This window comes from Enhydra lutris, unplaced genomic scaffold, assembly GCF_002288905.1.
Source record: "Enhydra lutris kenyoni isolate GAN:26980312 unplaced genomic scaffold, ASM228890v2 scaffoldscaffold22, whole genome shotgun sequence".
Taxonomy (NCBI): Eukaryota; Metazoa; Chordata; class Mammalia; order Carnivora; family Mustelidae; genus Enhydra; species Enhydra lutris.
Genome location: NW_019154106.1, coordinates 10,665,176 through 10,737,264, shown reverse-complemented (window position 1 = coordinate 10,737,264; position 72,089 = coordinate 10,665,176). Strand labels below are relative to the sequence as shown.

General features: G+C 39.9%; 2 protein-coding genes across 2 annotated transcripts in view; both read left to right on the top strand.

Annotated features, from left to right (window-relative positions):
- Nucleotides 1-14,853: 14,853 nt before the first annotated feature.
- LOC111149510 (B-lymphocyte antigen CD20-like) lies at nucleotides 14,854-40,893 on the top strand. Its single transcript, XM_022506607.1, has 5 exons — nucleotides 14,854-14,898; nucleotides 17,472-17,615; nucleotides 19,641-19,697; nucleotides 36,677-36,796; nucleotides 40,765-40,893. Exons 1-5 carry the CDS (start codon nucleotides 14,854-14,856, stop codon nucleotides 40,891-40,893), a joined length of 495 nt encoding a protein of 164 aa, XP_022362315.1.
- A 24,644-nt stretch (nucleotides 40,894-65,537) lies between these two features.
- Nucleotides 65,538-72,089, top strand: part of LOC111149411 (membrane-spanning 4-domains subfamily A member 8-like) — a 9,068-nt gene continuing 2,516 nt past the window's right edge. The window contains exons 1-3 of the mRNA XM_022506448.1: nucleotides 65,538-65,756; nucleotides 68,850-68,972; nucleotides 71,566-71,625. Coding sequence (XP_022362156.1) covers nucleotides 65,538-65,756; nucleotides 68,850-68,972; nucleotides 71,566-71,625 — 402 coding nt within the window. The remainder of the gene's footprint in view (nucleotides 65,757-68,849; nucleotides 68,973-71,565; nucleotides 71,626-72,089) is intronic.

Sequence of the window (72,089 nt, the reverse complement as noted above, 5' to 3'; positions counted from 1 at the left end):
AATTCTCTTCAATGTTAGCCCTGATAGAGTGACATGAGAAATACATGTGGAAAACAATTTGGTAGTATTTACCATAAACCAGGTTTCTGGAAATCCACTTTAATCTTCTGAAAGATGGAAAGAGTTATATGGACCAAAACTGTGTAGCAAACTTAAATAAATTGTATTTCCACTTAAATATTATGCAGACACTGAGTATTATAATTATAAAGATTACATATAAATGTAAAATAACCTTTGATTTTAAACGAGATGAATAGAATATACCTTTTACAAGTATAACAGTATTAGAGAAACACATGTTGGAGAAAACAGAGATCATGAAGCTGGGAGTCTGTAGGAACTCAAATGGAAGACCCCCAAGAGTCCAAGACCAAGAGTGGGGTAAGAGAAGAAGGGGGACCAGGAAGCAAGTTCTGAGCAACTTTAACATTCAGTAATACTAACTTTGTTATTTTTACCATCCCAAGTCCATTTTCCTCTACTCTAAGATAAAAATAACAACACCACCTGCACAAAATGTTGTTGAGTCGACTCAATAACATAACGTATATAAAACATTTAGCACAAATGCCTAGCCATATAGTAAGTGCTCACTAAATGTTTGTTGTTACAATTATTATCATGTAAACAAGTAAAAATCATCACAATTTTATTATTAAGATGGTGGGATATTATAGATAGCTTTCTATTTTCTAAACGGTTTGCAATTTTATATTATCTTTATGATACTAAAAATTTTAGAAGTATAAAGATCTGTAAGACATGTAGATTTCTTTTCTGTATTTAGCAAAGTGGAATGATGCTTTCTGGGTATTTGTGGCTATTCTCCTTGTTGGAGCTCTTCCTGGCAAATATAGTGAACAGTTGGATGAACCAAGCATTTTATCATGGCAGTAATCTCATATAATGTGAGTATTTAATTTCTCTGATGAATTAGGAAGTACTGTATTGGCTTCTGTTGTGAACCCAGGCTAAAGAGATTAAAGTTTCAATAGTAACTGTTTTTAGGGTTGCCTCTACACACTGAATATGAGTTCAAACAGTTTGGACAGCCTATGTCTATGTGCAAATGCAGATAATTCTCTAAAGATAAAATTTTAGGATTAAAGAGCTATATATTCATATCCTCATGAGAAAATACAGTAGGAAATAGATCATTTTCTGGCTCAGGTCTATGTCATTTGAAGGATAATCCTATGGAGATCAATCCATTAGGTGTCCAGCCTCTAGTTATCAAGTAAAGTTTAGAACCCTTGGATCTGGGAGCCTTGGAGCAGCAGGAAGATCAAGGATGTTGGGAGGAAGGAGAAATGGGTCATGACACATTGTATTATCAAACACCACTGGTCTTAGAAGAAAACAGTGATGCCCAAATAATTTTCCAACCATGTCCTGGGAAATAGGGCAACCCCAGCCATGGCATTAAAACTAATTCACAACTGACTGAAAGTGGGTTAACTTTTGATCTGATAGGAGAGAAGGAAAGGAAATAACTGAAATTGGGTGAAGAAATGAGAGAAGTGCAGGGAGCCTCAGGTCAGAGGTGTTTATGGGTGGCTGGAATAGAAGGAGTAAACCCTGAGTTCTCAGCATAACCAAACTCCACCCAAGACCTCTGGAGTTTGAGTGATGCATATTAAAATAACCTGAGAGAAAGGAAAACTTCTCGAAGGGACACTTAGCATATGACTAGAAAAATTATTGACAGTGAGGATAAAAGTTTAAATAACTTAATTTAAAAACCCTCAGTGAGCAAGAGATCTTGGATCTCGAAGCTCCATGGTCTCTGGAATGAAATTCAATCCACACATTCTGAGAAGAGAAAGTATTTTTTTTTTTTTTTTTGCTGTGTAAATGAAGATGCAGCCTCCAAACATCAAGTAAAAGGGGAAATGGCTGAGTCCCTACTCAAGAAACAAATGTTAACATCTGAACATTTTTTTCTCTACCTACATTTACCAAATATATCAGGTTAATTCAAAATGGAAATGATTTCATTTTTAAAGTATTAATAACAGAGGAAAATCTAAACAGGGTAAGGAGCTTTATGAGGCTGAATCCCGGTGTCTGGAGGGAATGAATGAGAGGAAATTAGTCTGAGTAGCCACATGTTGTGCTAGTGTACCCAGCTCTCACACTATACATGATTTCTGCCTCAACTAGATTGGGCGGGGGGCGGGGGGAATGGGATGGAGAAAGAGAAAAAAGAATTGAAAAATGTTTAGGATATTGCATCTAAAGAATTCTCTGGTCATTTCAGTTTGAAAGTAGTTTTCAACTCCTTGGCCAGAGAAATCAAGTGATGGGTAATGGTGCTCTTTTTTTTTTTTTAATTAAAATATATTTGACATATAACGTTTTGTAAATTTAGGTGTACAGCATGTTAATTTAATACATTTAGGTACTCTGTGACTGCCATTGAAGCAAAAATTAGCACCTCTATTTCATATCACATAACTATCATTTCTTTTTTTTTGGCTGGAGTAATTCAAAGGTAGTCTCGATAATTATTACTCAAACAGCCAAGGACAGAAATCATGCTCTTGCCAAGAGCAAAACGAACAGCATGTACACAGCAACAACAAGTGCCCAAATCTGCCAGCTAATTTCAGTCTGTGGGTTCCTAAGTCATGACCCTCTGCTGGAAGGTTGACCTTCTGGAAGGAGAGGACCAATAGAGAATGGAATGAATGGAATGAAAGAATGGAAAGAAAGGAGAAAAGAGTCATCAAGAAAACTTGGAATATGAAACTATGTTTTGTGTATCACTTATAGATATACCATAGCAAATGACAGTGGGTAAAATACAGTTTTATGTCAACCATAACGAAGTAATAACCTACTTCAAATGTATTCTAAATTCTTTCATCACATAGTAACCCATTAAGCATAGGTTTAAATTAGTAAGTTTGAATTGTATTAGTTTCACTAGAAAACAAAACATTCATGTTTGTTTAGTTTAGGTGTTCAGTGTTTATGAAGCATTGTCACTACTTTCTAAACTAAAAAAAGAAAGAAAGAAAGAAAGAAAACATCAAAAGCAAATGTGTTGTTGATTCCTGAGGGGAGGAAGTAGGATGAGGAGGGTCCTGGATGGTGAGAATATTCCTATTAACATCCCTTCCAAAATACCCACTCAAAATCCTGTGGTCTGACATAGACAGGGCTCTTTGATCAGTTTCTCAGATATGACTTGTCTGCCTAGAGAAGAGATGACTCAAGAAGAGGTGTGATATCTCTCAGAGTCCAAGAATTAATATTCTTATTCAAGAATAACCTGGGAGGGGCACCTGGGTGGCTTAGTCCGTTAAGCGACTGCCTTTGGCTCGGGTCATGATCCCAGTCTCCTGGGATCAAGCCCCATGTTGGGCTCCTTGCTCAGTGAACTCTACTTCTCCCGCTCCCTCTGTGTTCCCTCTCCCTTTTTCTCTCTGTCTCTCACTCTCTCAAAGAAATAAATAAAATTTAAAAAATAACCTAAGAGTAGAGAAGAAAATATGCCAAAATGAGGAATGTTTATTTCAACCTGATTGTGTCCTTTTTCTGAGTCCCTGCATGTTATGTCTCCACCTACCAAGTCAGAGTAGGTCTTTAACTGGGAAGATTTTGGAAAGTTATTTAGTAGAAAACTTCAATGACATAGATAGAATAAGACCACTTTTTAAAATGCATTAATGATCAATTTACTAATGCTCCACTTTTCTCAGGTTCATGATGCAAGAGAATGCTTTTATTACATGTTGAAGAACAGAACCATCATGGCCTCAGCCCAGAATGAAAATTTTAATGGTTAATGAAGGAAGAGCATCATCATTTTGTTCAGGCAACTTTCTAGAAACACATTTTTGTAAAGTTTGTCCCAATGTTTCTTTTTCCCAGTTCTGTAAATAAAGATTTAAATGAATGACTCTGGCTATATTTTCTGTATGGAGGATTTTGAGTGTAAAGTGACCTCAGTTTGGATCTGGTTATCTTGAGTTAAGGAATTATTTTACTTCTTTATTTCAAGAAAACCCAAGGGGCCACTGCCCAAGGTGTGCCCAGGACCTTCCCCCAACAGGAGTCCCAAAGTGAAGAGCAGACACATCTGGAAAAGATGCATTTAGAAGACCCCACCAGATTCTGTCCAGAGGAAGAAAGAGAAAGAACAAATATCTTTCAGCAATCAAAACCCTAGGTAGGACCAGAAAGGGGGATTTCTCCATCTGCCTCCCCCCGCCCAACTCCTGCTTTCACTCATTCTCTCTGTGTCTGTCTCTCTTTTTTAAAAAAAGAATCTGTTTCTTGGTTTGTCTTTCTCTCTCTCTCTCTCTCTCTCTCTCTCTTTCTGTGTGTGTGTGTGTTTTTTCCTTTGTTCATTTGTCTTGCGAATGAGATCTTGCCATTTGCAATAACATGGATGGGGCTAGAAAGCATAATGCCAAGTAAAATAAGTCAGTCAGAGAAAAGACAAATACTACATGATTTCACTCATATGGCAAATTTAAAAAACAAAACAAATGACCTTATTCCACTTTTTAAAAATTAACTTAGTATTCATGAGCCTTTACTCCTTATACAAAGTTTTGAGTTAATTTATCAAGCTTCTCAAAAAATTGAACTGAAATTTTTCATCAAATTAATATATCAATTTTGGAAGAATTGAAATCTGTTTTATATTGAGTTATCCCATCCAAGAGTGTGGAATGTCTCTCCTTTCATCAGGTCATCTTAATCATTTTCTGTGTCTGTTATTGAAGTTTTAAACTTTTCCTCATAAAGATTTTATATATACTTGTTTAAATTAATCCCTGGAATTTTTATAGCTTTCATTATTATAATTTTTTTTTCTTACTACATTTTATAGTTGGCTATTAGTGGTGTAGAAAAATAATGGTTTTTGTAGGCTGATTTTGGACCTGAAAACCCAGATAAACTATTTTCTTAGCTCTAATAGTCTTTTTGACAGATACAACTGACTTTTCAAAGTAAATGATCATATCCTTCATATCATTTAATCATCTTCATTACAAACTTCACTACTTAATATTCTTTTTTTTAGCGTTGACCAGCTCAATGATAAATAATAACAGTAATAGTGGACATCTTTGGATTCTCCCAACCTTAAAGGGAATAAACCTCAAGTTTCCCCATATTGTATAATTTTGGTGTAAGTTTAGGTTATATTTTTCATTGTTAAAGAAATTTCCTTTAGACTGCAAAGACATGTCTTGGCAAGAGTCTTGAGAACATTCCGGAAATATAGGAATTTATTAGGTCAGCTTCATTGGCAAGGGGTGCCTTATCCCTGAGTTAAAATGATGTGCTAGCTCAAGCACCTGGGAATGACTTCCTAGTCTGTCATTTACTAACTGGAGCCTGGCTTGCAGATCAATGGAGTTTGATATATTAGAACTTTCTTTGCGTATGTTAGAAGAAGGAATCCGAAGATTCAGGAAAATGGGGACATGCAATGAAGCTATTCTATACAACAATCCATCCTAATGACATCCTCTAAGAGGTTCCAGAAGGCACCATCTTCACCAGGGCATTAAGTCATGCACTGGTGAAAAAGCAGCAACATACTGAAGAGTTATGAGGTGGTTGTCATTCGTAAGTCCAAGACCTCAGTGGGGAACGTAGCAACAGGCTCAAGTACCCTGATCTCAATGGGAATTATGAGATCCCCAAGTGGCAGAGGGCTAATGTTGTCCCTTAACTACCAGAGACACTGTGGGTAAAATTTAAATCCCCTTCCCACACATGTTCCCCGAACTCCTGCCAATACAGATTGTTGCAGTCTTACAAGTTTTCAGTGAACAGACTAAGTAAAATCAGAGAGATGAGATTGTTAAGAAGGATGTCATCTTGTGTTTCACACAAGGCTCCTGTGCTGCCATTATTTTTCCTGAGACCAAACTTGGAAGTCTTGCAGGGGTACTTCTTCAGTTTAATAATAAAAGATATATTATGGACATTGTGGGGGGGGTGCTGTGGTAAGTGCTGTGAAGTGTGTAAACCTGGCGATTCACAGACCTGTACCCCTGGGGCTAAAAATACATTATATGTTTATGAGAAAATAAAAAATAAAAATTAGAAGTAAAAAAAATGAAAGATATATGTGTATTCACCACTTATTGGGCATTCACTGTGTGCTAGGGAAGTGCTTTACCTGCATGTATTCATTCTGTCCTTTCTTTTCTTGGAAAATTATGCAATAGGGAGTCTATTCTACCCTAAAACAATCTATACTCTTCCCCCTGGGTGTTCCCAAGTCTGAGGACAGAGTATGATGCTGACACAACCAGTTAAAAGTGGGAGGCTGTTAGCCCACTCACCACCCCGCCCTCATCCGAGGAGCCTGCGCACTCAGCGGAACTGCGGGGGTCTCACCACACCCCGGGGGTCCGCGCGGGGCTCCTCGAGCAGCAACCCCTGTAGCCGTTCTCTCGGCCACAACCGCAGCATTGGAACCACATGCACGAGGCAGGGGATGAGAGCCACAACCAAGGAAGCAGCGCCCATCGGGCTCCCCGGGCTGGAAGGCCCCGAATTGAGGGCACCCCTGCAGGATCACTCTCCTCTGGCAGTGCGCCCAGGGCATGACATCCGTATAGGGAGCCTACGCCGGGTTGCCTCTAGGACTCAGACCCGGTCACCCTGAATCAGAGATTGCCAGGCCCTGGCTCCCCGGACGGCCTCATCCTGGGTTCTCCCATCGCTAGGAATGTTTTACTGGTAACAATATTTGAGTTGAGAAGATCCATGCTCATCCTACGCGTTTCAGCCCCATTCAGACGGCTGGGTGGCTTACCAAGCATTGCCTGGGAGAATCTTGTATCACCTGAAGTAAGGAACCGCCTGAGGGAAAGAGGACCTTGTGAGTGACAGCCTCATTACCAACCCAAGCCTGAGTTCGCAGCATCCCCCCAGTTAGGGTTCCTATTTGAAACCGTTTTCTCTTTTTATCCTGATGCTTCAAATCTCCATGTGAGATGGTCTTGAGTTTGGATTTCAGTTATTTTGTATGATCAGTGTTTATTACCTTGGGGTGTGTCTCCAGGGTCCCCAAAGGGAATTTTGTGTATTCACATAGCTTAGATTGAAGTCATTCCGTTCCAGACGTCCCATCCAAATTTGATGAAAGGCTATGTGGAATGTGAGTTTGCTTTTTAGGACTGCAGTAATAATAATGCAATCATGGCTATATTTATCGTATACTTACTGCATACCATACTTTTATAATTTCTTCCTCTTTAATATTGACTTCATGAAAAATGAAACAAGATGGGATCGGGAGGGAGACAAACCATAAGAGACTCTTAATCTCACAAAACAAACTGAAGGTTGCTGGAGCTGGGTTATGGACATTGGGGAGGGTATATGCTGTGGTGAGTGCTGTGAGTGTGTAATCCTGATGATTCACAAACCTGTACCCCTGGGGCAAATAATACATTATATGTTAATAAAATTTTTTTAAAAAATATTGACTTCATGAATGGCATAGCCCCTGTATTGTATACTGAGAACTATCACCTAAAATACCATGAAATGAAAGCCAATTCAGTTACGTTTGATGAACACGTAGAAATTTGTTTGTATTATACCCTTATTCAATAATCATTGAGCTCCTAAAATGTGCCATATGCTGTGCTTGAAGTCTATAGTTAAAAGGTCAGTATGACAAAAACACACCAAAAAAAAAAAAAAATATATATATATATATATATGGCTTATTGATGGAACTGAAATTAATCAGAAAAAGCTGGATTGTTCTTTGAGAAATCCATGTAGTTGCAGATAGCAAGATTTGTTTTCTTTTTATGACTAAATAATAATCCATTCATATTGCAGTATTGTGGTATTATGATATTGTGGTATTATGGTATTGTGGTATGTGGTATTGTGGTAAATGTATATACCACATCTTCTTTATCCATTTATCTGCTGAAGAACATTTAGGTTGTTTTTCTACATTAGCTTTTGTGAATAATGCTGAAATGAACGTGGGAGTGCAGATATCTCTTCAAGATAGTGAAGTGGGATGGCTGGATCATGTGGTAGTCCAATTTGTATAATTTTTTTAGGAACTCGCATACTGTTTTCCATAGAGGCTGTACCAGTTCACATTCCCACCAACAGTGCAGAAGAGTCGCCTTTCTCCATTTCCTCACCAACGTTTGTTATCTCTTGTCTTTTTGATAAGAGATATCCTAACAAGTGTGGTGTGATATTTCATTGTAGTTTCAATTTGCATTTCCGTGATGGTTAGTGATGTTGAATATCTTTTCATATACCTGTTTGCCGTTTGTATGTCTTCTACAGGAAAATATCAGTTCAGGTCTTAGCCTATTTTTAAATTGAGTATTTGGTTTTTTGTTATTGAATGGCAAGCTTTCCACATATAGTTTGGATATTAACCCCCTGCTGGATATATGGTTTCCAAATATTTTCTCCCTTTTTGTAGATTATCTTTCATTGATTGTTTCATTTACTGTACAGAAATTTTTGAATTTGATGTAGTCCCACTTGTTTATTTTTGCTTTTGTTGCTTGTGCTTTTGGTGTCAGACCCAAAAATCTCATTGCCAAGACAAACATCAAGGAATATTTTCCCTATGTTTTCATCTGGAAGTTTTGCTATTTGGGGTTTTATGTTTAAACCTTTCATCCATTTTTTTAAAGATTTTATTTATTTATTTGACAGAAAGAGGGAGATCACAAGTAGGTAGAGAGGCAGGCAGAGAGAGGGGGGGAAGCAGGCTCCCCACTGAGCAGAGAGCTCAATGTGGGACTTGATCCCAGGACCCTGGGATCATGACCTGAGCCAAAGGCAGAGACTCAACCCACTGAGCCACCCAGGCGCCCCTTTCATCCATTTTTATTTGATTTTTTTAATATAGTGTAAGATAAGGGTCCAATTTTATTCTTTTATATGTGAATATTTAATTTTCCCAAAACCATTTATTGAGCAGAATATTTTTCTCCTATTGTGTATTCCTTTGTCAAAATTGCATGGATTTATTTCTAGACTCTTTATCCTGTTCTATTCATCTATGTGTCTGTTTTTATGCCAACACCATAATGTTTTAATTATTATAGTTTTATAATATAATTTGATATCAGGGACTATGACATTTAATGTTGGTTTAATGTTGTGTTAGCCATTCAGAGACTTCTGTAGGTCCATACAAATTTTAGGATTGTTTTATTCTGTTTCTATGAAAAAAAAGTCTTCAGAATTTTAATAGGAATTGCACTGAATCTATAGATTGCTTTGGGCATTATTGAAATTTTAACAACAGTAATTCTTATGATCCATGAATATAAGACATCTTTCCATTTATTCATGTCTTCTTAAATTTCTTTCACCAACACCTTGTACTTTGCTGTATATAGACCTCTCATTTTCTTGGTTAAATTTATTCCTAAATATCTTTTCATGCTATTGTAAGTGGGATTGTTTTATTTTTTTCAGATACTTCATTGTTAGTGTATACAAACAACTGATTTTTGTATGTTAATTTTTAATCCTCTGACTTTACTGAATTCATTAATCAGCTTAACAGTTTTTTTGATGGAGTCTTTAAAGGCTTCCTATATGTAAGATCATATCATCTGCAAACAGGGAGGAGTCCTCTTCTTCCTTCTAATTTGGATATCTTTTCTTTCTTTTTCTTGCCTAAGTGCTCTGACTAGGACTTCCACTACTATGTTAAATAGAACTGACAATGTTGGCCACCCACGTCTTATTCCTGATCTAAAAAGTTTTCAGCTTTTCGCTATTAAGTACATTTGCTATGTGCTTGTCATATGTGGTCTTTATTATGTTGTGATACATTCCTTCCATACCTAATTTGTTGAGAGTTATTATCATGAAAGGATGTTGACTTTTGTCTAATGCTTTTTTGCATCAATTGGAATTTTTTTAATCCTTCATTTTGTAAATGTGATGTATCACATTTATTGATTTTTTTAAATTTAATTTTTTTCAGTTTTCCAAAATTCATTGTTTATGCATCACACCCAGTGCCCCATGCAATACGTGCCCTCCTTAATACCTACCACCAGGTTCACTCAACGCCCCACCCCTCTCCCCTTCAAAACCCTCAGTTTGTTTCTCAGAGTCCACAGTCTTTCATGGTTTGTCTCCCCCTCCGATTTCCCCCAACTCACTTCTCCTCTCCATCTACCAGTGTCTTCCATGTTGTTCCTTATGCTCCACAAGTAAGTGAAACCATATAATTGACTCTCTCTGCTTCACTTATTCCACTCAGCATAATCTCTTCCAGTCCCATCCATGTTGATACAAAAGTTAGGTATTCATCCTTTCCTTTTTTTTTTCAATTTCTCTTCAGTGTTCCAGAATTCATTGTTTATGCACCACACCCAGTGCTCCATGCAATATGTGCCCTCCATAATACCCACCACTAGGCTTACCCAACCTCCCACCCTTCTCCCCTCCAAAACCCTCGGTTTGTTTCTCAGAATCCACAGTCTCTCATGGTTCATCTCCCCCGCTCCAATTTCCCCCAACTCACTTCTCCTCTCCATCTCCCCATGTCCTCCGTGTTGTTCCTTTATGTTCCACACATAAATGAAACCATGATAATTGACTCTCTCTACTTCACTTATTCCACTCAGCATAATCTCTTCCAGTCCCATCCATGTTGATACAAAAGTTGGGTATTCATCCTTTCTGAAGGAGGCATAATACTCCATAGTATATATGGACCATATCTTCTTTATCCATTCCTCTGTTAAAGGGCATCTTCAGTCTTTCCACAGTTTGGTGACTGTGGCCATTGCTGCTATGAACATTGGGGTACAGATGGCCCTTCTTTTCACTACATCTGCATCTTTGGGGTAAATACTCAGTAGTGCAATTGCAGGGTCACAGGGTAGCTCTATTTTTAATTTCTTAAGGAATCTCCATACTGTTTTCCAAAGTGACTGCACCAACTTGTATTCCCACCAACAGTGTAAGAGGGTTCCCCTTTCTCCACATCCTCTCCAATGTGTTGTTTCCTGTCTTGTTGATTTTGGCCATTCTAACATTTATTGATTTTCATATGTTGTATCATTCTTGCATCCCAGGGATAAATCCCACTTGATCATGGGATGTATTTCTTTTAATGTGCTATTGAATTTGGTTTGCTAATATTTTGTTGAGAGTTTTCACATGTATGTTAATCAGGGATATTGACCTATAATTTTCTTTTCTTATAGTGTCATTATCTGGCTCTGGAAATAGGCAAATGAGGGCTCATAGAAAAAGTGTGGAAGACTTCCTCCCTCTTCCATTTTTTTTGAAAAATTTATGAAGGATTTGTATTCTTTAAATGTTTGGTAAAATCAACCAGTGAAGCTATTTGGTCCTGGACTCTTTTATTTTGGTGGCGGGGGGGGGTGTTGATTACTGATTCAATCTACTTACTCATTAATACTCTATTTGTATTTCCCTCTTCTTCATGATTCAGTCTTGGTAGACTGTCTCTAAGAATTTGCCATTTCAGAGTACTATCTCACGGAGTTACTGAGTAGTCTATATGAGTTAATACATGTATAGAACATAGAAGTACCTGCCAAAGAAATAACTCTGTCATTTTTAGTTTACCTTTTTCTTTATATTTTCTAGGGTAACAGTTTTAACAGATACTGTGTTTTTTTTTTTTTAATTTTAGTAATCTCTACACCCAGTGTGGAGCTTGAACTCACAACCCCAAGATCACATGCTCCACCACTGAGTCATCCAAGTGCTCCCAGATACTGTTTTTTTTAAGATTTTATTTATTTATTTGACAGACAGAGATCACAAATAAGCAGAGAAGCAGACAGTGAGAGAGAGAGAGAGAGAGAGAGGAAGCAGGCTCCCCGCTGAGCAGAGAGCCTAATGTGGGGCTCCATCCCAAGACCTTGGGGTCATGACCTGAGCCAAAGGCAGAGGCTTTAACCCACTGAGCAATCCAGGCTCCCCCACCCCAGATACTGTTTTTAAACATACTAAGGTTGCAAATAATCTTACCAGACCCAAAAGAAAAATAAATTTTCTCATTCCAAGCAAGGTTGCAGTATATGGGTTGTCAGATCCATGGATTGGTGGTGGAGTTTTAGGACCTGGTTCAGCAAACCGAAGTTACTCATATTTGAGCACTGGTCATCAAACTGAATCTCTTTGGAAAGTGAATCTCTGTTACATCACAGGACATTTAGTTCTTTTCCTCTCACATGAAAGAGAAAGGTTTTCAGTTTTGCCTAACCATCACCTCCTACCTACTCCTTTATCCCAACATTACAACATAATGACCTGGCTAACTAGCGTAATTGGAAATGTGTGAATGCCTCCTTAAGCTTTTAGTATAATGGGGTTAACATTGAATAAGTGATGGCAGACTGAGTCTGAACAGTTAATTCTCCTCTGTGGGACATTTGCCTTATTGATCATCTTGAAATGTACTGTGGACCAATCCTTAAATTAATGATTGTTTGCACATAACATTCAGGGCCAATAGCTACCTGTATTTTCTACCTGGGAAATGAATGAAACCTGTGGTGCTAATCAACTCTTGGCTGTCCCTTATACCAAAAATAGCCACCAGTGGACCATAGAGCTTACTCATAATATTTGAGTCCATCTTTCATATTTATTCCTGTAAATATCCATATCTTTATATACTTATTTATCCTTTACAAATGGATATCCACTTGAAGAAATGAAATACACATATGCATATTTATACTTTCCTACCCCTCAAATCAATGAAAAATAAAATACATCCTAACATGTTCACATTGCATGGGCAGTATAATCACCTCTATTAACACTTCAAATCTTCCCTTTGTGTATCATGATGAATTCATGGCTTTTTGTAGACCGGTCATTTTAAATGGTCATGATTTTTATTCTTTTTTTGGTTATTCAACTTGTCTCAGCTCACCTGGTGAAGGCCCCATTAACCTGGTTTCTTTATCCTTTGTGCACTGTATCTAATATTCTCAACAGCATTCTTGCTTTATTTCAAGAAGAGGGTGTCTATATACATTATGCTTTTCTTCAGTAACTACCCTCCTGCTTCTTTGTGAAAGAAAAGACAGTTAGAGAACCAAATGTGGACACTAGGGTTACACAGGACATTTAATAGTGAGGAAAAGCTCTAGTTCTTCTGTTGGGCAAATTTTGGGAACCAAGCTAGAAACATTTATTTTGGAGGGGTCTGAGTTCACATGTATTCTTATGGTTTGAGACTTTTGACTATCAAAACTCTCTACTCTATTGATTTCATCTAAATTCATAGAATCCAGCCATTTTCCTAAATAAATGAAGAGAGAATAGGAGAGAAATTACATGGAGGGAGTGATTGCTTAAAAAGGGAAGACCAGTCTACAGCCATACCACCCTGAACACGTCCAATCTCATCTGATCTCAGAAGCTAAGCAGGGGTGGGCCTGGTTAGTACTTGGATGGGAAAAAGGGAAGACCAGGGGGTGCCTGGGTGGCTCAGTTGGCTTAGCATCTGCCTTTGGCTCAGGTCATGATCCCCAGGTCCTGGGATAGAGCCCAGTGTCGGCTGCCTGGTCTGTAGTGAGTCTGCTTCTCCCTCCCTCTCTGCCTGCTGCTCCCCTTGCTTGTGCTCTCTCTGTCAAATAAATTAATTCTTGTTTGATGCTATAGGTCAGCTATGGGTGTGCCTCCATGTGTCTTCATTCTGGGCTCTACACTAAAGTACAGCAAAATCCTGGGAAATGATGCCCTCACAACAGAGGAAAATGATAGAAACTTATAAGACCTCATCAGGCCTTGGCTCAGGCTTGGCATGTGTCATGTCCCTCACATTAGACCAGTGAAAGCATGGTCCAGGATCACATCCAATATCAGCAAGTATAGAGACATATTCCTTCCCTGGAGTGGAGGAAGGACACTGAAAGTCACAAAGCAACATGTGAAGGTGTAGAACTCTGTAACAAAGAAAAGGGAAACAATAATTGGGGACAATAATTCAACTGACCATAGCTACTTCACAGAACCATCATCTACCAGTAAGCCCTTGGAGAAAGTTACTAGGCACAACCTCTGGCAATTTTATCAACTTAAGGTACAAAATACAGCCTTTTGTCCCAAGTTTTTTTAGTACCTAGCCATTATTCTGGAACATTATGAAAATTCCCCCTTGACGTACATCCTCTTACACTAGTTTTAACTGAAATAAAGAGGAATTTGTCTTAAAAATGCAGACAGATGTGGCTTGTAGATAGGTCTAAAAAAGCAACTAGAGTCAGAGAAGTGAGAACCATTAGAATCTTTAGGTAATACTCCCTCCATCTCTATACTCCAGGGGTTCATTCACTCTTCTTTTCAAGTCCAGATTGGGACTATATTGTCTTAGTGCTAAATATAATTTCTTGGGAAGGGAACTATGATTGCCTCAATTACATAAGATGCCCACAACTTTTCCAAGCAACTGTGGCTAGATTGAGAGATATTCTTGTGAAGACCAAACATGGCAACCAGGATCCCAAACTTGGATGACCCTAGGGATTTATGGGAGGAGGTAATTCTTGGAAAAAGTGAAAATAATGAGAGTGGGGCACTTATATCAAAAGATAACTACTCAGTCTCATTTAAAGATCATGATGGCATCATAAAACCTGAGAAGTAGCTCTTGGTTTTTGACAGAAAGTTATTAGGTATCTAACAGAGAGTAATATCAGTAAGTTGACTCAAATCTTCTTTCAAGGAAAGTAGTGGAAAACCAGAGGCTGTAATATAAAGTGTCTTATCTCAAAAGTAATCAGTTTAACTTTTCTCTGTATTCCTCTACAGAAAAAGGAGTCCATTCGTTATCTGTAATTTCTATACCATATCTTAATTAAAATGCCAAGAAGTTATACCCTAAGACTGGAGAGCAGAGCATTGGGGGTAAGAACTAAATGCTATTTAGGTTAATAAATGATGAGCATTGCATCTTCCTAACATAAAAGGGAAGGCATTGGCCACATCTACAGTGAACTCCCCAAAAGAACGAAAGTTGATGAAAGTATTCTGAGTCGATAGTTAATTAGACACAAATTATGGATCCACAGACTATTTCTGGATAGTTCAATAGCATCACAGTCTACCGAGGGTTTTAACAAATACATTCAGACTGGCTATGAATCTCATAGGCAATAAGAATGTCCCTTTTCTGCTTTTGTTTGTAAACAGTTTGAAACAAGCTTATAGATCATAAATGAGGTGGTGAGGATCAGGCAATGGACCCCAAACCAGAAGGGGATGGAGACACTGGGGCTCTGTGGCCAGTGGCCATTTGATAATATTGGGCTCAAAACATGCTCCCCCCTATATTTATCTCTGAGATCATATTCCATATCAATGTTCTCCCTCTCACCTCTCCTAAACCTTAGAATGCTGTCCCGTTTTGTATTAACCACTATTATTTGTGGGGGCTTGATGCACACTTCAATATAAGCCAGCAAAACTAAAACTTGTCCTCAGAAAATTCCCAATATAACAAATCTATGATTATGTCCAGCTGGCTGGTAGCTATTTGGTCCATGGCTAGAATGCAAGGCACAACGTCTTACAACAGAGCCTCAAGTAGAGCAGGGGCAGAACACTGGTCTTTTTCTACCTCATCCCCCATCGCCATGGTATTTTACAGATGGATTGCTTTCTCCTTGTCTCTTTCTGTGCCCTGGACAACAGTCATGCCAGTGCGTGTGAAAAGGGGTAGGCCAGGGGCGCCTGGGTGGCTCAGTGGGTTAAAGCCTCTGCCTTTGGCTCAGGTCATGATCCCAGGGTCCTGGGATCAAGCCTGGCATCGGGCTCTCTGCTCAGCAGGGAACCTGCTTCCTCCTCTCTCTCTGCCTGCTTCTCTGCCTACTTGTGATCTCTGTCTGTCAAATAAATAAATAAAATCTTAAAAAAGAAAAGAAAAGAAAAGAAAAGGGGTAGTCCTGTCACTGGCCATCCACAGGCCTACCAGTAAGATCCACCACCTCAGAAAGGATGAAGGGTTTGGGATCTCCTACCAAGTTCCTCCTACTAAGCCCTGCTGAGTCCTCTGCTGAACTCAGAGTAAGTCAGTGGATTCATGGCCCAGAAAGGAGTTGATTCTGAAGACTGTGACAGTAGTGAGCAAGTCCATTTGATCCCATCCCAAATGGCCATTCCCCATGTGCCAGATCAAGGCATGCGTAACCAATAAATGCATGCTTTTGTGTTGTCTCAGTGTAAACTTCAAGGGAGAGGAGTCTTATCGCCCAATAACCACTTCATGTCTCTCTGTGACAATTAATTTTATGTGTCAACTTGCTTGGACCACAGGGTACACAGATAATTGGTCACATTATTTGGGTGTTTTTGTGAATGTCTTTATTTTATTTTATTTATTTTTATTGAAGTGCAGTTGACACACAATGCTACATTAGTCCTAAGGGTATAACATAGTGACTGGACAAGTCTAGACCTCATGCTATTCTCACTGCAAATGGAGCTACCACCTGTCACCATGCAACACTGTTATGATACCATACATGGTATTCCCTATGCTGTACCTTTTATTCCTGTGACTTATTCATCTGTAACTGGAAGCCTGTATCTCCCATTAGCTTTGCTCCATTTTGCCCATCTTCCCACCCCCTCCTGTGAAGGTGTTTTTGAGAGGAGATTAACATTTAACTCAGAGAACTTGGAGTGAGGCAGACTATCTTCTATAATGTGGATCTGCCTCATCCAATCAGGCGAAGTCCTGGCTAAAACAAAAGACTGACCTTCCCCTGCCTGCTTCAGTAGTTGCAGACACCCTTGCCACTGGTGTGTGTCCGTGGCTCTACCCCATCTGGAGAATAAGGCCCGACTCCTACTGGAGAGTCTTCCTTCTTGCTTTTTTGAACAAAGTTTAGGGCTCTGGTCCAGAGTAGAGTTACAAAAGATAGCACAGAGAATCATAGTGGGCAGAGCAAAAGGAAACTGAAGCTCAACTCTCAAGACAAGAGAGGATGAAGAATAAAGGCAAGGTCCAAAAGTACCCTTTTGGGTCAGAGGTAGAGAATGAGAACATACCTGCCATCCAGAGTTGATCTCACAGATCCAACAGTACGAAGGAAAGGGATGTCAAGGCAGAGCCTGAGTGATCCTCAGGGCCAATCGCCCTCCTTTGGGTCATGTGTCCTCCTGAACCAAACAGACAAATAGGCCTCTGCTTTTTATTTAACCAGAGCCAACTAGAAAATTAGATATTAAACATCTCTGAAGATGTCAATGAAACAAAAGCACATATTCCCCACTTAAATAAATATGGAGACCTCACCATCCATTTGTGGCTGCCCTTTCTTTATCCATCTTGGTTCTTCCCCAACATGTAGTTCTTTCATCGCTGCTTCAGAAGTAACCAGGATAAGCTGGATATGGCCATGACATTTCAGTCACCATATTGTAATCATCCAGATAGATTTTACTTGAGTATTCACGACGGCTCTCTCTTCTCACAGGCTGCGCAAATCATGAACGGAGTGATTTACTATGCTTTGGGGTATCTCTGTTATGCATTATTCCTCCAAGAAGAGAAGAGAGAAAGTACTGGTTATATTCCTGTCATTGTTACACTAGTTCACATATTTTGGTCATCGCCATTTGTGAGTAAACCATGGTGCTATGGATTTTAATTTTTTTTCTAACTTGTCCAGTAAATTACTCAAGAGATCAAGCAATGGGTAAAGACCTAGTGTCTGAGTCTATGGAGCTCATTTTGCTATGGAAACAGCCTTCACAAAATGGTGGGTGGGGGTAGAGAATATATACTTCGGAAAAGTCTTTTTATGTTCATTGCATGCTTTGATGACTTCCTTGAGAAGGTGAGGTGTGCATGCAGAAGTGATTTTGAGAGCATATGCTTGAAGAGCGGTAAAGACAGAGGCTATCTGGATAACTACAGGGCTTTCTCTTTTTCTTTCCTTCTTTCTTTTTTCTTCTTCCCTTTTTTCTTCCTTTCCTTCTTCCTTCCTTTCTTTCTTTCTTTTTCTTTTTTTCAGAGTGAAAATCAAAAGCTTGACTGAGCTTAATGTCTGGGGCTATAGTAGTATTTTTAGAGCAGTTACATAATGAAAGAGAAAAGAAAAGACATGAGAGGGCAAACAGGAATTTGGAAAAAGGAAAACAAGATTTCTGAAGTGGATATTTCAAGTAAGGATATTGTAATAATTCCATAGGCATAGTTGCAGAAGTGCCTAATAGAGACATACCCAATTATAAGACACTACACTCAGGGAAGCCCAAAGCCATGGCTTCCCACAAATTATTATTTTCTCATAGTTACATCCAATCCAGAAGCAAATAGTCCATCAAGGGTCATTATATTCATAAGCAACGTGACGTAGTAACACAATCGATATTCCAAGTGTCCAACTGAACAAAGCTAGAAAGTTAAGAAGAAAACCAAATGTCTCTTTGGGGGAGAAAGGGTTTTATTAGTTCCTTACCCACCCTTTTGCACTCCTCATCCAAAAACAGGGCTTCAGGGAAGAAAAGATTTAAATGTCATAACTTTTTGTGAAAGAGCTCTGACACATAGTAGTAAGTATTCTGGATGGAAGACATTTCCTTAGAGGCTTTCCTACAGTGTGAGTCAGGTTGAGGGCATTTACCAACACTGATAAATTTCTGGAAAGAATTGTATGTCATAAAGAGAAATGCTTTGAACTGAAAGAGTACAATGAATCACCCATTATAAGGCACTGAGAAAGGATCCAAGTCCAAGATACAGAAAAGAAGCTAACAGCAGAAATTAGCCACAAATAGTAATTATTCAGTTTCATACTAATATGTATTGGGCACCTTCCAAAAGCACTTTGGGTTTGTTGCCACAGCAACTCCATGATCGCTATTATTGATCCTCATTTTACAAATTAGGCATCCGAGACTTAGAAAATGTATGTAACTTCTACAAAGTGACCCAGACATGAAGTGTCCATGAAAGGGGCTATTTTCCTGGACTGCAAGATTCTCAGTCCCCTTCAGATGAGTTATCTTTTGTTAGTGCTATGGGCAGATGGAAGGCAGGTATAAGGTATACCATTGGGGAAAATAATTAAATTCTTGAACTATCAGAAACAATGATTCTTTCCACTGTTGCCATCTGGGGATGTTAGTGCTCAGGACAGGATGTTTGTGGAAGACAACCTTCATTCTTCAGCATTCTTCAAATGCTTTCCTACTGATGAAATTTTCTTTCTACAGCATTGGGGGGCGGGGAAGTTCCTGCAAGTAAGAGCTGCTCCACTGGCCAGTGGGGGTTACGTTCTAACAATTTACATCATGAGCATAATAAATGACAGTCCAAAGAAGTGATCTACCTACTGGTCATTCCTCATAAAGTCATTGTGAGGTGGCTAAGTCCCATCACCAGCACAAAGGCTCTTTAGTGACCAGAGAGGTTAAAAATGTCTTCTCATCTCTGTAACACCGGTTAACAGAGAAACAGTGAATCCATTTTGTAGAGCATCGGCTACTGGTCATCACAGAACTGAACTAATTAAAACCTCTTTCTTCTGAGAATTCTGTGATACCTCAGATCCCAAGAATGTCATTGGCATTGCGAAAGTGCTTGTGTAGGGGACCATCAACAGGAGTGGGTGTTTACAAATGCCTGTTTCTTTCTCTAGTTCATCGCCTCGGGATCCACCAGCATACAGGCAGAGAAGTATCCCACAAAATACATGGTACGTTGAAATGCTTTGGAGCAATGCCAAAGATAAACAACAACAAAAAAATCACCCGGCATAAACTGAAGAGAAGAAAATATTACTTCTGAGCCAGCTTTTGCAGGGGGGGAGGATAAAATTTTTCCAGATGTTTGTATAGGAAAGAAGTCATTTAATTTTTACAGGGAGGCACTCTGATGTGTATTTTAAGAATGGGTGTTGTGGAGGGTGCCGTGTGAAGAACAAGGTTTCTCAGGTGTCAGGTTGAGGATCTTCATGGAATAAATTATCTCTAGCTATCTGAAGGAGTATATATAACCAAACAAAACTGACCTGGGAGTCAGACCTGAACAGGGAGGAATGGCAGATGGGGCCAGCTCAGGATATCCATGTTTCGTTAGGGAAAAGGGCATAGGACAAAATAATGTGTGAAAAGAGAATTGTCTTCAGCAAACCCAGGGCTAGAGAATATCACCAGAACGCAGATCAGGCCTTACTAAAATAACATCCAACAGAGGAGGCACATTCCCCTTTAGAACTTCTCCCACTGTGGTTGGGATCACAGTTCTAGAGGTCCGTTGCCTGAATTCAAATTCTGATTACCCTACTACGGACCACGTGAACTGGGGCAAGTTCCTTTCTGCTCTGTGTTTCATTTTCCGCCTCTGAAAAACATGGGGCTCCTCCAACCCCCCACCCCCCAACCTCGAAGGATTGTAGGGAGAATTAAAGGAGCCAATAAGCAGCAGCCCCAGCCACACAGTGAGTTCAGTAAGTGTTAGCTCCGCTCACCAAAACCTACCAAAGAGGACAAGGTACTTCAGGGGCTGGAGACAGAAGAAACTGAAGACATATTGTTCCATAATTTAGCGAAATGTCGGCCTACCTTCCCACCACCTTCCAAAACAGCTTGGTGGCTATAACTATGGGCATCAAGTTTTTATACATTTTTTTTTGAATGTCTACCACTTTTAACATCGGTTTTTATCCTATGCTTTTTCTAAGCTTTTCAATGTATTTCCAGGGTGTACATGTGACCCAGATGTAACCTGGCATTACTTTTCCTGCAGGGATGTAAGTACAGGTTGACCTCAAAGCCCGTGAAGTGCCCTTAGTTAGGATTTTGAAAATCCCTGGAACGAACACTCTCCTGCCTCGGTTTCTGTATTTGTGCATACTGACCCAATTTTGCTCCACAATATCAAAACAAACAACAACAACAAAAAAAAAAAAAAAACAAAAAACAAAAAACAAACAAACAAACAAAAAAAAAGCATGTGTAAACAAAATTGGCCTCTTGTTTGGTTTTCACAAAAACTCACAGAAAGTTTTTTGGGTGTTTGTTCATTTGTTTCTTTTTACTTGAGGGATGGTGGGGTAAGATTATGACTCTATTTTCTAAGTTCTAGCCATGATCTGACTCCTGCTGTGACTCTTTACCCGACCTCTAGCCTTGCTCTGTTTTCTGCCCTCCCTGTCCCTTACCTCACTCCACCTCGAAAAAACAAAAATGAACTCCTCTTCCTGTCTCACATAGAGCACTTGACATCACTCCTCACAGAAACACAGACTCATCTACCTCAGGGATACTTGTCCAGGAATTTCCCAAGCTAACATGTCTCAACTTCACAAGGAGAAATCAAATCGTTATTTATCAAGTCATGAAAAAAATGCTTTGGAAAAACTGTTCTAGTGGCAACACCATATTCTGTCTACTTAGGTGACAAAATGCACCTAACACACCTGATACAGGGTGCTCAAATTCCAATAATTCAATCCAAAGTATTTTCTGAGTTTCAGGCATGTTCTGGGTGTGTAGAGTGTATCGGTGAACACACAAAGATTGATTACCCTCATGGAGCTGATATCCTAACAGGGGACTAAAGACAATAAGCATGACAAATAAGGAAATAATACAGTGTGGTTCACAAGGTGAAAGCTAGCATAGGAAAAAAAGAAAAGGTGAAAGGGGCTCCACTGGGGGCTTTATAAGCAAGATTATCCAAGTTAAGTCTTATTAAGTAGGAGGCATTGGAGCAAAGGCTGAGGAAGAAAGTTAGCCATGCAGATAGCAGCTGGAACAGCATTCCCACCAAAGAGGGATCAGCCATCAGAGAAGCCAGAGTGAAAGCATGTCTGGCATGATCTGGTGTGGAGGCCAGTGAGGCTCAGCTGCGGAGCTCAGGATATGGAGCCCTGATCCTGTAGGGCCTCTTAGACAGGCTTTCACCCTGAGGAGAACATGGAGAGACTGTGGTATCCTGAGGAGTGACGTGATGAGGGTGTGTCTTGAAAGGATCATTCACCAGGTTAGAGGTAGGGAGGAGATTTCCAGGGCTCTTTCAGTCAGCCAGGGAAAAGGGGACAGTGGTTTGGACGGAGTAGACCAAGTGGAGGGGATGGTAGGGTTTGGCTACTGGATGTGTTGGAAGGTGATGCCAACAGAAGTTCCTGATAGGTGTAGGGTGTGAGAGAAAAAGAGAGGAATCAGGAACTAAAGCAAAGCTTTCGTCTTGAGCAACTGGAAGGATGGAATTGGGAATCTTAATTATGAAATAATATTTAACATGATGAGACTTGTTAAGGTCTCCAGTGGAGAGCCTAGCAAAAAAGAAAAGAGAAACAGGACCGAGTCCTAGGGCATTCCATCCTGAAGACTAAGAAGAGGAGAAAATGATATTTTTAGTAGAAAAGTTTCTATGTTTAATGTTACTTCCTAAAGAATATCAATGTTCCTTATATTTTATTCATGTGTATCCTTTTGATTTAAAGCAAAAAAAGAATGTGGGGTATATGTGTTCTACATGAACATTTTTATGTATATAAAATATATATATATATCAGGTCCAGATATTTGAGTTCAACAATTTTTTATTTTCTAAAAACATACCTATTCATTTTCATATTAACCTGGAAAAGTCTGTAGTTGCTTGGGTAAATCATATACCACCTTCATCAATTTTGGCTTTTTTAAGTGTACAATTCAGTTTTTTTTAGTATATTCGCAGATATGTGCAACAATCACCACAGTCAACTTTAGAACATTTTCAATACCACAAAAAGTAATCATGCACCATTTAGCTACTGATTCCCATACCACAACCCCCCATTCTCCCCAGGCCAAGGAAACCACTAGTTTATGTTCTGTCCCTGTAGATTTGCCTATTTCTGGATATTTTATTTAAAAAGCAATCATTAAAAAAAAGGCAATCATAGAATATGTAATTTTTATGAATGGCTTCTTTCACTTAGCCGAATGTTTGCAAGGTTCACCCATATTGTAGTGTATGATATCAGAACTTCGTCCTTTCTATGGCTAAATAATATTGCATGGCACAGCTATGCTCTATTTTTTTATCCATTCATTGGTGATGAACATTTTGGTTGATTCCACCTTTAGCCATCATGAAGAGTGCTGTTATAAACACTTGTATGCAACATTTTATTTGATATGTTTTTAACTCTTTGTACTGTATAAGTAGGAATGAAATTACAGGGCGGTTTGGAAACTCTGCACAATGATAGAGGAAATGACAGATGATGTTTCCAAAAGGACTCCACCATTTTATATTCCCACCAACAATGTGTGAGGATTCCTGCTTGTCCATATCTTTGTCAACACTTATTATTACCTGACCTCTGACACTAGCCATCCTAGTGGGTCTGAAGGCTACACGTCATGCATCTTTTCATATACTATTGGCCATTCGTATGTCTTCTTTGGAGGAATGTCTGCTCAAATCTTCTGCCCATCTTAAAATTAGTTATTAACCTTTTATTATCATTCAGTCATAAGAGTTTTTATGTAGTCTACATACAAGCCCTTATCAGATATATGATCTGCAAATGTTTTTCCATTCTATAGATTGTATTTTCGCTTTCTGAATAGTCCTTTGAAGCGCAGAAGCTTTAATTTGTTGAAGTCTGAACTTCTCTATTTTTCTTTTGATGTTCTTGTTTTTGATGTCATGTTTAAGAATCCATTGCAGAAACCAAAGACATGAAGATTTATGCCTGTTTTCATATAGACATTTTATAGTTTTACCTCTTATATTTAGGTCTTTGATCCATTTTGAGTTAATTTTTGTTGATGATGTAATGTAAGGGCCTTCTTTCATTTTTTGCATGTGAATATCCAGTTGTCCCAAAGTCATTTTTGAAAAAACTATTTCTCCCCCATTAAATTGTCTCAGTACACTTGTGAGTTTGTTTCTGGACTTTGAATTCTATTTCATGAGTCAATATGTCTATTCCTAACACAAGTACCACAAAGTTTTGATTACTTTGTAGTACATTTTGAAATCAGAAAGTGGGACATAGGGAGATGGAGAGGAGAAGGGAGTTGAGGGAAATTGGAAGGGGAGGTGAACCATGAGAGACTATGGACTCCGAAAAACAACCTGAGGGTTTTGAAGGGGCGAGGGGTGGGAGGTTGGGAGAGCCAGGTGGTGGGTATTAAGGAGGGCACGTATTGCATGGAGCACTGGGTGTGGTGCAAAAACAATGAATTCTGTTATGCTGAAAAGAAATTAAAAAAAAAAAAGAAAGTGGGAGTCCTTCGATTTTTGCTCTTCTTTTTCAAGATTTTCGTTTGCTATTCTGTTCTCTTTCAATGGCTGTGAATTTTAGGATCAGCTTATCAGTTTCTGTAAGGAAAAACAGCAGGATTCTGATAGGGATCACACTGAATCTGCAAGTCAACTTGGGGAGTATTGATCTTAGCAGTATTAAATCTTCACATCCATATGAACATGGATATTTTTTCATTACTTTTTCACAATTTTTTTTAGTTTTCAGGGTACAAGTTTTGATCTTTATAAATTCAACTTATTCCTAAATAGTTTATTCTTTCTGATGCTATTATAGATGGAATTATTTTCTTAATTTTATTTTCAGATGGTTCATTTCCAGTGTAAGGAATACCATTAATTTTTGTACATCAATCTTGTATCCTGTCATTTTGCTGAACTCATTTAGTAGTTCTAATAGTTTTCAGTGTTTTCCTTAGGATGTTCTGTAGAAATGAACATGTAATCTGTGAATAGATCCTTGACCAATCTGGATGACTTTTGTTTCTTTTTGTTTTTTTTAATTTTTTAATTTTTAATTTCTTTTCAGCGTAGCAGTATTCATTGTTTTGTTTTGTTTTTCAGCATAACAGTATTCCTTGTTTTTGCACCACACCCAGTGCTCCATGCAATCCGTGACCTCTCCAATACCCACCACCTGGTTCCCCCAACCTCCCACCCCCCACCACTTCAAACCCCTCAGATTGTTTTTCAGAGTCCATAGTCTCTCATGATTCACCTCCCCTTCCAATTTCCCCCAACTCCCTTCTCCTCTCTAACTCTCCTTGTCCTCCATGCTATTTGTTAGGCTCCACAAATAAGTGAAACCATATGATAATTGACTCTCTCTGCTTGACTTATTTCACTCAGCATAATCTCTTCCAGTCCTGTCCATGTTGATACAAGAGTTGGGTGTTCATCCTTTCTGATGGAGGCATAATACTCCATAGTGTATATGGACCACATCTTCCTTATCCATTCGTCCGTTGAAGGGCATCTTGGTTCTTTCCACAGTTTGGCAACCGTGGCCATTGCTGCTATAAACATTGGGGTACAGATGGCCCTTCTTTTCACTACATCTGTACCTTTGGGGTAAATACCCAGTAGTGCAATTGTAGGGTCATAGGGAAACTCTATTTTTAATTTCTTGAGGAATCTCCACACTGTTTTCTAAAGTGGCTGCACCAACTTGCATTCCCACCAACAGTGTAAGAGGGTTCCCCTTTCTCCACATCCTCTCCAACACATGTTGTTTCCTGTCTTGCTAATTTTGACCATTCTAACTGGTGTAAGGTGGTATCTCAATGTGGTTTTAATTTGAATCTCCCTGATGGCTAGTGATGATGAACATTTTTTCATGTGTCTGATAGCCTTTTGTATGTCTTCATTGGAGAAGTGAGTATTCATTGTTTTTGCACCACACCCAGTGCTCCATGCAATACGTGCCCTCTCTAACACCCACCACCTGGTTCCCCCAACCTCCCACCCCACACTGCTTCAAACCCCTCAGATTGTTTTTCAGAGTCCATAGTCTCTCATGGTTCACCTCCCCTTCCAATTTCCCTCAACTCCCTTCTCCTCTCCATCTCCCTTGTCTTCCATGCTATTTGTTATGCTCCACAAATAAGTGAAACCATATGATAATTGACTCTCTCTGCTTGACTTATTTCGTTTTATTGCCTAACTGCCCTGACTAGAAGCACTAGTCCATTGTTGAGTCGAAGTTGTGAGAGCAAACGTTCTTATCTTTTTCTGATCTCAGGAGGAAAGCTTCCAGCAGTATGCAGTAAATAAGCAAACCAATAAGTATGTTCGTTATGGGTGTTTCTTAGATACCCTTCCCAGGTTGAGGAAGATGCCGCCTAGTTCAGTTTCTTGAGTGTTTTAAACATGAAAGTTTCTAGGATATTTGTCAAACGCTTTTTCTGCATCTATTGAGATGATCATGCAGTTGCTTCTTATTGTATTGTGGTGTATTACATTCATTGATTTTTGGAAATTTTTGCCTTCCATTAGAGAAATAAATCTCATTTGGCTATGATGTATGATGCTTTTTATACGTTGCTGGATTAAGTTTGTTAGCATCTTATTGAAGGTTTTTGCATCCATGTTCAAAGAGATATTAGTATACAGTTTTGTTGTTGCTGTTGTGATGTCTTGGTCTGCTTATGGTATCGGGGTAATACTGGCCTCCTACAATGAGTAAGGAAGTGTCCCCTCTTATTCTACTTTTGGAAGAGCTTGTGAAGAATTGATATTAATTCTTCTTTAGATATTTTGTAGAAGAGACCATTGAAGTCATCTGGAAGGGGCTTTTTTTTTTAATTTTATTTATTTATTTGAGAGAAAGGGGGAGGACGAGTGGAAGCAGAGGGAGAAGCAGACTCTCCACTGAGCAGGGAGCCTGATGCTGGGGCTCCATCCCAGGACACTGAGATCATGACCTGAGCTGACAGGCAGACACTTAGCTGACTGAGCTGCCCAGGTGCTGCTGGAACTGGGCTTTTTCTTCACAGAAAGTTCTTTATTATTATTCCAGATCTCTTGGTTTGTTATGGATCTATTCAGATTTTCCATTTCCTCTTGAGTCAGTTGTAGTGGCTTACCTGTTGCTTAAGAATTTGTCCATTTCATGTGGGTTATCTAACTGTTGCCATTAAATTGTCTCTAGTCAGGCAGACCTTCCTTTACTTGTTTAATCATTTACTTTAGATATATGGCGTTTTTGTAATGACTACTTTGTCTAATAAAGATTGCATCTGGCCACTCTCACAGTTTCTGTTACCTGCTTTTTTTTTTCTGGAGTATGGGTCAAAGTGCATAGTTGTATACCCACTTCTGTTTCTTTGTCTCATAAATTTTTTGTTGTTGGAAACTAGGCATTTTAGATAATATATTGTAGCAACTCTGGGCCCTCATTCTCCACCCTACAGCTTGTTTCTCAACTCTGGGCACTCATTCTCCACCCTACAGCTTGTTTTTTATTTTTTTTAAAGATTTTATTTATTTATTTGAGAAAGAGAGAGAGGGATTTGGAGCAGGGGCAGGGGTGGGGGGGCAGAGGGAGAAGCAGGTTGCTGGCTGAGCAGGGAGCCCAATGCAAGGCTTGATCCCAGGTCCTGGGATAATGACCTGAGCCGAAGGCCAACACTTAACTGCTTAACTGACTGAGCTGCTCAGGTGTCCCTAGGATTTGTTACTGTTATTAGATCTTTTTTTTTTTTTAAAGGCTAGATGAAATAATTTAGTGGAGTCTATTTTTCCCTCTCACTGTCAAATTGCTTCTCAGGGGTGGGTGCAGCTTTAGGTATACCCGCAGTCCCCTTAGGATGCCTGTTTCTCCCCCAGACAAAATCTCTGAGCCAAAGCTCTGGTGCTAGGATGGGGGTGGGCACAGGGACAATGGAGTGCTTCTTTCTGGGTGACACCCCTACTTTAATAAACGAGGGCTTAGAGCTGCCCCTGGTCTCTGTTTGCCTCTCATGCTGTGGAACTCCTACCCCTTAAACAAGGGCAAGGGTGATCATGGTCTAGTACTCTTACTGGCACTGCAACCAAGATCAGCCCTCATCCCACAAGTAGGGGTTAGGCAAAAGAAGAGAGTCCCCCTCTCTTGGCTGCACTCACTGCAACTTGGCATCAGTTGCAAGGAGCTGGAAGCAAGATTAGAAATGATCACTAGATGAGCTGCTCCTTCAAGGGCGAGAACACTAGCCAGCTCTCTGAGTGGGATCTGGTGGGAAAGGATCCTGCACTAGCCCAGAATGGTCTTGCTCACTGGGAAGGGGGCAAGTGGGCATGGCTCTTGGTTTGGATACCACAGACCCCTATGGTTTTGATGGAGCTTTAGTAGATTTTCTTGAATAGGTGTTTCTTCATTTGTCATAGGCCATTAGGACTATTTCCAGAAATTTTAAATGTCAGGGTGTTTTGTTTTTTGGTTTCTGGATTTTTTTAAGTAATTTTCACAAGTTTGGCTGAGAAGTTGATCCATGGGGTTCCTCGCACTGTCATGACAAAGGCAGAACGCATCAAAAAGAATGATGTTTTAGATTTAACTCAAATGCTTGACTCACATTTGGAATATAAGAAAGAGTGCAGAGGATCATAGGGGACGGAGGGAAAACTGAATGGGAAGTCATCAGAGAGGGAGACAAACCATGAGAGACTCTTAACTATAGGAATTAAACTGAGGGTTGCTGGAGGGGAGGTAGGTGGAGGGGTAGGGTAATTGGTGATGGGCACTAAGGAGGCCACGTGTTATGATGAGTTCTGTTATATACAACTGATGAATTATTGAGCTCTACATCTGAAACAAATGATGTAATACTATATGTTGGCTACTTGAATTTAAATTTTTTTAAAAAAAGGAAAAAAATGCTTGATCACTACTTTTTTGGAACATAAATGTCTTTCTCTAGGTGATCCTGGTTCATAAGCCTCTCTGACCTCATAAATGGTCATAGGGTAAGTGTGCAGAGACATTGTAAGTGTGTGTTTGCTTGAGTGTACCACACCTGGCTTTGTACTAAGAAGGGGTCTTTCTAGCTGAAACATTCAGCGATATTGTTCTGCACTTCAAAATGATAAAACTGGAATTCTTAGCACAGCATACTAGAGTCTTCATAATCCATCCTCTACCCACTCCTCCAGCCACACTATATCCAACTCCCCTTCATGCCCTGCATTCCAGCCACACCGAAAACTTCATTTTCCTGAAGACCTGCTTTCCCATATTTCTGAAGTTTTGCATACACTATTCTCTCTTCCATAATACAGTTTTTCAATTTTGTTCACCACTGTGAACGGAATCTGGCTATATCAAGGAAAAACAGGATCTACTAGAAAGAAGCCAGGGTCATAGCATCTAGGAGGTGAAGGACCAAGTTTAGAAAATACACAGGATCTAAGAAAGTTCCAGAGGACAGAAACAGAAAGTCCAAAGTACCACAGCTATTTCTTTCAGCAAAGAGAGTCTGGCCAGGTTGTTACCTTCACTAGACATCATATTTTCTGTCTAGCATACAAAGGTCCCACGCCCCCACTGCATGACATCCCACCTGCCAGTTCTAGGGATGAATTCCAGTCTTTTTTCTTCTTTAAGTTACTTGCTCAAGATTCACAACCCTTAGGAGTAACATTTCACTGGCAATGTCCTGGCTATGCCTCCTATGGATTGAAGAAAGGGAGGTAGGTCCTTCCTCTTCTGGCCATTGTAGTAAAGTCTGATAAACTTCTTTTATAAAGACCAAACCTTGATGTAATGAGCTCTGGGCGTCATACACAAATAATGAATCATTGAACACTACATCAAAAACTAACAATGTACTATATGTTGGTCAATTGAATTTAAATAAATAAAAACTAAACCAGTGAGGAGAGTACCTGGAATGAAAGGAGGCTGCCTGCTAGACAATCAAAAATGAATATGCCCGACAGAGAGAGTCAAGATGGCGGAGAAGTAGCAGGCTGAGACTACTTCAGGTTGCGGGAGATCAGCTAGATAGCTTATCTAAAGATTGCAAACACCTACAAATCCAATGGGAGATCAAAGAGAAGAAGAACAGCAACTCTAGAAACAGAAAATCAACCATTTTAGGAAAGGTAGGACTGGCGGAGAAGTGAATCCAAAGCGACGGGAAGATAGACCGCGGGGGGAGGGGCCGGCTCCCGGCAAGCGGCGGAGCAACGGAGCACAAAATCGGGACTTTTAAAAGTCTGTTCCGCTGAGGGACATCGCTCCAGAGGCTTAACCGGGGTGAAGCCCACGTAGGGTCAGCGTGGCCTCAGGTCCCGCAGGGTCACAGAAGGATCGGGGGTGTCTGAGTGTCGCAGAGCTTACAGGTATTAGAACGGGGAAGCCGGCTACAGAGACAGAGCCGAGGAGTAAGCTCTAAGCCCGGGGTTACCTTGAACCGGTCGCAGGCTCGGTCAGCTCGGAGCGCGGCCGGAGGCAGGGTGACGGGAGTAAATCGGCGCTGTTCTCTGAGGGCGCACTGAGGAGTGGGGCCCCAGGCTCTTGGCTCCCCCGGGCCGGAGACCGGGAGGCCGCCATCTTCATTCCCGCCCTCCGGAACTCTACGGAAAGCGCTCAGGGAACAAAAGCTCCCGAAAGCAAACCCGAACGGATTACTCAGCCCGGCCCCTGGTAAGGGCGGTCCAACTCCGCCCGGGGCAAAGACACTTGAGAATCACTACAACAGGCCCCTCCCCCAGAAGATCAACAAGAAACCCAGCCAGGACCAAGTTCAACTACCAAGGAGTACAGTTTCAATACCAAGGAGAGCAGCGGAATTCCAAAGGAGGAGAAAGCAAAGCACGGAACTCATGGCTTTCTCCCCATGATTCTTTAGCCTTGCAGTTAATTTAATTTTTTTTCTTTTTCAATTTATTTTTCTCTTCTGCTAAATTTTTTTAACTTTTACCCTTTCCTTTTTTAACGTTTTTTAACTAGTTTATCTAATATATATATTCTTTTTTTCCTTTTTATATTTTTTCTTTATTGGTTTTCTTTTTTTTAATTTTTTCTTTTTTTTTTTTTTTTTCTTCTTCTTTCTGAACCTCTTTTGATCCCCTTTCTCCCCCCTCACGATTTGGAATCTCTTCTGATTTGGCTAAAACATATTTTCCTGGGGTTGTTGCCACCCTTTTAGTATTTCACTTGCTCCTTCATATACTCTTATCTGGACAAAATGACAAGGCGGAAAAATTCACAAAAAAAAGAACAAGAGGCAATACCAAAGGCTAGGGACCTAATCAATACAGACATTGGTAATATGTCAGATCTAGAGTTCAGAATGACGATTCTCAAGGTTCTAGCCGGGCTCTAAAAAGGCATGGAAGATATTAGAGAAACCCTCTCCGGAGAGATAAAAGCCCTTTCTGGAGAAATAAAAGAACTAAAATCTAACCAAGTTGAAATCAAAAAAGCTATTAATGAGGTGCAATCAAAAATGGAGGCTCTCACTGCTAGGATAAATGAGGCAGAAGAAAGAATTAGTGATATAGAAGACCAAATGACAGAGAATAAAGAAGCTGAGCAAAAGAGGGACAAACAGCTACTGGACCACGAGGGGAGAATTCGAGAGATAAGTGACACCATAAGACGAAACAACATTAGAATAATTGGGATTCCAGAAGAAGAGGAAACAGAGAGGGGAGCAGAAGGTATATTGGAGAGAATTATTGGAGAGAATTTCCCCAATATGGCAAAGGGAACAAGCATCAAAATCCAGGAGGTTCAGAGAACCCCCCTCAAGATCAATAAGAATAGGTCCTCACCCCGTCACCTAATAGTAAAATTTACAAGTCTTAGTGACAAAGAGAAGATCCTGAAAGCAGCCCGGGAAAAGAAGTCTGTAACATACAATGGTAAAAATATTAGATTGGCAGCAGACTTATCCACAGAGACCTGGCAGGCCAGAAAGAGCTGGCATGATATATTCAGAGTACTAAACGAGAAAAACATGCAGCCAAGAATACTATATCCAGCTAGGCTATCACTGAAAATAGAAGGAGAGATTAAAAGCTTCCAGGACAAACAAAAACTGAAAGAATTTGCAAATACCAAACCAGCTCTACAGGAAATATTGAAAGGGGTCCTCTAAGCAAAGAGAGACCCTAAAAGTAGTAGATCAGAAAGAAACAGAGACAATATACAATAACAGTCACCTTACAGGCAATACAATGGCACTAAATTCATATCTCTCAATACTTACCCTGAATGTTAATGGGCTAAATGCCCCAATCAAAAGACACAGGGTATCAGAATGGATAAAAAAACAAAACCCATCTATATGTTGCCTACAAGAAACTCATCTTAAACCTGAAGACACCTCCAGATTTAAAGTGAGGGGGTGGAAAAGAATTTACCATGCTAATGGACATCAGAAAAAAGCAGGAGTGGCAATCCTTATATCAGATCAATTAGATTTTAAGCCAAAGACTATAATAAGAGATGAGGAAGGACACTATATCATACTCAAAGGAACTGTCCAACAAGAAGATCTAACAATTTTAAATATCTATGCCCCTAACATGGGAGCAGCCAACTATATAAACCAATTAATAACAAAATCAAAGAAACACATCGACAATAATACAATAATCGTAGGGGACTTTAACACTCCCCTCACTGAAATGGACAGATCATCCAAGCAAAAGATCAACAAGGAAATCAAGGCCTTAAATGACACACTGGACCAGATGGACATCACAGATATATTCAGAACATTTCATCCCAAAGCAACAGAATACACATTCTTCTCTAGTGCACATGGAACATTCTCCAGAATAGATCATATTCTTGGTCCTAAATCAGGTCTCAACCGTTATCAAAAGATTGGAATCATTCCCTGCATATTTTCAGACCACAATGCTCTGAAGCTAGAACTCAATCACAAGAGGAAAGTTGGAAAGAACCCAAATACATGGAGACTAAACAGCATCCTTCTAAAGAATGAATGGGTCAACCAGGAAATTAAAGAAGAGTTGAAAAAATTCATGGAAACAAATGATAATGAAAACACAACGGTTCAAAATCTGTGGGACACGACAAAGGCAGTCCTGAGAGGAAAATATATAGCGGTACAAGCCTTTCTCAAGAAACAAGAAAGGTCTCAGGTACACAACCTAACCCTACACCTAAAAGAGCTAGAGAAAGAACAAGAAAGAAAGCCTAAACCCAGCAGGAGAAGAGAAATCATAAAGATCAGAGTAGAAATCAATGAAATAGAAACCAAAAAAACAATAGAACAAATCAACGAAACTAGGAGCTGGTTCTTTGAAAGAATTAATAAGATCGATAAACCCCTGGCCAGACTTATCAAAAAGAAAAGAGAAAGGACCCAAATAAATAAAATCATGAATGAAAGAGGAGAGATCCCAACGAACACCAAAGAAATACAGGCAATTATAAGAACATACTATGAGCAACTCTACGCCAACAAATTTGACAATCTGGAAGAAATGGATGCATTCCTAGAGACATATAAACTACCACAACTGAACCAGGAAGAAATAGCCTGAACAGACCCATAACCAGTAAGGAGATTGAAACAGTCATCAAAAATCTCCAAACAAACAAAAGCCCAGGGCCAGATGGCTTCCCGGGGGAATTCTACCAAACATTTAAAGAAGAACTAATTCCTATTCTCCTGAAACTGTTCCAAAAAATAGAAATGGAAGGAAAACTTCCAAACTCATTTTATGAGGCCAGCATCACCTTGATCCCAAAACCAGACAAGGATCCCATCAAAAAAGAGAACTACAGACCAATATCCTTGATGAACACAGATGCAAAAATTCTCGCCAAAATACTAGCCAATAGGATCCAACAGTACATTAAAAGGATTATTCACCACGACCAAGTGGGATTTATTCCAGGGCTGCAAGGTTGGTTCAACATCCGCAAATCAATCAATGTGATACAACACATTAATAAAAGAAGGAACAAGAACCATATGATACTCTCCATAGATGCTGAAAAAGCATTTGACAAAGTACAGCATCCCTTCCTGATCAAAACTCTTCAAAGTGTAGGGATAGAGGGCACATACCTCAATATTATCAAAGCCATCTATGAAAAACCCACCGCAAATATCATTCTCAATGGAGAAAAACTGAGAGCTTTTCCGCTAAGGTCGGGAACACGGCAGGGATGCCCGTTATCACCACTGCTATTCAACATAGTACTAGAAGTCCTAGCCTCAGCAATCAGACAACAAAAGGAAATTAAAGGCATCCAAATTGGCAAAGAAGAAGTCAAACTATCACTCTTCGCAGATGATATGATACTATATGTGGAAAACCCAAAAGACTCCACTCCAAAACTGCTAGAACTTGTACAGGAATTCAGTAAAGTGTCAGGATATAAAATCAATGCACAGAAATCAGTTGCATTTCTCTACACCAACAACAAGACAGAAGAAAGAGAAATTAAGGAGTCCATCCCATTTACAATTGCACCCAAAACTATAAGATACCTAGGAATAAATCTAACCAAAGAGACTAAGAATCTATACACAGAAAACTATAAAGTACTCATGAAAGAAATTGAGGAAGACACAAAGAAATGGAAAAATGTTCCATGCTCCTGGATTGGAAGAATAAATATTGTGAAAATGTCTATGCTACCTAAAGCAATCTACACATTTAATGCAATTCCTATCAAAGTACCATCCATTTTTTTCAAAGAAATGGAACAAATAATCCTAAAATGTATATGGAACCAGAAAAGACCTCGAATAGCCAAAGCAATATTGAAAAAGAAAGCCAAAGTTGGTGGCATCACAATTCCGGACTTCAAGCTCTATTACAAAGCTGTCATCATCAAGACAGCATGGTACTGGCACAAAAACAGACACATAGATCAATGGAACAGAATAGAGAGCCCAGAAATAGACCCTCAACTCTATGGTCAACTCATCTTCGACAAAGCAGGAAAGAATATCCAATGGAAAAAAGACAGCCTCTTCAACAAATGGAGTTGGGAAAATTGGACAGCCACATGCAGAAAAATGAAATTGGATCATTTCCTTACCCCACACACGAAAATAGACTCAAAATGGATGAAGGATCTCAATGTGAGAAAGGAATCCATCAAAATCCTTGAGGAGAACACAGGCAGCAACCTCTTCGACCTCAACCGCAGCAACATCTTCCTAGGAACATCGCCAAAGGCAAGGGAAGCAAGGGCAAAAATGAACTATTGGGATTTTATCAAGATCAAAAGCTTTTGCACAGCAAAGGAAACAGTTAACAAAACCAAAAGACAACTGACAGAATGGGAGAAGATATTTGCAAATGACATATCAGATAAAGGGCTAGTGTCCAAAATCTATAAAGAACTTAGCAAACTCAACACGCAAAGAACAAATAATCCAATCAAGAAATGGGCAGAGGACATGAACAGACATTTCTGCAAAGAAGACATCCAGATGGCCAACAGACACATGAAAAAGTGCTCCACATCACTCGGCATCAGGGAAATACAAATCAAAACCACAATGAGATACCACCTCACACCAGTCAGAATGGCTAAAATTAACAAGTCAGGAAATGACAGATGCTGGCGAGGATGTGGAGAAAGGGGAACCCTCCTACACTGTTGGTGGGAATGCAAGCTGGTGCAACCACTCTGGAAAACAGCATGGAGGTTCCTCAAAATGTTGAAAATAGAACTACCCTATGACCCAGCAATTGCACTGCTGGGTATTTACCCTAAAGATACAAACGTAGTGATCCGAAGGGGCACGTGCACCCGAATGTTTATAGCAGCAATGTCTACAATAGCCAAAGTATGGAAAGAACCTAGATGTCCATCAACAGACGAATGGATAAAGAGGATGTGGTATATATACACAATGGAATACTATGCAGCCATCAAAAGAAATGAAGTCTTGCCATTTGCGACGACGTGGATGGAACTAGAGGGTATCATGCTTAGCGAAGTGAGTCAATCGGAGAAAGACAACTATCATATGATCTCCCTGATATGAGGGAGAGGAGATGCAACATGGGGGCTTAAGGGGGTAGGAGAAGAGTAAATGAAACAAGATGGGATTGGGAGGGAGACAAACCATAAGTGACTCTTAATCTCACAAAACAAACTGAGGGTTAATGGGGGGAGGGGGGTTGGGGGGGTGGGATTATGGACATTGGGGAGGGTATGTGCTATGATGAGTGCTGTGAAGTGTGTAAACCTGGCGATTCACAGACCTGTACCCCTGGGGATAAAAATATATGTTTATAAAAAATAAAATTTAAAAAAAAAAAAAAATGAATATGCCCACTTAAGTTCTTTCTTTGGTTGACCGGCATCAAATCACCTCCTTCCTCCCATTATTTAAAACAAACAAAAAAAAATCCTCTTTCAAACATAACTATCCTCTGACACATGCATACAAAACCCATGGAGCCCCTTTCAAAAGAGCAGAATTTCTCTTCACAGGTCATGCAAGTTCCACAGTGCCGTTCTGAAGAGAGTGGATGCTATTTTGAAGGGAGTTGGGAACTATGGAAAGGTATTTGGTAGTAAGGTGACCTTACTGGGGTAGGAATGACACTGGCAAATCCTGGACCTGAAGCTAATTCATAACATGACATTTATGAAATTTTATTGAATGAAACTGTCATCTTGTCTCCTCCATTTGATTGTGAGATGCTTGAGTAGAAGCCTGGGTTTACCCCTAGCACAACATTTAGCATGTTGCAGGCACTGTTTAATTATTTGTTGAATAAACCAAAAAAAGGGTTTTTTCCTGTTGGGTTCCAGAAAAATTTGAGACGGAGTCCCAATATCAACCACAGTAAGATTCCAGAGAATCAGATAAAAAATTTCCAACTTGATTGCTCTAGAGCAGACAACAGACTAATTGCTTCATCAAAACCTGTTCATACTGCCCATGACCAGTATTCTTTCTTTTACAGCTTATTTACAGCCTTGTTATGAACATCTTAAGTGTCTGCTTTTCTATACTTGGTATAATAATACTAAGTATTGCCTGTTTCACATATCATGCAGACACCAACGAATATGTTTGGACACATGTAAGTACCAAGTTTAGTAACAACAGGATCCAAATTTTAGATATAAATGAAAAAACTATGGTAAGTGATGTATGTTGCAGTGGGCAAGGTATGGAAAAGGCAGCCAAATTTGACAATTAACTTTGGTATGGAAATATAAAGACAAACTTTGTCTCCTCCAAATTTTTACCATGGGAATATTTTAAATCACTTTTAGTCCAGCTAAAGAAACACCAGAAGCCAGAGAGAGAGAGATCAGAACTATCATTATGTGAAGATAAAGTGATAGGATACCTAGAAAACTCCAAAGACTCAGCTAAAAAACCACTGCAACAAAACAGTTTAGGAAAGTAACTGGGTAAAGAAAAATGTAGACAATTAATACATTTTTTTTTTAGAGAGAGGGGGTTAGAGAGAGAATCTTAAGCAGACTCCATGCCCAGTGCAGGGCCCAAAGTGGGGCTTGATCTCACTTCTCTGAGATCATGACCTGAGCTGAAATCAAGAATTAGATGCTTAACAAACTGAGCCATCCAGGCTTCTAATACATTTTCTTTGTACTAGAAATCACCACTTTAGATGCTAAAGTAGGAAAAACAATAAATGCCTAATCAAAATAATAGCAAAGCTATAAAAACATAATGAGGACTGTAAAAAGAACTGAATACTGTTGAGAAACTACATTCTTGAATGCAAATTCATATCATAAAATTGCAAGATTCTGTAAATTAATACATAAATGTGATGCAATTCCACTTAGAATCCCAACACAGGGATTCTGGGTGGCTCAGTTGTTAAGCATCTGCCTTTGGCTCAGGTCATGATCCCAGGGTCCTGGGTTCGAGCCCCACATCAGGCTCTCTGCTCAGCGGCAGCCTGTTTGTCCCTCTCTCACTCCCCCTGCTTGTGTTCCCTCTCTCACTGTGTCTCTCCCTGTCAAATACATAAATAAAATCTTAAAAAATAATAGAATCCCAACAAAGGTTTGGGAGGGAATGCAATAAAACTACTGTAAAATGTGTATGGATGGGGAAAAGATTGTGGGAAAGGTGCCAAGAAAGTCTGGAAGCCACACAATGGTTGGGGAGGGACAAACAACTTGCTGAACCAGATATGAAAATATGTGATTAAGCCATTATAAGAAAAATGGTATAGGATGTGAGGGCAATCTGGCTGTGACATCTACCACCCCATTGATCGCCAGGGTTGATTCGGCTGATCTGGCTGGCTAGGCGGGTGTCCCCTTCCTCCCTCACCGCTCCATGTGCTTCCCTCCCGAAGCTGCGCGCTTGGTCGAAGAGGACGACCTTCCCCGATAGAGGAGAGGACCGTTCTTTGGTCAAGGGTATACGAGTAGCTGCGCTCCCCTGCTAGAACCTCCAAACAAGCTCTCAAGAAAAATGATATAATATTTATACATGAAAAGAAAAATTGGTCAAAGTACAGAGAGCTGAGAAGTAAATCCTAGTATAGGCAAAAAATATTTTTGGGAGATCATTTTACCAGGCAATATGGAAAAGGTGAAACTTGATAAAGTAACATTAAATCAATGAGCTCTCTATTTCAAGTAAAATAGTAATGGGCTCCACTTTCCCAATGTGTAAAAAGAAATCACAGACTAAATGAATGAGCATAAATAAATAAATAAGCATTAAAAACCACTGGAAAATGGTATAAAGTATAGAATTAGTACCTCAGTTACAAAAGCAAAAAAAAAAGAAAACCAGGGAGTGTTCCTGGGTGGCTCAGTCTGCTAAGTGTCTGCCTTTGCTTGGCCCTGCTCAGTGGGGAGTCTGCTTCTCCTTCTCCCTCTACCCTTCCCCTCCATTTATGTTCTCTCACTTGCTCTCTCTTTCAAGTAAATAAATAAATCTTTTTTAAAAATTAAATAAGATAATAAATAAAAAAGAAAACCAAAAATTAAAAAGGAAAAAGAAACGCCTTTCATGTCGCAAATATTTACATCTTTCATATGCTACAGGCTGAGATAAGAATAGCCTAAAGAGAGGGAACTCAGCAGGCCCTGAGGACAGAAATCTAAACTGTTGCCCTGTTGGGTTTTGAGCTTGCTTGGGGCCTATGACCCTTTTTTCCTCCTTATATCTCCCTTTTGAAATGGAAATATCTATCCTGTGTCTGTCCCATCAGTTAACGTCTTAGAAGTAGATAGCTCGTTTCCTGGTTTCACAGGTCCACAGATGGAGAAACATTTTGCCCTGAAATGAACAATTCTATGAGTCTCATCCATAGCTAATTAAGATAATTTAGATGATGAGATTTGGGGCTTTTTGACCTGATGACATTTAGGTCATTGGAGTTGATGTCAAAATGGGTCAAAACTCTTGTAGATATTAGGATCAGGTGAATATATTTTGTACATGGGAGGGACATGAATGTAGAGGCAGGGCAGAGACAGACTGTTATGGGTTGAATTGTGTCCCCAAAAAAGAGATGTCTTAACCCACAGTACCTCAGAAAGTGACATTATCTGAGAACAGGGTCTCTGCAGGTGGAATTAGTTCAGATGAGGTCATGCAAGAGTAGGGTAGGCCATTGATCCAATATAACAAGTGTCCTTATAAGAAGAAAGAAATCTGGACATAGACATGGAAGGAAGATGGCCATATATTTTTATTTTTTTTTTTAAAGATTTTTAGTTATTTATTTGACAGAGATCACAAGTAGGCAGAGAGGCAGGCAGAGAGAGAGAGAGGAGGAAGCAGGCTCCCCATCAAGCAGAGAGCCCAATGCAGGACTCGATCCCAGGACCCTGAGATCATGACCTGAGCCAAAGGCAGAGGCTTAAACCCACTGAGCCACCCAGGCGCCCGAAGATGGCCATATAAACATAGCAGCAGAGGTTATAGTAATGCTACTACAAGCCAAGAACACTTGAGGCTACCAGAAGCTGAAAGAGGCAAGGAAGATTCCTCCCCTAAAGGCTTTGGAAAGAGAATTCTCTTGCTAAGGCCAATGCACTCTTTTTGGACTTCTACCCTCCAAAACTGTGAGACAATAAATTTCAGTTGTGTTAAGCCACACAGATGTGATGCTTTATTACAGCAGCCCTGGGAAACTAATATGGCAGACCAGTGAATGGCCACCCACTTTTCTCCTTCCATGTTCCAAACCAACTGAGATAAGATACAAGAAATCAAGCAGATGTAGATGAAATTATAAGCTTTATTGTGATTATTATAGTTGGAGAGTAAGTCTTAAATCTTTGACCAAAATGAGCCTGCTGATACCTCCTTCCATGAATTAAACTTATCTACCTAGTTGCAAATAAATGATAGGTCTCCAGGTGCTAGAACCAGACAATTCTCAGAATCTGGGGTCATAAAGACAAACAGTTCTGAAAAAAGAACCCAGAAAGGATAAAATCACCAAGTAGATAAATCTCTGCTTCTCAAATGGGGAATTTTAAGTAAGGAGCACTAAGACACACTAGAAGCCACTCTTAAAGCTGAAACTCCTACTTCAGACCATGGTAGAAACGTGGGACAGGAGGGAGATTGGCTCCACCTAATACGTGTAATAATGCCTACAACACGGGGGTCAAAAGAAAATAGAACATGAAAATTATATGTGCACTAAATGGAAAAGCATAAAACACAAGTCATGCCATCAGTCTTATCAAAAGAGAGAGTATAAAGAGAGAAAAGATGGGCATTCAGTACCAAATCCTGAAGAATTCCACCCACCCCACAGTACTAAGGTAAGCTCTCTGCTTTTCAGTCTTGTAACATGTAGAAGAGAAATAAAAGTATCCAACTTGTAGGGTTGTTGCTAGAAGAAGTACTTAACAGAATGCAAGGTACATGTGTCAGTACTTCATAAATTCTGTTCTTATGAAAAATACACAAAAGTAATCATGGTTATGTGAGACTGATATGAATGGTATTTATTCCCTCTTACTAAGTATTGTTCTTGTGTAATTTTTAAATGGCTAATTAATATGAGAAATTTTTCTTTTCTTTTTAATTCAGATGGCTGGTAGTATGCTTTTACAATATTTACTCTTCAGCACTATCTCGGAAGTGATCTGTGCATGCGTAACTATCAGATGGATTTCAGTAGCATTAAATCATCCAAAATACAATGAAAAGAGTGAGTAATTTTGCTTCTGGAGGGCTGATCAGGATAGAACAGCTTCTGTTAAGAACCCGCTCTTCCAGGAAACATCAAAATCCTAGAGGAGAACACAGGCAGTAACCTCTTTGCCATCACTGTAGCAATTTCTTACTAGATATGTCTCCTGAGGAAAGAGAAACAAAAGCAAAAAATAAACTATTGGGACTTCATCAAGATAAAAAACTTCTGCACAGAGAAGAAACAATCAATACAACTAAAAGGTAACCTATGGAATGGGAGATGTTTGCAAGTGACATACCTGATAAAGGGTTTGTATCTAAAACATATAAAAACTTATAAAACTCAACACCCAAAAAACAAAAAATCTAGTTAAAAAACGGACAGAAGACATGAATAGATATTTTTCCAAAGAAGACATCCAGACGGCCAACAGACACATGAAAAGATGCTCAACATCACTCGTTATCAGGGAAATACAAATCAAAACCACAATGAGATAGTACCTCAGACCAGTCAGAATGGCTAAAATTAACAACACAGGAAACAACAGATATTGGCAAGGATGCAGAGAAAGGGGAACACTCTTACACTGTTGGGAGGAATGCAAACTGGCTCATCCATTCTGGAAAACAGTATGGAGTTTCCTCTAAAAGTTAAAAATGGAACTACCCTATGATCCAGCAGCTGCTCTACTAGGAATTTACCCAAAGGATACAAAAGTATTGATTTGAAGGGATACATGCATCCTGATGTCTTTTAGATTTGCATCACCCAGGAGATTAATAAAGGAAATACATAGACTGAAGAGGTTTCACGGGTCATACTAGTAATATGGGGGCACCAAATGCTATAGACTCTGAAGTGCAAATTTAGTTATAAATTTTTGTTTCCAGTTTGAGATCTTCATATCCCTTCAGATAATAAAGATTTTAGAGGACCCTGAAGAGATTACTTCTGGAATAGAAACATAAGGCTCTCTAAAAATCTATTCCTCCATTAAATATATATGAGAACACTGGCAAAATTTGCCAAAATTAACATTTCATAACTCTGGAAATTACTCAAAAATTTGCAACAACTCAGGGAGCATTCATGCAGGAAAAAATGGCTGACTCTTGGTAAGAACAGTGAGTTTTGCGATTATAATTTGCCCTGTTCCCATCCATCTCCACAGCAGCTTTTATGAACCACTGAGCCACCCAGGCACCCCTCCACAGCAGCTTTTAAATGAAATAAACTTGCAACCACAGTACCTGTGAGAAACACCACCCTAACACCACAAGAGGAGGAAACCTGAGATTGGAGTTCCCCAAAAAAGCCCCATTCCCAGAACATTGTTATTGATTTGTCTGGCAGCTCCCTGGAAATGTCCAATGGCAAGGCCCTCCTTATTGACTTCAGAGCTCAGTAACCGTGAAAAGTTTTTCTGGGGTGTTTGTCAGAACAATCAATAGCATTTAACATTGCCTTTGCCTAAAGTGGTGATAACAGTTGGGGAAAACAGGAGATTTACCAAAAAACTTAATAGAAAAAAATGAGGAGTAAGAAGTCCACTGGAAGCTATGGCAGTACCCGGAAATAAAGAAGACCACGTGCATATGCAGAGATGTGTGCCTGCCAAAGAAAGACCTATCAATAATCTAATCTCCCACCTCTGGTTGACCTGAAGCTGTCTCCCAGTAGTAAGTGATAGTTAAGGTAGAGTTTCAACCTGTCTTCCAAGGCTTTGAAGACTTACCCTAACATACACACACACACACACACACACACAGAGAGAGAGAGAGAGAGAGAGAGAGCTTCTCAGCTAAGACTGAGAGATTTCTTGGTTTAAAACAATTAAGGAAATTATTTTAAATATGCAGTTTTTAACAAAAGAAATAATGAGATATGCAAAGAAACAGAAAGATGTGACCTAAACACTGGGGGGCGGATAAAAGTTGCATCAAAGAAAGCCTAGGTATTGAACTTACTGGGCGAGGGGGACTTTAAATCAGCTATTGTAAGTATACTCAAAGAACTGAAGAAAACATGTCTAAAAGATCTAAAGGAAAATATGAGAGCAATGTTTCATGAGAAGGAATATAAATAAAGACATAGAAACTATTAAAAAGAATCAAGTAGAAATTCCAAAGCAGAAAAATACATAATAATTAAAACGATAATATCGCTCAAGGAGCTCAACAGAATATTTGATTTGACAGAAGAAATGATCCACAAGCTTAAAGATAGGTCAATTGATAGGTCAAAATGCCAAAAGACAAAGACTAAGAAAAAGTCTTGAAATCAGCCAAAAACAAGGAATTCATCCTGAAAAGGTAATCTTCAGTAAAATTCCTCATCAGAAACCATGAAGGCCAGAAGACAGCAAGTGGGATGACATCTTCAGAGCACTGAAAGAAAAATACCATCAACCAAGAATTACATAGAATATTATAACAATATTAATAATAAGATAATATTGACAATAAATTAAAAAATAATTCAAAATAATAAAAATAAAAATGTAAAGTGGTATAAAAGAAAAATAATTAAATAAAATGGCATGAAAGAAAACATTCATGTAACATAAACAAGAGCAATACTGGACAAACAGAATAACAAAGACATACCATATAGAAAACTGAAAAATAACAGAGGTAAACCCTATCTTATTTGTAACTACATTCAATGTATATGGATTGGACACTAATCACAAGGCAGAGATTGGCAAAATGGATTTTTAAAATGTATTCGAATTAAATGCTGTATACGAGAGACACACCTTAGATTCAAAGACACAAATAGGTTGAACATAAGTATGGAAAAATATATGCTATATAAACAGAAATGAAAAGAGAGGTGGAACAACTATAATAACGTCAGACAAAACAGACATTATGACAAAAGTTGTTACTAGACACGAGGAAGGACATTCTTATAATGAATTTTTTTAAGTTCTGTCCACCAGGAATACATAGCAATTGTAAGCAAATATGCACTAACAAGAGTCCTGAAATACATGAAGCAAAAACTGGCAGATTTGACAGGGGAAACACAAAATTTTAAAAACAACAGTTGGCAACTTCAATACCCCGTATTCAATAATCTACAGGAATTGTGCAAAAGGGAAAGGCTATAGGAGAAATTGAATGACACTATTAACCAACTAGACCTAATAGATGTCTGTACAACATTCCACCCAATAACACAGAGCACATGTTCTTTTCAGGTGCACATAGATTATTCTCCAGGATAGACCATATTTTAGATTGTAAAACAAGTCTCAATGAATTAGAAGAATGGAAATCATACAAAATATGATTATAATGGAATTAAATCAGAAATCAATAAAAGAAGGAAGTTTTAAAATGTCACCAATATATGGAAATGAAACAACACATTCCTCAATTACCAAAAGGTCAAAGAAGAAATCAAAAGGAAAAATAGAAAACATTTTGAGATGAATAAAACAAATACCAAAGGGGCACATGCACTCAAGATGTTTATAGCAGTAATGTCCACAATAGCCAAACTATGAAAAGAACCTAGATGTCCATCAACAGATGAATGGGTAAAGAAGCTGTGAGATATATATATATATGTATATACCATCAACCAAGAATTATATAGAATATTATAACAATATTAATAATAAGATAATATTGACAATAAATTAAAAAATAATTCAAATTCAAATATACATATATACACACACACACACACAAACATGCACGCGCACGCACACACACACACACACACACACACAGGAACACTATGCAGCCATCAAAAGAAATCTTGCGGGGCGCCTGGGTGGCTCAGTGGGTTAAGCCACTGCCTTCGGCTCAGGTCATGATCTCAGGGTCCTGGGATCGAGCCCCGCATCGGGCTCTCTGCTCAGCGGGGAGTCTGCTTCCCTCTCTCTCTCTGCCTGCTTCTCTGTCTACTTGTGATCTCTCTCTGTCGAATAAACAAATAAAAAAATCTTAAAAAAAAAAAAAAGAAATCTTGCCATTTGCAACAATGTGGATGGAACCAGAGGGTATTATTTTTAGCAAAATAAGCCAATCAGAGAAAGACAATTATCATATGATCTCTCTGATAATGAGGAATTTGAGAGGCAGGGCAGAGAGTTGTGCAGGGTAGGGAAGGAAAAAGTGAAACAAATGGGATCAAGAGGGAGACAAACCATAAGAAACTCTTAATATCACAAAACAAACTGAGGGTTACTGGGGGGTGGGGGAGATAGGGATAGGGTGGCTGGATTATGGACATTGGGGAGGGTATGTGCTACGGTGAGTGCTGTGAGTGTTGTGTAGGCCTGATGATTCACAGACCTGTACCCCTGGGGCAAATAATACATTATATGTTAATTTAAAAAAATATACAACATACCATGACTTATTTGATGTATCTAAAGTACTGCTTAGAGGGAAATCTATATCTATAAATACTATATTTTTAAAAAGGATAAAAGTCTCAACTCGAAACCTAACTTTCCAACTATGGAAACTAGAATGGGGTTGGGGAAGTAAGTAAAATAAATGAAGGGCATGACAAGCTATCATGACAAGCCCTGAGTAATATACAGAATTGTTGAATCACTATATTGTACACTTGAAACTAATATAACACTATGTTAACTATATTGGAATTAAAATTAAATCTTATAAATATTTAAAAACTAAACTAGAAGAGAAGAGAAAACTAAACCCAAAGTGAGAGAAAGAATGGAAATAATCAAGACTGTGATGGAAAAATGAAATAAAGAATAGAACAATGACAGAAAAAAACAATTAAACCAAAAGGTGACTCTTTCAAAAGAACTCCTATCAAAAGACAAATCTTTAGCTATGCTCAGAAAGGAAAAAAGAGATTTGAAATCAGTTACTGAGGGGTGCCTGAGTGGCTCAGTTGGTTAAGTGACTGCCTTCCGCTCAAGTCATGAACCTGGAGTCCTGGGATAGAGTCCTGCATCAGGGTCTCTGCTCAGCAGGGAGTCTGCTTCTCCCTCTGACCCTCCCCTTCTCATGCTTTCTCTCTCACTCTCAGTCTCTCTCTCTCTCAAATAAATAAATAAAATCTTTTTTAAAAAAAGAATTCAGTTACTGAAATCATAAATGAAAGGAGGGATATGACTAACAACCTTACAGAAATAAAACAGACTAAAAGAGGATACTGTGTATAATGATATGCCAACAGTTAAACTACATGAAATGGACAAATTCCTACAAACATACAAACTACTGAAACTGTGTCAAGAGGTAATAAAATCTGGCCTCATCAAATGAGTTTGGAAGATTTCCTTCCATTTCTATTTTTTGAAACATCTTCAGTAGAATAGGTATTAATTCTTCTTTAAATGTTTGGTAGAATTTTTCCGGGAAGATATCTGACTCTGAACTCTTGTTTTTTGGGATGTTTTTGATTATTGCTTCATTTTCCTTGCTGGTTATTGGTCTGAACCCAAAACCAAAGACCCCATCAAAATGGAGAATTACAGACCAATATCCCTGATGAGCATGGATGCCAAAATACTCACCAAGATACTAGCCAATAGGATACAACATTACATTAAAAAGATTATTCACCTGACCAGGTGGGATTTATTCCTGGGATACAAGGGTGGCTCAACATTTGCAAATCAATCAATGTTATAGATCACATTAATGAAAAAAAAGACAACAACCACATGATCCTCAACTGATGCAGAAAAAGCATTTGACAAAATATAACATCCTTTCTTGATTAAAACTCTTTAAAGTATAGGCATAGAGGGAACATACTTCAATATCATAAAAGCCATCTACAAAAGCCCACAGCGATATCACTCTCAATAGAGAAAAACTGAGAGCTTCTCCCTTAAGGTCAGGAACATGACAAGGATGCCCACTGTCACCACTATTGTTCAACATAGTACTAGAAGTCCTAGCCTCAGCAAGCAGACAACAAAAAGAAATAAAAGGCATTCACATTGGCAAAAAAAAAAGTAGTCAAATTCTCACTCTTTGCAGATGACATGATACTTTATACAAAAAACCCAAAAGACTCCAACCCAAAATTGCTAGAACTCATTCAGTAATTCAGCAACATGGCAGGATACAAAATCAATGCACAGAAATCAGTTGCATTTCTATACATTAACAATGTGACTGAAGAAAGAGAAATTAAGGAATCAATCAAATTGCACCAAAAACCATAAGATACCTAGGAATAAACCTAACCAAAGAGGTAAAGGATCTGTAGTCTACAAACTACAGAACACTATGAAAGAAAATTAGGAAGACACAAAGAGATGGAAAAACATTCCATGTTCATGGATTGGAAGAACAAACATTGTTAAAATGTCTATGCTGCCCAGAGCAATCTACACATTCAGTGCAATCCCTATCAAAATACCATCAACACTTTTCACAGAGCTGGAACAAATAATCCTAAAATTTGTATGGAACCAGAAAAAAAAAAAACAAAATAACGAATAGCCAAGGGAATGTTGAAAAAGAAAACCAAAGCTGGGGGCATCACAGTGTCTTACTTCAAGCTGTATTACCAAGCTGTGATCATCAAGACAGTATGGTACTGGCACAAAAACAGACACATAGATCAATGGAACAGAATAGCAGACCCAGAAGTGGCCCCTCAACTCTGTGACCAACTAATCTTCAATAAAGCATGAAAGAATATCCAATGGAAAAAAAAGACAGTCTCTTTAATAAATAGTACTGGGAAAATTGGACAGCCACATTTAGAAGAATGAGACTGGACCGTTCTCTTACACCATACAGAAAAATAAATTCAAAATGGATGAGAGATCTAAATGTGAGACAGAGAGCAACCTCTTCCACCTTGGCTGCAGCAAATTCTTGCAAGATATGTCTCTAAAGGCAAGGAAAACAAAACAAAAATGAACTATTGGGACTTCATCAAGATAAAAAGCTTCTGCACAACAAAGGAAACAACAAAACTAAAAGGCAACCTACAGAATGGGAGAAGATATTTGCACACGACAAAGGGCTGGTATCCAAGATCTATAAAGAACTTCTCAAACTCAACACCCAAAAGAACAAATAATCCAGTCAAGAAGTGAGCAGAAGAAATAAGCAGACACTTCTCCAAGGAAAGACATACAAATGGCCAACAGACACATGATAAAATGCTCAACATCACTCAGCGTCAGGGAAACAGAAATCAAAACCACTTGATATACCACCTTACACCAGTTGGAACGGTTAAAATTAACAAGACAGGAACATCAAATGTTGGTGAGAAAGTGGAGAAAGTAAACCTCTTACACCATTGGTGGGAACGCTTACAACCATTGGTGGGAATGCAAGCTGGTACATCCACTCTGGAAAACAGTATAGAGGTTCCTCAAGAAGCTAAAAACAGAGCTACCCTATGACCCAGCAATTGCACTATTGGGTATTTACCACAAAGATACAGATGTAATGAAAAGAAGGGGCATGGGCATCCCAATGTTCATAGCAGCAATGTCCACAATAGCCAAACTGTGGGAGGAGCCAAGATGTCCTTCAACAGATGAATGGATAAAGAAGATGTGGTTCATATATACAATGGAATATTACTCAGCCATCAGAAAAAATGAATACCTACCATTTATATCAACATGGATGGAACTGGAGGACATTATGCTGAGCAAGATAAGTCAATCAGAGAAAGACAATTATCATATGGTTTCACTCATGTGTGGAAGATAAGTAGTAGAGCAGGGTATCACAGGGGAAGGGAGGGAAAACTGAATGGGAAGAAATCAAAGAGGGAGCCAAACCTTGAGAGACTCTTGACACCAGGAAACAAAACAGAGTGTTGTGGAAAGGGAGGCAGGTGGGGGAATGGGGTAACTGGGTGATGGGCATTAAGGAGGGCACGTGATGTGACGAGCACTGGGTGTTATACCCAACTAATGAATCATTGAATACTACACCAAAATCTAATGATGTACTATATGTAGGCTAATTGAATTTGAACTTTAAAAAAAAAAGGTAAAAATCTGAAGAGATTCATCACAAGAATCTGAATTAATAACCAAAAAATTTCTTGTAAAGAAAAGCCCAGTCCCAGGTGGTTACATTGTAAATTCTACTAAATTGTTTTTAAGAGAGAGAATGTGTGCACATGCCTGCAAGTGGGGTGGGGTGTGGGAAAGGGCAGAGGGAAGGGAGAGAGAGAATCTTAAGCAGTCTCCATCCTCAGTGCAGAGCCCGACATGGGGCTCAGTCTCACAACCCTGAGATCTTGACCTGAGCCAAAACCAAGAGCCAGATGCTTAATTGACTGAGCCACCTAGGCACCCCTATACTAAGTATTTGAAGAATTAACACTGATCTTTTACAAATTGTTCCAGAAGAGAAGAGGAGAGAGTACTTCCTGACTCATTCTATGAGGCTAATATTACTCTGATACCAAAAATAGACAAATACATCAAACAAAAGGAGAGTATGTGATGTACTGCATGGTGTCTAACACAATATAATTTTTTTAAAAAAAGAGAAGGGTATAACCAGGTTCCATTATGAGTATAAATGTGTATACCTCAAAGAAAAAAATGCTAACAAATGGATTCCAGCAACATAACAAAAGCATCATGCATCATGACCAATTAGGATTTATCTTAAGAATTCAGAGCTGGTTGAACATGAAAATCAAATGTAATATATGCTGAGAAACACCCTGTTGATAAAATAAGAGACAAAAAAAAACCCACATGACTATCTCAATAGGCATAGAAAAAGCATATAACAAAATCCAACACCCTTTCATGATTTAAAAAAAAAAAATCAACAAACTAGGAATAGAAGGGAATTTCCTCAACCTGAAAAGGAGCATTTAGTTGTGGGGGGAAAAATCCACAATTAACATCATACTTGATGGAGGGATACCGAATCCTTTTGCTCTAAGTTCTGGAACAAGACAAAGATGTCTGCTTTTGCCTTTTATACTTAACATTGTACTGGAAATTCTAACCAGGTAAAGTAGGCAATAAAAAGAAAGTATCCAGTTTGGTTGGTCAAGGAAAAAGTAAAACTAACTCTCTTTGTTGCTAATATGATCTTGTATATATAAAATGCTGAGAAATCCACACACAAAGAAAAATCTAGTAGAACTAATAAACAAGTTCAACAAGTTGGTAGACTATAAGATTGCTATATAAGAAAATCAGTTATTGGGGTGCCTGGGTGGCTCAGTGGGTTAAAGCCTCTGCCTTTGGCTCAGGTCATGATCCCATGGTCCTGGGATCGAGCCCCGCATCGGGCTCTCTGCTCAGCAGGGAGCCTGCTTCCCCCCCGCCCCGCCTGCCTCTCCACCTACTTGTGATCTCTGTCTGTCAAATAAGTAAATAAAAAAATCTTAAGGAAATCAGTTATCATTTCTATATATGAAAGCACAATTACAATAACATCAAAAAATAAAATGCTTATATAATTTATATTCAGGAATAAACTTAAGAAGAGGAGTGTAGGGGCGCCTGGGTGGCTCAGTGGGTTAAGCCTCTGCCTTCGGCTCAGGTCGTGATTCCAGGGTCCTGGGATCGAGCCCCGCTTCAGGCTTTCTGCTCAGCGGGGAGCCTGCTTCCCCCTCTCTCTCTGCCTGCCTCTCTGCCTACTTGTGATCTCTGTCTGTCAAATTAATAAATAAAAAAATTAAAAAAAAAATAAAAATAAAATAAAATTTTAAAAAAAGAAGAGGAGTGTAAGACCTGTCCAGCACAAACTAGAACACATTATATAAGAAATTAAAGGTTTAAACAAATGGGAAAATCCCATATTCATGGATGAGAAGATTTAATATTAAGATGGCCATACTTCCCAAATTAAATCTGTAATTCAAAATCCCTACCAAATTCTCAGCTGATTTTTATAAGCTTATCTTAATATTCATATGAAAATGGAAAGAACACAAAATAGCCAAACTAATCTTTAAAAAAGAAAACAAACCTCTACACACATATTAAAAAAACCAAAATCTGGAACACTGACAACACCAAATACTGGTGGGAATATGGAGTAACAGCAACTCTCACACATTGCTTTACTAGGAATGAAAAATGGTACAACCACTTTGGAAGGCCGTGGTTTTGATGGTTTCTTACAAAACTAAACATACCACCACACACTCTAGCCATTATGTCCCTTGGTGTTTATCCAAAAAAGTTGAAAACTATGTTCACACAAAACCCTGCACACAGATGTTTACAGAAATTTTATTCATAATTGACAAAACTTAGAAGCAAGCACAGTGTCCATCAGTAGGTGAATGGAGAAATAAACTGGTTCATCCAGTCAATGAAATACAATTCAGAGCTAACAATAAATCAGCTATCAAGCCATGAAGAGACATGGAGAAACTTCAAATGCATATTACTAAGTGGAAGAAACCAATTTGAAAATTATACATACTGTATGATTCCAACTATACAACATCTGGAAAAGGCAAAACTATGGATATGTTTACTTTTTATGGAGTAAAAAGATGAGCGGTTGCCAAGGTGCAGGGGACATAAACCGACAAAGCACAGAGATTTTTAGTGCGGTGAAAATGCTCTGTATATTTTAATGATGGATATATGTCATTATACATTTGTCCAAACCATAGAATATTCAACACCAAGTGTTAATCCTAACGTAAACTATGCACTTTGTGTGATTATGATTATATTATCAATGCTGATTAATCCTTGATAACAAATGTACCATTCTGGTGACTTATGACAATAATGTGTGAGGACAAGGGATATGTGGGAAATCTCTGTACCTTCTTCTCAATTTTGTTGCAAACCTAAAACTGCTCTACAAGGGGAAAAAAGGGGGGGAAAAGGAAAATAAAGTTGGAATACTCATGCTTCTTAATTTCAAAAGTTATTACAAAGCTCTAGTAATCAAGACATTGTGGTACTGTCATAAGGATAGAAGTAAAAATCAGTGCAGTAGAATCAAGAGTCCAGAAATATATCCTGAATAAATCTGAAAAGGAAATTACAAAAACAATTCCACTTACAATATCATCAGAAATAATAAAATACTTGGAAATTAACTTAATCAAGTAGGTGAAAGACTTATACAATGAAAACTAAAGAAAAAAAAACTACTGAAAAAATTTAAAAAGACATAAGTAAATGGAAATATATCCCATATTCATGATGGGAAGAATTAATGTTATTAAGTGTCAATGGTACTCAAAGCAATCTATAGATTCAATGCAATCCCTATCAAAACCTCAATGCCATTTATGCAGAAATAGAAAAACCTATCCTAAAATTCATATGGAATCCCAAGTGAGCCCAAAAAACCAAAACAACCTTAAAAAAGAAGAACTGAATCTTGGAACACTACATCAAAAACTAATGATGCACTGTATGGTGACTAACATAACATAATTTTTTAAAAAAGAACAAAGCTGGAAGACTAACACTTCCTCATTTCAAAACTTACTACAAAGCTACAATGATCAAAACAATGTAAGTTTAGTCTTTTCAACAGATAGTACTAGGAAAACTGGGTCTCCACATGCAAGAGAATGAATTTGGATTCCCTACCACACAACATATTCAAAAATTAACACAAACTGGATCAAAGGCATAGTTGTAAGACCTAAAATAATAAATCTCTTAGAAGAAAACATAGGGCAAAACTCCATGACATTGGATTTGGCAATGATTTTTTTGATACGATACCAAAAGCGCAGGCAACATAAGTAAAAACAGACAAATTGGACTTCATGAAAATTAAAAATGTTGTGCATCAAAACACAATACCCACAGGTAAAAAGGTAACACATGGAATCAGATAAATATTTATAAATCATGTATCTGATAAGGGGTTAATATCCAGAATAGAGAATAACAGAAATTAACTGTTCAAAATTGGGCAAAGGATTTGAATAGACACCCCTCCAAATAAAATATACAAATAACAAATAGGCAAAAATGCTCAACACCACTATCAGCAGGGAAATGCAGATCAGAGCCATAATGAAAGACCATCTTAAACCCATTAGGATGGCTACTACCAAAAAATTAAAAAAAAAAAACTAGAAAATAACAAGTATTAGCTAGAATGTGGAAAAATTAGAACGCTTGTGTACTCTTGGTGGGAATGTAAAATGGTACAGCTGCTATGGAAAACAGCATGGTTATTCCTCAAAAATTTAAAAATAGAATTATCATAGGATCCAGCAATTCCACTTCTGGATATGTACCCCAAAGAATTGAAAGCAGGATCTCAAAGAGGTATTTGTACACCCATGTTTAGAGTAGAATTATTCATAATAGCTAAATTGTGGCAACCCAAGTGTCCATCAGTGTAGATGAATGGACAAGCAAGATGTGGTATATCCCTACAACAGAATATTAGTCTTGAAAAGGAAGAAAATTCTGACATATGCAACAGCATAGATAAACCTTGAGGACAGTATGCTGAATGAAATAAAGCAGTCACAAAAAGGCAAATCCTGTGTGAGTCCATCCCATAGTAGAGAGTAAGAGTGGTCAAAATCCTAGAGGCAGAAAAGAAAATGAGGGTTTCCAGGGCTGGAGATGGGGGAGTGGGGAGTCATTGCTTAATGGGTCTAGAGTTTCAGTTTTATAAGATGTAAAGAACTATGAAGATGGATGTGGGGATGGTCACACAACATCCTATGTGTATTTAATACCTAACGCTACCTCATGATGTCTACTTTGTCCACCTCACTTCATCTCATCACGTAGGCTGTTCCCATTAGAATGCCTTCTGCAGCGACTCCCCCAAACCCGGTAGTGGAAGCCCGGCAGCTCTCTGCTCCATGGGTTTGGCTCTTTCTTCTCCTGACCTAGAATATGAAGTAGAGGATCCAAGAGGAATCTTAACAGTCACCACAAGCCAGCTGAAGGTCAAAGTCATTTTCTGAGAAGTAATATTTTAGTTTAATGTGGTGGTTGTAATTTACTGAAACACTGATGGGCCAAAGGTCTCTTGCCACTCTACATCTCCCCCAGGATGGAGTGGATGGTTTCACCTGGTCATGTTCTAGGTTTACATACTTGTTTGTTTGTGTTTTGTTGTGTTTTGTCTTGTTGGGACTCGGTGGCTCGGAACGAGGCTCTTATTTTATGGTATAATAGTGATCGGTCTGCTCTCACCCAGGTTCTTCACTGCTGGAATCCAGCGTCTCCAAAACACCAGCATGACTCCAGTCATGAACAAAACATAAACTGAATTAGTGAAGAACGGTCATTTTTTATCAAGAGGCCTCATGGAAGACATGCTAAGGAAGTCCTTTCTGGTACACCTTCTCCCTACTTCTTCAGTAAAGGATGTACTTTGATCCCAAGTTGATTCTACCCTTTTTCAAAACAATCTGAGTTAACATAGACCAATACAGCCAGTACAGGGGTATCACAGTAGTAACTACAAGACTCTTGACTTCCCTGTGCTTTTAATTCCTCACCTATATAACAGAAAGAATAGTTCGTAGCCCACAAAGTAGATGCAAATATAAAATTATAATACATCATTAAAGGACTTAGAATTCTGAGCTCCTAGTTTATGCTACTCCCTCAATAAATTATGATTACTTGTCATTTATTAGCGTTTATCATTTTAACTGTAGCATGATGATGTAGGAGGCTGGATGGAATTTTTGTTTTCCAAGAATTAGTGACCAGAGTCGTCCTGTGAAAGCAGAAGATGTACTCAACATTCTAAGTCCAAAAAACTACTTAAGAGCTTGCTGGGCTGCCGTTCTGAGGTCACATTGTGTCCCCCAAAAAGATATGTTGGAGTCCCAGTCCCCAGAACCTCAGAATGTGACCTTATTCAGAAATAGTGTCTTTTGTAGAGCTAATCAAGTTAAAATAAGACCATTAGGGTGGGCCCTATGCTGATGACTGGTGTCCTGAGGGAAAGGAGAGATTTGGACACAGAGGCACGTGTACCTACTGGGAAGACAACATGAAGGCTCAGGGAAACACCATGTGAAAACAGGGGGATTGAAGTGACATGTGCATCTACAAACCCGGAAACGCCAGATTGTTGGGAAATCACCAGAAGCGAGGAAGAGGCAAGAATGGATCCTTTCCTAAAGGTTTCAGTGGGCACATGACCCTGTCAACGTCCTGATTTTGGACAGCCCGATCAGGGAGCCAATAGAGTTCTGTTGTTCTAAGCCACCTCCTTTGTGATACTTTGTTACACTAGCCTAGAAAACTAGCACAAGTGTCTTTTCACCATAGTGAGCACCATCTTGGCCACACTCCCTAGAGCGTGTTAGTTTTAGGAAGGTTTATCCTCTGACCTCAATGCTCCACAGTAGGAGTGTGGCATTTTCAGGGCTCTCCTCTCTGAAGCTGAGGGAGAAGACAGGCAGCTGTAAGGTTTGTGGTTGTCTATAGGAAGAACCCCATTCCCTGCTGAGAGTCTTTAAGACCTGGATGGAATTGGCCGAGCTGCTCCAGAGCGATGTTAAAAAAAGGCATGGCTATGTGAAGCATGTAGAGGGCCATGGACCAGCCCTGGAGTTCAGAGTACACAAGAGGTAAAAGGAAGGACCCCACCACTGCCGGCAGTCCCCGGCCTTGGGGGCCCTGGAGAGAGAGGAAACCAGAAGCCCCAGGTCTCCCGACAGTTGCTGCAGCATGGAGAACAATACCAAGCAAAGCACTTCCATAAAATGCTGCCCCTAACATCAGCAAGAAGACGAAGTCAAGTGGCAAGAGAGGCTACCTCCACCTAAAAAAGCCTCTCAGAACTGAATGGCTTGTTGCTGTAGACAGTAGAAGCCTCCATGTACCCACCTAGTTTGAAGACAGAACCTCCAGAAGGAGGACCACATCCTAACATGGGATTCTACGCATACGGAGTAGTGCATGTAGCAAACAGGGAAGACGGTCACCTCTCCATGAGCAGTCATGGCTCAGTATGTCCTTGGTGTCCACTACCAGTATAGGAATGACCGGGGGAGTTGGGGGGAGGGCATCTACATCTACCACCTACAAGTGGTAGGAGTCAAAAGACTGGCCCGTCCTCTTTAGGGCAGGGGGCAAACTTGGATGCAGATGTGAAACTGAAGGCTTAAAATCCTCAGTTCTGAGACTTCAGAGCTTAAATGAGGATATATTAATTACCACAACTGGAACACTACAATGGCAGGCCCATCCACTGGCTTCCGCTTACTGTGAGAAATCCTCATTGGTTCCAATGTGTGAAACTGAGGGCCCTTTTGGGGTCCCACCACCTGGCCTTCCCACACCAGCTTCACACTACCTTGTGTGGTCATGATTCTCTGCCCTCTCATGGGTTCTCCTTTCACATGAACAGGTATTCCTAAAAAAAAAAAAAAAAAAAAAAAATAGAATATGTTAGTGAACATAACTGCTACTTTGTGATATGTAACATAACATTTTCCAGCCCATGAATTTCTGCCAGGGGGCCATGGCCAGAGGGGGAATCACTAACCACATAGGCCTGTTTATTAACATTTCATGTGGGGAGAATTTCAGTGTAATGTTTGCCACTGATCTCAAGGTCGTAAGAATGTGGGCAGAGCCTCTAGACGTTTTAGCTCACATTCTGCACACATTCTAATTATTTTTATTACTACATTTGCATGCTTTACTGCCCCTCTGATCCCCAGTGGTGTGCACAGTTGAAAGCATTCTTGAGTCTCTGCAGTTTTACAAACTTCCTTTAGCATCTTCCTAAAAACCTAAAAGTGTGCCTTGATTACTGTGAACAGAAAACGTAGTCCAAACCTAGGCTAGACTTTCAGAAGTGTTTTGCTGCCTGTCATGACGGGCATGCTTCCACTCATCTGAAAAAGGCACTTGGTAGCCATTCTTCAGCAAAGGAAGTACCATCCTGTAGTGGGATTCCTGTGAAATTGTGAGCATGTCATTTGTGGTCACACTGAGGGAAGGAGGTGACAAGTCAATAAAAGCATTTAGAAAAGATATCCAGGAATGCTAGATTATGTTCAGGAAATGTTCGAGAAAGTTCCAGACAATGATGAATTTTCTCTCATGACTTGACTTTTGAATGTTCCACCAGAAATTCATGAAGAAGATAAACTTATTTATAATTATCTAAGCCCAGAACTTAATGAACAACTTTCAGGCTTTATCCTAGGTCACAGTTCCCAGGAATGGAGCTGCCATGTACTTTGCTTGACCCGGGACTTCGCCAAGAATGATTAACCATGTAAAGTAATAGAAAAAAAGGCCACATCACCTGTGACACTTAAGTCACCAGTAGGACATACCTGTATCAACCTACATTTCTAACTGTCTCATGCAAACGTGTCATGGAAGAGATCTAAGACAGCTTTAAGACAAAATGAATCAAACTGGAAAAAAAAAAAAACATGAAATACAGGGAGCTAATATAATTTAGTTTAATTTTTTTAAAAGCAATAACCAAGGTTGATCTAAAATTCGTTCATATTATGGCCACCTGTGGTGGTAAGTTTTATGCATCCACTTGAGTGGGCCACCAGAGGCCAAATGATGTTTCTCTGGTGAGACATCCTTGCTGGGTATGTTGTAAGGGTGTTTCCAGAAGAGAATGGCATTCGAGTTGGTGAACTATGGGAAGCAGACAGCCCTCCCAATGTGGGTAGGCATTGTCCAATCCACTGAGGGCTTGAGAGGACACAGGAAGGTTGAATTTGCTCTCTGTCTGACTGAGCTGGGACATGGGACTTCCACCCCGGCACTCCTGGTCGTCAGGCCTCTGACTCTGAGGCCTTCAAACTACACCCCCAGCTTCCCTAGGGCTCCAGCTTGCAGACAACAGATGACGGGACTTCTTGGCCTCCACCGTCATGTGAGCCAATACCTTATAATCGACCTCTTTAAAAATATGTCTGAAATATAAAGAAATATAGACACATGCTGTGTTTTTCTGGAGAACCCTTATGCATCATCCTATATGCATATTTTAATATTTTATGACACTATTCAAAATCTCTCTGGGGAACATCCCATATTGAAGTTATGTGTCTGGTTTTCCGGGTTGCTTTTCAATTGCTCCCTGATGCTATCTGCAGGGATCCTTGACCAAAACTTCCACAGAGCCTCCTTTTTTTAAAATTTTTATTTATTTTTTCATTTCTTTTCAGTGTTCCAGAGTTCATTGTTTATGTACCATACCCAGTGCTCTATGCAATACGTGCCTTCCCTAATACCCACCAACAGGCTCACCCAACCTCCCAACCTTGTGTTCTAGAACAAGGAAAATTGACTTAGCCCTATATGTCAATATTTAAGTTGAATTTCATGCAATAAAACTGTACTCAATAACTATACACACACACACACACGCACACGCACACACACTACTGTCACCTGTGTTTGTCTTCTTTTTTTATTTTTTTTTAATTTTTTATTTTTTCAGCGTAACAGTATTCATTATTTTTGCACCACACCCAGTGCTCCATGCAATCCGTGCCCTCTCCAATACCCACCACCTGGATCCCCCAACCTCCCACCCCCACGCCCCTTCAAAACCCTCAGATTGTTTTTCAGAGTCCATAGTCTCTCATGGTTCACCTCCCCTTCCAATTTCCCTCAACTCTTATAAAGATTTTTTAATTTATTTATTTATTTGGCAGAGAGAGAGCACAAGCAGGCAGAGGGGCAGGCAGAGAGAGAGGGGGAAGCAGGCTCCCTGCTGAGCAGAGAGCCTGACGCAGGACTGGATCCCAGGACCCTGAGATCATGACCTGAGCCGAAGGCAGAGGCTTAACCCACTGAGCCACCTAGGTGCCCATGTCTTCTTTTTTTAAACTTATTATTTTTATGAGTACAAAGTTCTAGCATGTTGTCAATTTGCAAATATTTGTTTTTTATAACTAGGAGAAAGATAGACGCTCATTAATCTGAGTCACCCAGGTGCCTGGAGAGATTTTCTTAGATATTTTTTTTTCCTTTTTCTTCTTAGGGGTTTTTTAATTCCTCCACCCTTTTTTATATAGAAGAGCTAAATAGTTTCTCAAAACCAATTGAAATGGAGTTCCAGTGTCTTGAGATACTAAAACCTGTACTCTGCCATGTGCTCCAGGTACAGTCCATCAAACCCTTCAAAGGAAACCTTCTAAAGGAGATGTATCCTTCATCACCCTTCATAAGTCTAACATAACCTGGAAGAACAGGTACATTTTACAATGGTATTGCTTCAGCATTTGAAACTCTAACATTTCTTTGGGGGCGATGGAATCTAGGCCTTTTTTTAAGATTTTTTTATTTATTCATTTGACAGATAGAGATCACAAGCAGGTAGAGAGACAGGCAGAGAGAGAGGAGGAAGCAGGCTCCCCGCCGAGCAGAGAGCCCGATGTGGGGCTCGATCCCAGGACCCTGGGATCATGACCTGAGCCAAAGGCAGAGGCTTTAACCCACTGAGCCACCCAGGCGCCCCTAGGCCTTTTTTTTAAACTTGAGAATTCTAGAAATCTATAAACCTAACTGATTAACCTCTGTATACTTTGGCTCTCTTCGATGTTCTTTTCTTGGAAAATACGCAGGTCCTGCATATATGATGCTTTTGAATCGAAAGACTAAAGTCCCTACTGGCATTCTAGCTACTCTTGGATTCCTCACCCCCAGCTTTCAATCCTTAAGGGCTTTCACTAAAGGGAAGAAATTTGCTCAGACAGTGAAAAAACAATTTTTGATTTTTAGCCAAAGAAAAAATTAAAAAAATATATCCATTACATTTTGTAAAAAATCATATTCACGTAGTTGCTCTCTTTCCATAAGCCAGCCTTCTCCAAGAGAGGACCAGTTATCCTGTATTTACTGGGAACCTTGTGTTAATTGGCATGAGTAGAACTCCAAATTCAAAAGTAGAGTCATAGGTATCATGCCTGCCTCCCTTTTGTGGTATACACGAGACCAAAGACGGAGACAGTCTCCACTTGCCCAATCACTTCCATTTTCTGCCCTTAGAGCAGTTAGGTAAATGGTAAGATGAGCTAGAACATTCCAGTGGGATAATTTGAAGACATTTAATACAGGGGATTTCTACAAAATGTGGGTAGGGTATAGAAAGACCACAAGTGATAGGATAATCTCCCAAAGCTGTTAAGATCAAGAGTAAATCCTAATTCTGGAAGCCTGAATAGGCAAGTGAGACAAGTGGTTCTCCAGACCCAAGAGAAGAGAGTCACACAGAGAGGGCCCCTGGGACAGTTGTGACCCATGGTCAAGGGACCACCAGGCCTTGGCAAAGCACAGGGAGGAAACTAAGACAATAAGTCACTTGTCTTTTCTCCCCTCCGATTTCCTAACAGAACAGCCTGTGGTTTGAGGTCAGTCAGAAGCCAGAGAGCAAGGGTGCCTGTTGATGAAATCCGTATAAAGATTAGTCTCCAGGGACACAACAGAATAGAGAGGGATGGAGAGATCTGGAGAAGTGGGTGAAAGCCGGCAGAGCCCTCTGCTCAGCTCTGTACCCTGGGAGGCTGACCTATGTGGACTGCACCGTCTATATTCGCTTGTTGTTGTCCTTCTGATGGTGTTCAGCCAATGAAATTGGAAGTCCAGAGGAAGGGGAAATCAGAGTTCGCCCTCCCCTTTTCTGCTCGGTTTTGGCAGTAGCTGTGACAAATTAGGCAGCTCACATCCTTGGCTATAGCTCTTGCTGCCACAGTTACACAGTCCCTGCCTCTTGCCTCTTAAGGCTTTAGGGGAAGTAACAGCTTCCCAAGTGTGTCAACATCCCCTTTTGTTCCCCATAACTATGCCCACATTTCTGTAAATAGTCTCTTCATTAATATACAACTGAACACTTTAAGACTGCTGTTTGTTTTCTTTTGGGACCCCATATGATCCAACAATGCACAAAAGTATGCACAACGATACACAAAAGATATCAGCATACCCAGAATGGGTAGGATCAGCGTAAGGAGACTGAATCTTTTATTTTTTTTATTTTTTTTATTCCAGCATACATAATATAGATATATTTAGTGTAATTCTATATTCGTTTCAGGAATACAATATAGTAATTCACAAATTCTATACATTACTTAGTGCTCATTATGATGAGTATACTCTTAATCCCCTTCACCTGTTTCAACCATCTCCCTCCCCTCCCTGGAGCCACCTCCCTTCTGGCAACCACCAGTTCTCTATATTTATATTTGTTCCTTTGTTCTGTGTCTTAAATTCCACATATGAGTGAAATCATATGGGATTTGTCTTTCTCTGACTGACTTATTTCACTTAGTATTATACCCTTCAGATCCTATCCATGTTGTTGCAAATGGCAAGATCTCATTCTTTTTTATGGCTGAGTAATATTCCATTGCATATGTATATACCACATCTTCATCCATTCATCTATGGATGGACAACTGGGTTCCATAGTTTGGCTATTGTAAAATAATGTAAAAATATTGTAAAATAATGCAGCAATAAACATAGAGGTGCACATATCCTTTCAAATTAGTGTTTTCATATTCTTTTTTTCTTAAGTTTATTTTTTTTAAGTAATCTCTATACCCCACGTGGGGTTGAACTTATGACCCTGAGATCAAAAGTCACCCACTCTTCTGACATATCCAGCCAGATGCCCCAGTGTTCTCATATTCTTTGGGTAAATACCCAGTAGTGGAATTATAAGATCACATGCTAATTCTATTTTTAGTTTTTTGGGGAATCTATGTACTGTCTTCCACAGTGGCTGCACCAGCTTACATTCCCACCAACAGTGCACGAGAGTTCCTTTTTTCTCCACATCTTCACCAATACTTACTGTTTCTTGTGTTTTTTTTATTTTAGTCATTCTGACAGGTGTGAGGCAGTATCTCATTGTGATTTTGATTTGCATTTCTTTAATGCAGCCATTGAAATGAGCATATGGTCCTTATTCTTTCTCTTGTTGATGTGATGTATCACACTGATTCATTTGCAAATATTCAACCACACTTGCGCCTGGAATAAATCCCACTTGAATATGTGAATGATTTTTTAAATTATTGTTGGATTCAGTTTGCTAATGTTTTGTTGAGGATTTTTGGATCTATGTTTATCATAGATATTGGCCTGTAGTTCCCTTTTATTGTAGTATCTTTATCTGGTTTTGTGTCAGGGTAAATGCTAGCCTAAAGAGACAATCTTTTAAGGATACTCAGTTCTCTCTAGGTAGATAGGGGAAGGTAATTCATTCACTATCTTTTCCTACCGGGTGATGGATATTAAGGAGGGCACATGAGGTGATGAGCACTGGGTGTTATATGCAACTAATGTATCATTGAACACTACATCAAAAACTAATGATGTACTATATATTGGCTAATTGAACTAATAAAAATTAATTAATTAATTAATTAATTAAAAATAGAGCTACTCTATGACCCAGTAATAGCCCTACTAGATATTTACCCCAAAGATACAAATGTAGAGATCTTAAGGGGTACCTGCACCCCAATGTTTAAAGAAGCATTGTCCACAATGGCCAAACTGTGGAAAGAGCCCAGATGTCCTTCAACAGATAAATGGATAAAGAAGATGTGGTGTATATATTTACAGTGGGATATTACTCAGCCATCAGAAAGGATGAAATCTTACCATTTGCACTGAAGTAGATGAACTGGAGGGTATTATGTTGAGTGAAATAAATCAATCAGAGAAAGACAATTATCACATGGTTTCAACCATATGAAGAATATAAGAAAGAGTGCAGAAGATTATAGGGGAAGGGAGGGAAAAACAGAATGGAAAGAAATCAGAGAAGAAGAAAACCATTAGAGACTCTTAACTATATGAAAGAAACGGGGTTGCTGGAGGAGAGGTGGGTGAGGGGATGGGGTAACTGGGTGATGGGCGTTAAGGAGGGCACATGATGTGATGAGCACTGGGGATTATATGTAACTGATGAATTACTGAACTCTATATCTGAAACTAATGATGTTCTCTATGTTAAAAATTTAATTGAAATTAAAAAAGAAAATGTAGAAAGCTGAATCACATACTGCACTATTCATAAAAACAAAATTGATAGTTTGGGGGAAAGACGCAATTTGATAGGAAAAATGTACTTTGACACCAAACACTTAACTGTCAGAGGGTAAAATAAAGCCTATTTGGATTATCTAATGAGAGGTGTTTGTTTTTTAATTAAACCATTCAAGTGCTAGAAGAAAACACGGGTGAATCCCTATTTAATCTTAATGTTGGGAAGGCTTTCTAATAAAAAACTCAATTCCATAGGTCATTTTCTTACCTTGCTCTGGCTGCTGTAACAAAAATACCGTAGACTGGGTGGCTTGACCAACATGTATTTATTTCTCATGATTTGGAGACTAGGAAGTCCTATATAAGGCACCTGCAGATTTAGCGTTTGGGAAAACCCGCTTTCTGGTTCATAGATGGCCCATCTCACTGTGTGTTCACATGGCAGAGGAGCTAGAGCGCTCTCTGAGGTTATAAGGTACTAATCCCCTACACGACAGGAACAGGAAGTACAAATCCCACTCATGAGGGCTCCACCCTAATCACTTCCCAAAGGCCCCGCCTCCAAATATCATCACTTAGGGAGTTACATTTCAATATACGAATTGGAGGACAGGAGAGGGATACAAACATTCCATCTGTAGAGGTTAAAAAAGGGTTGATAAATTTTACTACATACATTTTTTTAATTTACGTAATTAAAAACCACCATAAACCAAGTCAAAATACAGTTGTCAGACTTGGAGAAAAGATATTCCCAGATGAAGAGTTAATATCCCTGATACATAAAGGACTATTGAAAATTAAAAGACAAGGTTCCAGAAATCTGATAGAAAAATGGGTAAAGACATGTAGATCAACTCCATCTACTCTCTCATCCTTATGACTTTCAATGTCTTCTCCCACAAAATGCTCTGCCACTCTCAATCATACCCAAAATATGTCCTCTATCTCTCTCCTCCATCCTTTGCCCTCCATACCCTCTGCCTGCAATAGTGTCCTTTCTGTTGACCATTTTACAAAGTTCTAGCCATCCCATCAACTTAATTTTTTACTCGGTAAGCATCTGCGGGGGTGGGGGGGGGTGTTGTTGTTGTTTTAAGATTTTATTTATTTATTTGACAGAGAGAGATCACAAGTAGGCAGAAAAGCAGGCAGAGAGAGAGAGAAGAGGAAGCAGGCTCCCTGCTGAGCAGAGAGCCCGACGCGGGGCTCGATTCCAGGACCCTGAGATCATGACCCTGAGCCAAAGGCAGAGACTTAACCAACTGAGTCACCCAGGCGCCCCTCGATAAACATCTGTTAATGCCTATTATATGCCAGTAGGAATACAAAGGTGAATGCGATGAGCTATTCCATCAAGATACTCATTGCCAAGCCTGGCAGTTCTTGTTCATTTTGTCTGTGTAATTCACATGACATACACCATGGATACATCACAGGTTTTTCTGATTTCCTACAGGCTCTGGTGTAGATAAAAGCAGACAAGTTAATTGCAAACCTCATTTCGCATATGCTCTGACTCCCTTTTCCCCCTGCAGCTTATAGATTTCAAAATTCCACCTTCTGTTCAAAGTCTTCCCTGTTTTCTTCAAATCCAGCAAATCAGTTTCTCCTCTTCTTTGGGGACCTTTGTTTCTCTAACTGTAGCATTTATGTCATTCTGTCTTGTGCCACAGCCATGTCCATTACCCCTGAGTGCCCAGTTCTTTCCTTGTCTCCCAGAGCATCAGACACAACCCTTTCTTCTCCACACAGATACCATTAAACATTTGCCCAATGGAATTGCATTCAGTTGGTTCCTTGGCCAAAACAGAAAGCAAATATAGAGAGGGAAGCTGAGCTCTAAGCAGCTGGTGACCTGGCCGCACCTAGGAGAAAGTGAAAGGACTTTGGCTCTTTCTGAACATATAACCCAACTCAGCCACGTTTGCTCACTCTTTCAGGAAATCAGGTTGCCTACAGCAAAGAATTGGGAACAAGAACAAGAGAGCCTTAGCAGCTGGCAGAGCAAAGTGAGTATATACACTCTAATGGTTTTTATGAAGATTTTTCAGCCAAATGAGACATGATGAATCTGGGTGTGGGGCGCAGGACGTGGTAGGGTTTATTGCACGAACTTTTGTAGGGTCTGCTCCAAAAAAGAAAAGAAATTTTAAAAATCAGACCAGAATTCATAAGTAGCCTAGAAAATTGGCCACCTGGTAAATAAGCATGCACTAGCTGCAGGACTTCTCCTGAAGAGGAGGATCTCCACCTGACTAATATTTATGTGACTGAGACTTTAATGAATTCATGTCCAGTCTCCCAGCCTCAGCTTCCCTTTCTAGAAATTGAGAGAATTGGACTCAGTGTGCTCCAAGAGCCTCTCCACCTCTGAAGTTTTGTAATCAGATGGTATTACTATGTGCACAGTACCATGCTAGGTACTATGAGAGATTCAAAAATGGGAAAGACAAAGAAAAACTTCTGGCAGAGTTTGGCTTCTTTGAGACTTCATTTTCTCGCCTGTAAAGCTGGTCCGGTGTGAGGATGAAAAGATGTGTTTGTAAAGCCCTGACTGCCTGGCACTTCATAATTGTCCCATAACTGGCACATCATAGTATCTCTAAAATGAGATTAACAAATGGCATTAATAAGTGGGTTAAGATGCTCAGGTGAGCTACTGGAAGCAAAAGGCCTTTTTCAGTGTAAACATCAGTGCCTGTGTGAGAGACAAGTCTGTCACATTTGTGTTTCAGCAGCATGAATCCGATGGCTTCAGCAGGACCCCTGGACAATTCCAGGTTAGCAGTGGCACCCCACAACGGCTATCCTGTGACCCAGCAAGTAATGTGTCAGGTGGCCCTGTCTCCAAGCAACCAGCCCCAAGTACACCTACTTCCTGTGAACCCACCAGGTTTGAAGCTACCTGGGAGTGAGCAGCCTGTCCAGAGAGCCTTCAAGGAGGCCAAAACCTTAGGAGTAAGTGAGATTTTGCTCTGCAGGGACAGGTCACTGGCTGGCGTTAGAAGGGGGCCAGGGGCGGGCGGGGGGGGCTTGGAAATACAGAAACTCCAAATCCAGCAAGCAGGGTTGGAGCTGACCCAGGCTTGCTAAACTCGGGTCTACCAGAAATCTCAGCTGTGCAACATCACCAGGGTCTCAGTATGGGGCCTTGGATTCTCTGCCTTAGGCATTTTAAGAAAGAGGAAGAAAGGTAACAACAACCAAAAAAGCAGTAAACTTGAATGTTGGTCCTTTTTTTAAATTCTATTTATATTAAATCATCAGAATAGCCAAATCCATATAAAGGGAAAGTAGATTAACAGTTGGGGATGGCTATGCCAAGGGGAGACTGAATGGGGGAAGGATGAGAGGTAAAGGGCATGGGTTTACCTTTCTTTATTCTTTATTTATATTCAATTTAGTTAACATATACTGTATTATTGGTTTCAGGGGTAGAGTTTAGACATTCATCAGTTGCATATAACACCCAGTGCTCATTACATCACCTGCCTCCTTTATGCCTATCACTCAACTATCCCTTCCCCCCACCCATTCCCCCTCCAGCAACCTTCAGTTCGTTCCCTAGAGTTAAGCATCTCTTATGGTTTGCCTCCCTCTCTATTTTCATCTTATTTTATTTTTTTCCTTCCCTTCCCCTGTAGTCATCTGTTTTGAATGTTGGTCCTTTTGCCAGTGTCCACGTTGATTCATGTGGCCTCTGGAAAAAAGTGGGCATACCAAGCTCTTTATGTCTGAAATTTGAAAACTTCACTATTGTATGTTGATCTATTTTTATTGATTTTGAAGGGAGTTCTCTGTGCCTCCTGGACTAAATGCCTGTTTCCTTCCCCAGATTGCGAAAGTTCTCAGCTATGATTTCCCATAAAATAGCTTCTGCCCCTCTCTCTCTTCATTCTCTGGGACACCAATAATTCTAATATTGTTTTACTTTGTGGTATCACTGATTTATTGAAGCCTCCATCATGGTCCATTAGTTGTTTTTCTCTCTTTTCCTCAGCTTCCTTCCTTTCCATTATTTTGTCTTCTATGTCACTGACTCTCTCCTGCCTCATTTACCTAGCTGTTAGAACATCCATTTTAGACTGCATCTCAGTTAAAGCATTTTTAATTTTGGCCTGATACTTCTGGACTAAGAGATTCTCTAGTGTCTTTCATGCTTTTTTCAAGCCCAGATAGTAACTTTATAGTCATTATACTGAATTCTAGTTCTGACATTTTACTTATATCCATATCGATTAGATCTATGACAGAGTATTACCTCTGATTCTTCCTTTTGTTGTGAATTTCTCCCTCTAGTCATTTTGTCCAGAGAAGAATAAATGAACAAGAGAACAAAATTAAAAATATCACAACAACCCCAGCAAAATACACACTAGACAAATCTGAAGATGTCAGAAACCAAGAAAGAAAAGAAAAAAGATGGGGGAGAGAAATATAACCTCACAGCTGGACAAAACAGGGTGATCTACTTGGTCCTGAGTGTATTTTGGTCTGTTTGTTAGAAGACACTAAATCCCAAACTTGTGAAGAAAGCAAAACTGATATAGCTACAAAAAATAAAATTGAATACAGTGAAAGGAAACCAAAAATGAAGAATATATCTATAAAATTAAATGTAGACATGAAAATTATAGAAATGCCTAAAAACAAAGAGTCAATAGAATAAGAATCTAGTTGAAAAAGGAAAAAAAAAGAAAAAAGGAAAAGAATATTTTAAACTGAAAGACTAAAGACTCCTGAGAAAAAACCTCAAATTCTGTATACTATTTTCCCCTAGGACAAGAGTTTCTTAGTCCTGTGTGTTCTGTAAACTTGGTATTCACCTGAGATTCTGCTTATCTTCTGGGGGAGGTACCCATTGCACTGATTCTTGGGTGTCTTTGCTTGGGCAGAGTTGTCCCATCCCTTGCCAGGGAGCCAGGCTCATTGTAAGCAGCTGGGGGTTGCTCTATGTGACTTTTGTTCCCTTAAGGTTTTTCATGCCATTTTAGAGGATGAAAAAAATGGTGGTGCCCCAAACTCCAGCCCTGGAGCTAAATGATCGCTGTCCCCACTCTCCAGGGCACCCTTAGGGGAAAGCAGTCAATCCTTTTTGTGTGTGCCAAACTCCATAGACTCCTACAGGGCACACCTACACCAATCCTCCAAGGGGAGGAAGGGGGTCTCACTAAGGTGCTGCTACCTTCTGGGCCCCTGCTCCAGGAGCAGTTGCCTGGTCATGGCAGGATCTCCCAGAAGTTGTTGCTTGCTGGGCCCTGGCTTGGAGAGCAGTCACCCGATCATGTCGTGGCTCAAGATCTATGGCAACACTGAGCTCAGAGACCACTCATGGGCTCACTGATTGTAGCCAGGCTCCCACTCCAGTGCTTGGGAACTCTGCTGCTCTTGGGTACCCCCAGTCTTTCTGTAACCCTGGAGATCCTGAGACCACATGGTCCCACCTAGGATTCTGCCCCACTTCACCACCTGAGCACCTTTCAAGGTAGTGATGTCCCTTACAAGAGCAGACTTCTGGAAGTTCTGATCTCGTGCTCCACTGCAATATCACTTTCCCATAGCCAACTTACACAGGTTCTCTCCTCCTGTCATTTAATCTTCCAATATATCCCCTCAGATTCACTTCTCCACACCTCCTACCTTGCAAAAAGTGGTTGCTTTTCTATTTGTAGAATTGAAGCAATTCTTTTCTTAGATCTCAGGTTGAATTCACGGGTGTTCAGAATGATTTGATAAATATCTAGCTGAATTCAAGGTAGATGAAATGCAAGTCCCCCACTCTTCTGCCATCTTCCCTCTCCCTCCCAGGACCATCTTGTGGTATTGTTATATACACTTGTAAAGAATAAAGGAAAGTTATACACCAAAATGTAAGGGGGATGTTTTCTCTGAATATAAGGTAATTATGGATGTTTTATTTCATTTTTATATCTTTCATATGACTTTTTAGACTAGGAAAATGTAAGATTTATTAAAATAAAAAGGAGGTACAAAGGGGAGACAGGATCCCACCCCAGAAACAAAGGCTTCAGATTTTGGCTCTCCTGACAGGCTGCCCAGATCCTTATTGGCCTGATACACATCGGCCTTGGCTCCGTCATGGTCACCGTCGTCTCTGGGGGCTACACAGCTATCTCACTCTTTGGAGGCTTTCCCTTCTGGGGAGGCATCTGGGTAAGTAACGGGTCACCCCACCAGGCGAGTGAATTCCCAGAAAGTGCCAACACACTCAGGGCCATCTTGTCAATTTGTGTGGCTTGTACTCCACAGCAGGTTCCCAGTCAAGAGAACAAGCAAGGTGTGAAGCTGGCCCAGGCCTTGCTTACCAGGCATGTTAGTTTGCTAGAGCTGCTGTGACCAACAGCACAGATTAGGTGGCCTACCCAACAGAAATGCATTCTTTCACAGTTCGGGGGCTGAAAGTCTAAGATCAAGGTGTCGCCAGGGTTGTTTCTTCTGAGGCCTCTCTCCTTGGCTTGCAGACAACCGCCTTCTCCCTCCGTCTTCATGTGGTTTCAGTGTATCTGTGTCCTAATCCCCTCTTCACATGAAAACACCACTCATATTGAATTAGGGCCACCTAATGATCTCACAGAGAATTAGTCACATCTTTAAAGGCCCCATCACCAAACATAGTCATATTCTGAAATACTGGAGGGTTAGGACTTCAACAGATTAATTCTGAGAGGACACAATTCAGCCATAACACCAAGTGACAGCCCAACAAGGTGTCATTCACCCAGAGTGGGCGCATTTTCTAATTGGTTCACCCCAGGGGTCAGGGAACTTTCTTCTCATTCATCAACCCAGGGGTGGCACCTTTTTCCAATTCATACAACAGTGCCAATGTGTAAAAGGATGTATTGGTAATAGCCTTCAAGTGTTGTTCAACATAAGCCCACAGCCTGAGCTCCAGGAGAAGAACACTTCCACCAATGGCTGAGAGTGACTACTGAGACACAGAACAGTCATTAAACAAGGGGGACTCAACCTGGAGTCCACAGATGGGCTTCAGAGTCTCCATTCTGGCAAAATATTTGGTGTGCTAGATGTGTATTTTTTTTCCTGGAAAAGTCCATAGCTTTCATCAGATTCTCAGGGTGACCTATGACCCCATAAAATGTTAAAAACCACAGATCCGAGCGCCTGGGTGGCTCAGTGGGTTGAGCCGCTGCCTTCGGCTCAGGTCATGATCTCAGGGTCCTGGGATCGAGTCCCGCATCGGGCTCTCTGCTCAGTGGGGAGCCTGCTTCCTCCTCTCTCTCTCTCTCTCTCTCTGCCTGCCTCTCCATCTACTTGTGATCTCTCTCTGTCAAATAAATAAATAAAATCTTTAAAAAAAAAAAAAAACCACAGATCCTTTCTCTTCTCCAATTTACTGTCTGTTTGATTCTTTTGCATTCTCCCTTAGTGTCCTCTGTGTGTGCGTGCGCACACACACACACACACTCTCTCTCTCTCTCTCTCTCTCTCTCTCTCTCTGTCCTTCCTTCTCCTCCCTCTCTTCCCTCCCATGTCCTTTTTCTCTCTGTTGTTACATAGTCTTTGTCTCTGGACTCACACACCTATCTATGATTCAAATACAACTTTTCTCTTAAATAGCAAAACTCCAGAGTAATCTAGATAAGGAAAGTCCCCCCCTTATCCCATGACATTTAAATCATTTAAATAAGATAGCCTAATGTTATCCCCTCCCCACCCCCGTACCAACAAAACACCTGCAAAATGGCAAGGCTCATGTTCTTGGGAGGATCTTTCTCTGAGTACCTGCTCTTTCTTGTTTCCATCTGGGTCTCATTTACTGAGGCTGTGATCCTCTTCTGCTGTGCATGGACCCAGAGTTGGAACTCAGCCCCTATTCCTCTCCCCGAGTGCTGCATCTATATAACGCATTTTCATGGAGTTTGGGGCAATGGAGAGGCTAACACCATGGCCACAGAATGGCTTGCTATTGAGCATTAGATGCAACTGAGTACTGTTGCCCAGACATCTTCCTTTCTGCCAGGTTGACCAGCTCTCATGACCATCCCCCCTCCTCATATCTGCAGGCAGTTTTGATCCTGGTTGCTGTTTTGACTCCAGGACTATGTATTCCCTAAAGATCATTAATGTCCTCTTCCAAAACAAAGACCCATCTCCTCTGGCATCTTAAAAGTATCCGAAGGGACCTCAGAAGGCCAGCCCCTTGTTCCCTTCCCTCCTTATCAAGTCTCTATATACTAAGGGGTTTAAGAATGAGATTTATTTTCCCACATACAGGAAAAAATACCATTCTCTTTAAAAGTCATAAGAAGCTAGAGTAACTTTTCATTGTAAAACTGTTTCCACCCCATGACACATGCATCTACCTTGAGTGGGAGGGTATGTGGGGTAAGGGTTAAGAACATAGGGTCTGGGGATGCCTGGGTGGGTCAGTTGTTTAGGTGTCTGCCTTCAACTCAGGTCATGATCTCAGCGTCCTGGGATCCAGCCCTGAGGTGGGCTCTCTGCTCAGTGGGGAGTCTGCCTCTCCTTCCCCTTCCTGTCCTTCCTTCCCTCCCTCCCTCCATTCCTTCTTTCCTCCCTCCCTCTCTCCCCTCTTTCCTTCCTTCCTCCATCCATCCCTCCCACCCTCCCTCCCTTCCTTCCTTCCTCCCTCCATGTTGACTTGAAGGCCCCAGCACAGGAACCTAGTATGTATGAGGGAATGTGTGTGACCAGAATCCTGGGAGCTGGAAGATGGGATGCAATCTGGGGCATCTTTCTAAAACCCCCTCTTCTGTACCAGTTCATTGTTTCAGGATCCCTCTCGGTGTCAGCAGAAAATCAGCCACAATCTTCTTGCCTGGTAAGTCACCTCCTGACACAGGCTCTGCCAGTAGAGGCCTACAGGAGACACCCTCTGGGGAAAAAAAGGTTAACACACAATCCCTCCCTCATCCCTACATCTAACCAGACTCAGGGCACTGATACACGTGCTCACTCATACTCACAGGCAGGACTACAAAAACCTGGCCAGAGTCATGATAGGAAGGAGCCCAGAGGATTCTGGGGAGGGAAAGGCAACACAGCCACCTGAATTAAGGTAGAGACAGAACAGTGTCCCTAAGAGGTGCCTACAGGAGGAGACACAAAGCTCCTAGGGGTCCTGGCTCCACTCCAACAGAGCAGGCACTGATAGGGCCTGTGGCACACAGCGTAGGCCTCCAGCCATTCCTGCAGGGAAGCCAGGGGAAGCTCAACTACCTGCTTCCCGAAGAAATCCAGCCAAGTGAGCTCTGCTAATCACAGAAACAAGGTCCCCTAGGCACA

What these genes read in the sequence shown, in the direction of transcription:
- LOC111149510 (XM_022506607.1), top strand. Translation starts at nt 14,854, where the DNA reads ATGCCAAGAAGTTATACCCTAAGACTGGAGAGCAGAGCATTGGGG. An exon ending in TATTTTGGTCATCGCCATTT is followed by an intron (nt 17,616 to 19,640) that starts GTGAGTAAACCA and finishes TTCTTTCTCTAG; the next exon opens with TTCATCGCCTCGGGATCCAC. An exon ending in ACGAATATGTTTGGACACAT is followed by an intron (nt 36,797 to 40,764) that starts GTAAGTACCAAG and finishes TTTTTAATTCAG; the next exon opens with ATGGCTGGTAGTATGCTTTT.